Consider the following 62,643-nt stretch of genomic DNA (forward strand, 5'->3'; position numbering starts at 1 on the left):
TATTGTTAACAAGTTAAAGATGTTTAATGATAATGCAAGCATGTTTAACACATATAGTTAATATTGTTAATAAATTAAAGGTGTTTAATGATAATACAAGCATGTTTAACACATATAGTTAACATTGTTAATAATTTAAAGGTGTTTAAAGATAATACAAGCATGTTTAACACATATAGTTAATATTGTTAATAAGTTAAAAGTGTTTAAAGATAATACAAGCATGTTTAACACATATAAATTCCAATATAAATTCCATATAAAGTTGGTGTATTACCTGATTGTGATGACTTGCATTGATTGGAATCAGACGGTGGTGCTGATAACGTCCGCATTTTCGAATGGAGGAGAAAAAAAGTCCTTTCTGTCCAATACCACATGAAAGTGGTTGGTTTTTGGCATCTTATTTATCCAGCTTCCGTACTCCTTTGTATACACTTTACAAGAAATACATTGTCGGCAAACTCCGTAGCTTGCTAGCTTGTGCACGCCAGCTTTCTGAGACTCTTATTTTGTTCGCGCAGGCAGGATGAAGCAGAGCTTTTATTGTGCAACTGTGCAGTCGGTCTTTGGAGTTTTGACGACAGGTACGGCGCCAGAGTCTGTTGAAATAAAGTGTTTCTCGCCTTCCTGTCGGTAATTTTAATGAGCTGGCAGCAGCCAGCGTCATCTATGATCGCTCATTTTTAGGACTATTTTTTTAATGCCTGGCTGGTGATCGACTGACACACCCTCCACGATCGACTGGTAGCTCGCAATCGACGAAATGAGCACCCCTGACCTAGTATATACAATAATATAAACCAAGTCATTGTATTTCATTTAGGATTATTTCATATCTTCATTTAAATAAAAATATATTTTTATCTTTTTTACATACAGTCAATAAATAATGTGAACATGTATCATAACATGGAAATCTAAGAGAATGTGTTGTGAATGAGCATGTTTGTGGACTGGGAATTTTTTTTAATTTTTTTTTACACATTTTTATTTTTTTTTTAAAAACAGTTTTTCCAATGTATTAAATTTTAGACGATTTCTCTTCTTAGTTATTATTTCTCCGGCTGTAGAGAAGACCCGCTCACAGGGCATAGAGGAGGCGTCAGTGCGACACAGTTCGCGTATCGGTCACGTGACCGAAACAGCTCATGATCGGTCACGTGACTTTCTAAAAGCGGTACGCGCACCGACAGGGTTTTGCTCTATGAGCTCGACGCATGCGCCGATGCATCGGTGTTGCCGGACCCATCACTACTGTATCCATAATACGCCGATAGGGAGAAGTTTTTATTTACACGATGAGTCGGATGTGTCTCGCCATCCGCGGAGGACCCCTGAGGCCGACTCACCGAACCCCTAGGGTTCAATCGAACCCAGGTTAAGAACCACTGTGGTAAGCAAACCATTCGTCAGCTAGCGATCAACACGCCAGTCGTCAACTACCAATTTACAGTGCTGCCAGCTAGCACTTAGAGCTCTAGATACCAGCTAGCGAGTCGTCCGCCAGTTGTCAGCTATCGACTAACACACCAATAGAGATGAGCTATTTGGACGTGCTATTTGACAGCTAGCGATTAAACTACGGAATAAACTTAAACCATAAGTAGAGGGGCCACAGGTTTGAAACCCCTGCGGTTTGCGGTCGTGTTTACGACCTTTAAAGGCATTCCTATTGTAAATAGGAGCTAGCTAGCGAAGAATACACGCGACACAAGCAGAGGGGGGCTCGGCCCTTGTTGTGAATGAGGGCTAGCATGACGTCAGCAAAAGCAATGTCAACAATGCAGTTCCTATAGCACGATAGTCGTCAACTAGCAATTTGCAGTGCTGTCAGCGCTTTAGTTGCCAACTAGCGAGTAGTGCGCCAGTTGTCAGCTAGCGATAACGCACTAATTTCCAGCAATCAATTAGCACGGCGGTTGTCAGATAGCGACGACAGTGCCGTTTGTCCGCTAGTGATTAGCGGCACCAGTTGTCAACTAACTATTTGCTGCGCAAGCTGCCAGCTAGAAACCAGCTAGAAACCAGCGCTCTAGTCGCCAACTAACAAGTAGTGCGCCAGTTGTCAGGTAGTGATTAACGCACTAATTTCCAGCTATCAATTAGCACGCCGGTTGTCGGATAGCGACGACAGCGCCGTTTGTCAGCTAGTGATTAGCGCACCAGTTGTCAACTAGCAATTTGCAGTGCTGCCAGCTAGAAACCAGCACTCTAGTCGCCAACTAGCGAGTAGTGCGCCAGTTGTCAGCTAGCGATAACGCACTCATTTCCAGCTATCAATTAGCACGGCGGTTGTCGGATAGCGACGACAGTGCCGTTTGTCCGCTAGTGATTAGCGGCACCAGTTGTCAACTAACGATTTGCTGCGCAAGCGCTGGTTTCTAGCTGGCAGCGCTGCCAGCTAGAAACCAGCGCTCTAGTCGCCAACTAACAAGTAGTGCGCCAGTTGTCAGGTAGTGATTAACGCACTAATTTCCAGCTATCAATTAGCACGCCGGTTGTCGGATAGCGACGACAGCGCCGTTTGTCAGCTAGTGATTAGCGCACCAGTTGTCAACTAGCAATTTGCAGTGCTGCCAGCTAGAAACCAGCATTCTAGTCGCCAACTAGCGAGTAGTGCGCCAGTTGTCAGCTAGCGATAACGCACTCATTTCCAGCTATCAATTAGCACGGCGGTTGTCGGATAGCGACGACAGTGCCGTTTGTCCGCTAGTGATTAGCGGCACCAGTTGTCAACTAACGATTTGCTGCGCAAGCTGCCAGCTAGAAACCAGCGCTCTAGTCGCCAACTAACAAGTAGTGCGCCAGTTGTCAGGTAGTGATTAACGCACTAATTTCCAGCTATGAATTAGCACGCCGGTTGTCGGATAGCGACGACAGCGCCGTTTGTCAGCTAGTGATTAGCGCACCAGTTGTCAACTAGCAATTTGCAGTGCTGTCAGCTAGAAACCAGCGCACTAGTCGCCAACTAGCGAGTAGTGCGCCAGTTGTCAGCTAGCTATTAACGCACTCATTTCCAGCTATCAATTAGCACGGCGGTTGTCGGATAGCGACGACAGCGCCGTTTGTCAGCTAGTGATTAGCGCACCAGTTGTCAACTAACGATTTTGCGGCGCAAGCGGCCAGCTAGCAATTAGTGCTCAAGTTTCCAGCTGGCAATAAACACACCAGTTGTCAGCTAGCAATTAGTGCGTTAGTAGTCAGCTGGAAATGAACGCAGTAGTTGTCAGCTGACTACTAAGATATTAGCTAGCGATTTGCGCAATAGGTGTCAGTAAACAATTAATGCACTAGTTGTCAGCCAGCGATTAGCAGTGCAAGCTGGCAGCTACCAATTAGCGCTCTACTTGTCAGCTAACGAGTAACGCAGCAGTTGTCAGCTAGCAATTAGCGCTCTTGTTGCCAGCTCGCGATTAACGCACTAATTTCCAGCTATCAATTAGGACGGCAGTTGTCAGAAACCGACGACAGTGCCGTTTGTCAGCTAGTGAGTAGCACATCAGTTGTCAGCTAGCAAATAACACACTAATTGTCAGCTAACTATTGGCGCATCAGTTGTCAGCTAGCAATTACAGCGTTAGTAGTCAGCTAGAAATCAACGCGATAGTTGTCAGCTTGCGACTAGCGCACCAGATATTAGCTAACGATTGGCGCAAAAGGTGTCAGCTAGCAATTAGCGCTCGAGTTTCCGGCTAGCGCATACTTGCCAACTTTGAGACCTCCGATTTCCGGAGGTGGGGGTGTGGGTGGGTGTGGTTGGGGCGTGGTTAAGAGGGGAGGAGTATATTTACAGCTAGAATTCACCAAGTCAAGTATTTTATAAATAAATAAATGATAAATGGGTTATACTTGTATAGCGCTTTTCTACCTTTAAGGTACTCAAAGCGCTTTGACAGTATTACCACATTCACGGCGGGAGCTGCCATGCAAGGCGCTAACCAGCAACCATCAGGAGCAAGGGGTGAAGTGTCTTGCCCAAGGACACAACGGACATGATTAGGATGGTAGAAGGTGGGGATTGAACCCCAGTAACCAGCAACACTCCGATTGCTGGCACGGCCACTCGACCAACTTCGCCACATAAGAAATACTTGACTTTCAGTGAATTCTATATATATATATATATATATATACATATATATATATATATATATATATATATGTATATATATATATATATATATATATATATATATATATATATATATATATATATATATATATATATATATAAATAGGAGAAATACTTGAATTTCAGTGTTCATTTATTTACACATATACACACACATAACACTCATCTACTCATTGTTGAGTTAAGGGTTGAATTGTCCATCCTTGTTCTATTCTCTGTCACTATTTTTCTAACCATGCTGAACACCCTCTCTGATGATGCATTCTGCTTTGTCTCCTTGTCGCCCTAGATGTTATTGTCACATATGCATGCACAGTAGATGGCAGTATTGTCCTGTTTAAGAGTGTCACAACATTGCTGTTTACGGCAGACGAACTGCTTTACGGTAGACGAAAACGTGACTGCTGTTGTTGTGTGTTGTTGCCGCGCTGGGAGGACGTTAATGAAACTGCCGAACAATAAACCCACATAAGAAACTAAGAACTCGACCTCGATCATTCTACAGTTATAACGTGATTGGGCAGGCATGCTGTTTATATTGTGGGAAAGCGGACTTGAAAACAGGCTGTCGACACGTCACTCAGGTCCGGCTGAATTTCGGGAGATTTTCGGGAGAAAATTTGTCCCGGGAGGTTTTCGGGAGAGGCGCTGAATTTCGGGAGTCTCCCGGAAAATCCGGGTTGGTATGGGCTAGCGGTAGGCAAACCAGTTGTCAGCTAGCGATCAACACGCCAGTTGTCAACTACCAATTTACAGTGCTGCAAGCTAGCAATTAGCGCTCTAGTTACCATCTAGCGAGTCGTCCGCCAGTTGTCAGCTAGCGATTAACACACCAATTTGACAGCTAGCGATTAAACTACGGAATAAACTTAAACCATAAGTAGAGGGGCCACAGGTTTGAAACCCCCGCGGTTTGTGGTCGTGTTTACGACCTTTAAAAGCATTCCTATTGTAAATAGGAGCTAGCTAGCGAAGGATACACGCGGCACGAACAGAGGGGGGCTCGGCCCTTGTTGTGAATGAGGGCTAGCATGACGTCAGCAAAAGCAATGTCAACAATGCAGTTCCTATAGCACGATAGTTGTCAACTAGCAATTTGCAGTGCTGTCAGCTAGAAACCAGCGCTCTAGTCGCCAACTAGCGAGTAGTGCGCCAGTTGTCAGCTAGCGATTAACGCACTAATTTCCAGCTATCAATTAGCACGCCGGTTGTCGGATAGCGACGACAGCGCCGTTTGTCAGCTAGTGATTAGCGCCCCAGTTGTCAACTAGCAATTTGCAGTGCTGCCAGCTAGAAACCAGCGCTCTAGTCGCCAACTAGCGAGTAGTGCGCCAGTTGTCAGCTAGCTATTAACGCACTCATTTCCAGCGGCCAGCTAGCAATTAGTGCTCGAGTTTCCAGCTGGCAATAAGAACACCAGTTGTCAGCTAGCAATTAGTGCGTTAGTAGTCAGCTGGAAATTAACGCAGTAGTTGTCAGCTGACTACTAAGATATTAGCTAGCGATTTGCGCAATAGGTGTCAGTTAACAATTAATGCACTAGTTGTCAGCCAGCGATTAGCAGTGCAAGCTGGCAGCTACCAATTAGCGCTCTACTTGTCAGCTAACGAGTAACGCAGCAGTTGTCAGCTAGCAATTAGCGCTCTTGTTGCCAGCTCTCGATTAACGCACTAATTTCCAGCTATTAATTAGCACGGCAGTTGTCAGAAACCGACGACAGTGCCGTTTGTCAGCTAGCGAGTAGCACATCAGTTGTCAGCTAGCAAATAACACACTAATTGTCAGTTAACTATTGGCGCACCAGTTGTCAGCTAGCAATTACAGCGTTAGTAGTCAGCTAGAAATCAACGCGGTAGTTGTCAGCTTGCGACTAGCGCACCAGATATTAGCTAACGATTGGCGCAAAAGGTGTCAGCTAGCAATTAGCGCTCGAGTTTCCGGCTAGCGCATACTTGCCAACCTTGAGACCTCCGATTTCGGGAGATGGGGGGTTGGGGGGGGCGTGGTTAAGAGGGGAGGAGTATATTTACAGCTAGAATTCACCAAGTCAAGTATATCATACATATATATATATATATATATATATATATATATATATATATATATAATAAATACTTGACTTTCAGTGAATTCTAGCTATATATAAATATATATATATATATATATATATATATATATATATATATATATATAAATATATATATATATATATATATATATATATATATATATATATATATATATATATATATATATATATATATATATATATATATATATATATTTATATATAGGGCTTCACGGTGGCAGAGGGGTTAGTGCATCTGCCTCACAATACGAAGGTCCTGAGTAGTCTTCGGTTCAATCCCGGGCTCGGGATCTTTCTGTGTGGAGTTTGCATGTCCTCCCCGTGACTGCGTGGGTTCCCTCCGGGTACTCCGGCTTCCTCCCACTTCCAAAGACATGCACCTGGGGATAGGTTGATTGGCAACACTAAATTGGCCCTAGTGTGTGGATGTGAGTGTGAATGTTGTCTGTCTATCTGTGTTGGCCCTGCGATGAGGTGGCGACTTGTCCAGGGTGTACCCCGCCTTCCGCCCGATTGTAGCTGAGATAGGCTCCAGCGCCCCCCGCGACCCCAAAGGGAATAAGCGGTAGAAAATGGATGGATGGGATATATATATATATATATATATATATATATATATATATATATATATATATATATATATATATAAAAATAAGAGAAATATTTTAATTTCAGTGTTCATTTATTTACACATATACACACACATAACACTCATCTACTCATTGTTGAGTTAAGGGTTGAATTGTCCATCCTTGTTCTATTCTCTGTCACTATTTTTCTAACCATGCTGAACACCCTCTCTGATGATGCATTCTGCTTTGTCTCCTTGTTGTGTGCGCAGTTGTGCACTGCACTCTCTAAAAGCCGTAGATGTTATTGTCACATATGCATGCACAGTAGATGGCAGAATTGTCCTGTTTAAGAGTGTCACAACATTGCTGTTTACGGCAGACGAACTGCTTTACGTTAGACGAAAACGTGACTGCTGTTGTTGTGTGTTGTTGCCGCGCTGGGAGGACGTTAATGAAAATGCCGAACAATAAACCCACATAAGAAACTAAGAACTCGACCTCGATCATTCTACAGTTATAACGTGATTGGGCAGGCATGCTGTTTATATTGTGGGAAAGCGGACTTGAAAACAGGCTGTCGACACGTCACTCAGGTCCGGCTGAATTTCGGGAGAAAATTTGTCCTGGGAGGTTTTCGGGAGAGGCTCTGAATTTCGGGAGTCTCCTGGAAAATCCGGGAGGGTTGGCAAGTATGGGCTATAGCGGTAGGCAAACCAGTTGTCAGCTAGCGATCAACACGCCAGTTGTCAACTACCAATATGCAGTGCTGCAAGCTAGCAATTAGCGCTCTAGTTACCAGCTAGCGAGTCGTCCGCCATTTGTCAGCTAGCGATTAACACACCAATTTGACAGCTAGCGATTAAACTACGGAATAAACTTAAACCATAAATATAGGGGCCACAGGTTTGAAACCCCCGCGGTTTGTGGTCGTGTTTACGACCTTTGAAGGCATTCCCTATTGTAAATAGGAGCTAGCTAGCGAAGGATACACGCGGCACGAGCAGAGGGGGGCTCGGCCCTTGTTGTGAATGAGGGCTAGCATGACGTCAGCAAAAGCAATGTCAACAATGCAGCTCCTGCAGGAGAAAAGGCGTCACATTCTACACACACACACACATTCTACACACACACACACACACACACCGACTGATGCCGACGTTCCAAGTCCTTCCTAATCTTGGAGCAGAGTTGGATTAACCAGGATGCAGCAGACGTACTTTTATGTGTGAGGAGCTACCGGGCGAGCGAGGAGAGGAGACAAGAAAACCCAGGAAAGGGGGTGAGTTTTGCCGCTACGTAACGTTGACAATCACGCTGTCGTCAGCTGGAATAAAAAGCCGCGCTTGTGCTCCTCGGGTCGTGTTGTTGTTGCAGCCATGCTTTTTTTTATATATATATATCGCGGTTCTTCTCCTCTTTCTTGCACTTTGGACGCCGACTGTTTTTCTTCCTTCTACTCCCGAACACGTTTATGTAGCCTGCGCGCTACAAAACCCCCAAAGTGTCGTTTTTAAAAAAAAATATTATTAATAATTTTTTTTATGAGTTATCTGCGTGTACTTCCTCTCTATAGTCGTTTTGTTTGTGTCATCGCGGTTTTTTTTCTTTCCTTTGAACAAGTCGGCGCGTGCTTGGTGCGAACAAACAAAGCGTCCGGTTAAAAGAAAAAAATATTAAAAATAAATAAATTAAAAAAATTGTGAAGTATGTGGAGAGATGCTGTCATTTGGAGGAGAAAGAGGGACAAAGGAGTCAGGGCGGCAGCCCTTCCGCCCTGCCCCCCTTATTCCCGCCCTCTGCCGCGGAACACTCGGTTCACACAACGGCCACAAGATTCCACAAATCGTCCCCCTTTTTTCTTTTTTTCTTTTTACTGCTTTGAGAGCAATATTTATTCATGAGGCCCTAATGATATTTAGTCAGGCGGTGCTGGAATATGAAATTGTTGTGCATGAACTTGCGTTGTTGTGTAACCCTTTGTTGTCCCGCTGAACCTCACAATGCTTCCGAGCATCAGAGGGTGATGGAGCCCATGAAATATTTAGCACAGCCCCTGCTGCAGATGTTCACCTCGTTTTTCTCGTGAGAGGAATAAATGCTCTGCCCCTTTTTGCAGTATCATAATCTGGACTAAATATTCACACTATTGCACACTATTGAAAGAAAAACAACACAACATAGCAGGGGTGTCCAACTCATTTTAGGCCACATGGAGGAAAAATTTACTATTTTACTGTTAAAATCACGGCACGATAACTTAAAAATAAAGACAACTTCAGATTGTTTTCTTTGTTTAAAAATAGAACAAGCACATTCTGAAATTGTACAAATCATAATGTTGTTAGGTTGTTGTTGTTTTTTTACAATTACCTGTTGCGGTTAATAGTATATATTCTTTATTTGTCGTTATTTATATTTTCTGAATAAATTATGTGTTGTTGGTGTTAATTTTCTATTATCATCATCATTATTTATTTTTATTCCTTGCATGAAAATGCATATACCGTATTTTTCGGACTATAAGTCGCAGTTTTTTTCATAGTTTGCGACTTATACTCAGGAGCGACTTATGTGTGAAATTATTAACACATTACCGTAAAATATCAAATAATATTATTTAGCTCATTCACGTAAGGGACTAGACGTATAAGATTTCCTCGGATTTAGCGATTAGGAGTGACAGATTGTTTGGTAAACGTATAGCATGTTCTATATGTTATAGTTATTTGAATGACTCTTACCATAATATGTTACGTTAACATACCAGGCACGTTCTCAGTTGGTTATTTATGCCTCATATAACGTACACTTATTCAGCCTGTTGTTCACTATTCTTTATTTATTTTAAATTGCCTTTCAAATGTCTATTCTTGGTGTTGGGTTTTATCAAATAAATTTCCCCAAAAAATGCGACTTATATATGTTTTTTCCCTTCTTTATTATGCATTTTCGGCCGGTGCGACTTATACTCCGGAGCGACTTATACTCCGAAAAATGCGGTATACAAGCCACGTACAGTTCACACTTTCATTGTTTTTTTGTTTCTTATACATTTCCATGATCAGAAAGGAGCAGATTGAAGAATAATATTCTTATATTTATCTGCCCCCTTTTTTAACACATTATTTTAGATGACTTTATCACTGTTCCCCTCCTTCCAACATACTTTTTAATTTTTTTTAAGCATTTTCACAATGACACGTCCAATGAAAATCAAAATTCAGTTTGATATAATGCCAGTTGTCTCTTTTTGTAATTCTTCTTTTTAACTTCAAAAATATTATTGCAACTTTTTAAGTCTTTCTTTAGAGAATTCCATCCTTTCACACCAGCAACAGACAAGCACATTTGTTTTAAATTTGTTCTATCAAATCTATCAAGGTAAGAAAATTATATCAAAATCAAATCACAGGATGTTATTTATGTAGTTTGATCATTTTCCTCGACTGATGTACTAACATCATGTGGTTCATTTTGTACATACCGGTATGTAGCATCATCTACAAAGATACAAAGAATTGCTATTGCGACATCCAGTGGACACATTTAGAACGGCTGTTTCTTATTCATAAGTCCCTAATAATATTTAGTCAGGCGCTGCTGGAATATGACATTGTTGTGCATGAACTTGCATTGTTGTCCCACTGAACCTCACAATGCTTCCGAGCATCAGAGGGTTAAGGAGCCCATGAAATATTTAGCACAGCCCCTGCTGCAGATGTTCACCTCGTTTTTCTCGTGAGAGGAATAAATGCTCTGCCCTTTTTGCAGTATCATAATCTGGATAAAATATTCACACTATTACAAGGAAAACAACACAACATACGCGTAGAGCAGGGGTGTCCAACTCATTTTAGATCGGGGGCCACATGGAGAAGAATCTACTCCCAAGTGGGCCGGACTGATAAAACCACGGCATGATAACTTAAGAATAAAGACAACTTCAGATTGTTTTCTTTGTTTGTTCTGTATATATATGTATATAGTATAATATTTATTCCAGTAAACAACACATTCTGAACATTTGTTCTCAAAACTGGACTGTGCACCTTACTTCCTTTTGCACTATTTTTCTTCCTTTTATTCCTATGTAGAGATGTCCGATAATGGCTTTTTTGCCGATATCCGATATTCAGATATTGTCCAACTCTTAATTACCGATTCCGATATCAACCGATACCGATATATACAGTCGTGGAGTTAACACATTATCATGCCTAATTTTTTTGTGATGCCCCACTGGATGCATTAAACAATGTAACAAGGTTTTCCAAAATAAATCAACTCAAGTTATGGAAAAAAATGCCAACATGGCACTGCCATATTTATTATTGAAGTCACAAAGTGCATGCCTCAAAACAGCAGCTTGGAATTTGGGACATGCTCTCCCTGAGAGAGCTTGAGGTGGGCGGGGTTGAGGTGGGGTGTTAGGGGGGGTAGCGGGGGGTGTACATTGTAGCGTCCCGGAAGAGTTAGTGCTGCAAGGGGTTCTGGGTATTTGTTCTGTTGTGTTTATGTTGTGTTACGGTGCGGATGTTCTCCCGAAATGTGTTTGTCAGTCTTGTTTGGTGTGGGTTCACAGTGTGGCGCATATTTGTAACAGTGGTAAAGTTGTTTATACGGCCACCCTCAGTGTGACCTGTATGGTTGTTGACCAAGTATACGAGGCATTCACTTGTGTGTGTGAAAAGCCGTAAATATTATGTGACTGGGCCGGCACGCAAAGGCAGTGCCTTTAAGGTTTATTGGCACTCTTTACTTCTCCCTACGTCCGTGTACACAGCGGCGTTTTAAAAAGTCATAAATTTTACTTTTTGATACCGATAATTTCCGATATTACATTTTAAAGCATTTATCGGCCGATAATATCGGCAGTCCGTTATTATCGGACATCTCTATTCCTATATTTTGCATATTTTGTAGACTGTCGCACTGATACTGGAGTTGCTTTTAATCTCATTGTACCTGTGTATAATGACAATAAAATAATTATATTTTTTTAAATAGTGAATTATATAGTGCTTTTTCTTAAGGAAAACAACACAACATACTCGTAGAGCAGTGGTGTCCAACTCATTTTAGATCGGTGGCCACACGGAGAAAAAATCTACTCCCAAGTGGGCCGGACTGGTAATGTCACGGCACAATAACTTAAAAATAAATACAACTTCAGATTGTTTTCTTTGTTTAAAAATAGTGAATTTGTGAATTGTATTTATATAGCGCTTTTTCTCGAGTGACTCAAGGCGCTTTACATAGTGAAACCCAAGATCTAAGTTACATTTTTAAACCAGTGTGGGTGGCACTGGGAGCAGGCGGGTAAAGTGTCTTGCCCAAGGACACAACGACAGTGACTAGGATGGCGGAATATTTGTAACAGTGTTCAAGTTGTTTATACGGCCATCCTCAGTGTGACCTGTATGGCTGTTCGTATGGAGGAAAAGCGGACGTGACGACAGGTTGTAGAGTACGCTAAAGAGAGTGCCTTTAAGGCACACCCCCAATAATGTTGTCCGGGTGAAAATCGTGAGAAGTTCGGGAGAATGGTTGCCCCGGGAGATTTTCGGGAGGGGCACTGAAATTCGGGAGTCTCCCAGGAAAATCGTGAGGTTGAAACCGATACTGTTAATTTCCGATATTACATTTCATCGGCCGATAATATCGGCCTGCCTGGACACATTTAAAACAGCTGTTTCTTTCCTTCAAAAATTTCAGGTACATTTTTATACTTAACAAACTCATCCCACGGGCCGGAGAAAATCTGTTCGCGGGCTTGATCCGGCCCTCAGGCCGTACGTTTGACACCCCTGGCGTAGAGTAATCACTCTTTTATGGCTGTTAATGGGTTCGGGACATGAGCGCGTTAAATTAAAGTCTGCGTAGTAGGAATCTTTCATTCACACAGGGTTTTCTACACCAAAATTAATCTATTTATTAAACTTCAACGTCATCTTCTTCTTCTCCAGATTTTGGCGCGCTCGACCTTCCACATTTTTCATCCGATTCAAACCTTTCCAACTTCAAATTCCCAGAATTCCCGGTCTTCCGGGACATTTTTGCCATTTAAAATTAACTGGCCATTTTTCAAACTTTCACCATTTCCATATTTTTCATCCTATTCATTACATTCAACCTTCAACTAGGGATGCCGATAAATGCTTTCAAAAGTAATATCGGAAATTATCGGTTTCAAGATTATCGGTATCGGTTTCCAAAAGTAAAATGTGTGACTTTCTAAAACGCCGCTGTGTACACGGATGCAGGAAGATGTACAGAGCGCCAATTAATCCTTTAAGGCGCTGCCTTTGCGTACTGGCCCAGTCACATAATATCTACGGCTTGACACACGCACTCGCGAATGCAAGCATACTTGATCAACAGCCATACAGTTCACACTGAGGGTGGCCGTATAAACAACTTTAACACTGTCACAAATATGCGCCACACTGTGAACCCACACCAAACAAGAATGACAAACACATTTCGGGAGAACATCCGCACCGTAACACAACATAAACACAACAGAACAAATACCCAGAACCCCTTGCAGATGCTTGTTTCCATTCAGAAAAATCTACCTCTCACACGTGATGACAAGAAGAAAAAGAATTAGCCCACTCTTTGAGCTTCATCTGTTGCACAAATAGACTAATAGTCTGGACTGAGTGAAGCTGTTTTATTTATGTGTTGTGTCTTTTTTCCCCATGCACTTTAAAGGATGGCTGTGTTTTCTACTAGTCTAGACTGAAGCAGTTTTTTATTTTTGTGCCTTTCTTGTTTTTATTTGCACATTTTTGTTACTCATACGAATATGTTAAGAACAGGGCAGATTGAGCCCAGTTTATAGTATACTTTGGACTGAAGCTGTGTGCCTTCATTGTTTTTGTAGTTGTTGTTTTGAGGCATGTTTAAAAAAAAAAAAAAGAACTTTGTGAATGTCAAAGTTAACAGTGTTTCCCATAGTTGTAGTGGGTATCAGAATTATTTCAGGGAGAGCATGTCCCACATTACAAGCTGCTGTTTTGAGGCATGTTAAAAAAAGAATGCACTTTGTGACTTAAATAATAAATATTGCAGTGCCATGTTGGCACTTTTTTCCATAACTTGAGTTGATTTATTTTGGAAAACCTTGTTACATTGTTTATTGCATCCAGCGGGACATCACAACAAAATTAGGCATAATAATGTGTTAATTCCACGACTGTATATATCGGTATTGGTTGATATCGGTATCTGTAATTAAGAGTTGGACAATATCGGAATATCGGATATCGGCAAAAAGGAAGAAAATGTTTGACAAACTTGTATTTTATCTCAGTTTAATAATTGCGTCAGCACTTAAGTGCCTGTTTGTATGTTTTGTCTATGTCGTAGAAATGGGGGTTGTCCCTTGCCGTCTGTTTTTCTGTAAATAACTTTGTCCGCTAGCGATCTAAACTAAAGCTTAAAACTTCTCTTTTTTCAAGTTCAAAAAAATTCCGGGATTTTCCAGAATTCCTGGTTTTCCAAAGCCCTATTTCCACCCTTTTTCCTGGCGACTACTCTTACCACATTTTTCAACCCACTTCAACCGTTCCACTGTCAAAATATTCCTCTTGATTAGGACAAAAAACTAAATTGTTTTTTAAACTGGAAAAATTCCCGGTTTTCCCGAAATTCCAGGAATTCCGGAGTACCATTTCTCAATTCAACATTTCTTGACCGATTTAAACAATTTCAACTCATTCAGACCATTCAAGTTTTTTACCATATACAATTTTTAAAAAATCCCGCTTTTCCCGAAATTCCAACATTTTTGGGAAATTCCCATTGAAATCAATGGGACATTTTTCAAAGTTCCACAATTTTCATCTGATTCAAACTGTTCCAACTTCAAAATATTCAGCCCGTTTGGGAAATGTGTACTCTACTTCAACAATTAATTTTTTTTTTCCAGGATTTCATTTCAACTTCAGCATTGGAGCATTCACACTTCAGGAATTGCCTCATCTAGTTATTAATCAAACACCGTATTTCTGAGGCTATAGCGCACACCGGTATGGTTTAGTTAGTATGAATTGTTTTAGTTATATTGTAAAACTTACAAACGTTGCTTGGAGTGATGAATGAAATCTAATTTCGAGCAGAAACCCTAAGGACAACTATACTTCTGGCACGAAACAGGAAGTACATTGTCAACCCACAGCACTTGCAGTGAGCAAACTCGTCTAAAAGATGGCGCCATAGCACAAACAATAACACACCTTTTCAGTGTCTGTCTGTGTTTTATGATAACTATTTGTTGAATATTAAACACTATTGCTGTTTAGCGGGAAACACATCCATAAATTAGCCGCACCGTTTTATTAGTCGCAGGACTCAAAGCGTTGGAAAAAAAAGTGGCGGCTTGTAATCCGGAAAACACAGTATTTTTCACCTTTGCTTCTCAGTTATTTTCTGTTACAACCCCCACCCCAGAGAAAAAAACATAATATCAGCTGTCTATAAAATTGCTAGAAGTACACCTCTGCATAACATTGTATCCTTATTAACACTGAATAAAATAAAAAATAAAATAAATGATAAATACAACTGTATTATTGATATCAGTATTGGATTATATCGGTTTGTGTCGAAAAATGTACGATACATGCTCCGATATAAACTTGACAGCCAGTTAACGTCAAAACGTCCTCCAATAAGCACACAAGGTTGGTCTTTTCTTCTATTTTAGTCAAGTCATTACCAAAAGGTAAACATGTTGGGCTATCGGCTACTAGGCATTAGCAGCTACACAACAGCTAAGCACACAATAACACACAAGTTAGACATACGTACATAGGGTTGAGTTTTTTCTTGTATTACAGTGAAGTAATTTGCAAAATGTAAACATGGTAGGCTATAGGTTACTACTGTAGGAGCAAGCAGCTGCACAACAGCTAAGCACACAATAGCACACAAGCTAGACATATGTAATAAATGTCCTTCATTGAACAATGTGAGAGTCTAAGACAGTATATTGGTCAAAATAAACCATTATCAAATAGTTATAGTTGCATATTACTTAACACATACAAAGTCTGCAAGGCAGTATTAGAAAGTTCATTCCAGGCGGTTAATAAAAAATAGTTTAGGGTTTTTCAAACCTAATATTGTTTTCTGTTTGACTCATGTCACTTGACTTTTGTTGCTTCAATTAATCATTTAATGAGTGTAACTACCATAAATTCCGGACTATAAGGCGTTACTTTTTTTCCTACGCTTTGAACCCCGCAGCTTTAAAACGGTGCGGCTAATTTATGGATTTTTCTTCGCAGACAGACATAAAGCTAATAGTTTTCATTAAACACATGCAAATACACTTAAATGTGGTGTTATTGTTTGTGCTATGGTGCCATCTTTTGGACGAGTTACCTTAGTCCAGATGCAGCTGGGTGAAGGCCTACAAATGTTCCTTGCTGTTTCAAGCTTTGAATCGGAACTACAATTGTTCTGTTTTCTAGCCGTCCATAGCGTTTCTACTCGTATGGATTCTTCATTCATCACTACAAGTGACGGTTGTAAGTTTTACAATATAACTAAAACAAATTATACTTGCTAAATGTGTGATGTCTGTAGGAGTGTTTTCATGCATATTTTTTTACGTGCTATCATAATGTAATCAGGCTAGTGTTGTTAGCATTAGCTAATATGCTAACATGTTTACAAGTGTTTGTGTTAGTATTATTAACTTACAATGGCATTCTTTTTGTATTGTTTCAGTCTCTTAAATTCACCAAAAACTTCACCGCAGAGTTTTTGAGTCTGTTTAGCTGATTGGACAGCTAGCTTTTTCAAACCCCATTAATAATAAACAATACAGTCGTCAAGAAAATAAGTTGTAATTATTATAGTGAATAAGACTATCTCAGTTTTAATAAGGTTCGAAAATGTTTATCAGTTATTTTTCTCGGTACTTTGTACATACCTTGAGTTTTAACAGTAAACTAGATCATATTAGTAAGCAATCTGAGTTTGTAAAAAATAACAAAAAAATGGTGCCAGGAAAATAAAAATATCGATCTCATCACTCTAGTATCCATCATATACTGATAGTACCCTTGGTATCGTCACTACCATTTCATGGATTGATCCGCCTGTGTTTATTAAGAACTTATTTCTTACTGTTGTTTGAAGCGTGCTTAAAGTTAAAGTTAAAAGTTAAAGTACCAATGATTGTCACACACACACTAGGTGTGGCGAGATTATTCTCTGCATTTGACCCATCACCCTTGATCACCCCCTGAGAGGTGAGGGGAGCAGTGGGCAGCAGCGGTGGCCGCGCCCGGGAATCATTTTGGTGATTTAACCCCCAATTCCAACCCTTAGCGGTTAGCTTAGCATTTATAAAGCCTTCTCCTACTTTGTTCTCTGTGTGTGACAGGTTTAGCCTTGTCCTCCAGTGATAACAACCTTGTCCTCCAGTGATAATAATACTTGATTCAGATATGTAAAATATTAAGACCTGTAGTTTATTTGCTGTTATTATTAGCTTATGACAGTGCTTCTCAATTATTTTCTGTTACGCCCCCCTCCACGCTCCACTGCAACTATAAATAGTATCATTTGTCTATAAATTGTTATAAGGACACCTCCGCATAACATTATATCCATATTAACATGAAAGAAAACAAAAAACAAATACAGATCAACTTGCAACAAAGAATAACTTTATTAATTAATATTTTGATATTAATAAAATATTAATATTGATATTAATGTTTTACATTGTTTTTTTTAGTCAGTAACAGAAAATATTTCAAGTACAATAATTTGCCTGAAATAACAAAAATCGTATTCAAACTATTGAACCATTTGATTCTGGGAAGAAAAAAAAAATTGATCCGCAAAATTAACTTAGGAGCATTATATATAAAACACTTTAACTAACGAAACAAAAATGAATAAAACAATTTGTGCTGACTTTTTTTTAATTACTCAAAATGAGGAAGTCAGGATTAATGGTTAAAATGAGCTCGTTTTGCAGTGCACAGCTTTTCGATGCAAGGTTCAAAGCATGATACTGATAAAGCATGTTCCCCGGGATCACATGTAACCCAGGCATAGCATCGCCAGCTGGCCCCTATTTGAGAAGAGCTGGCTCAGGGGTGCGGCTCCACACTGTGTATGGAGACACACATTTAGCTGCTAGCCACTTGTCAGCTGGGGTACTAAAAATAAACACAGTGTCAGCCAGAGGGGATCAGCATTTGTGATTAAAAGGCATATAAGGGCCTTACGTAGGAACGCAGACGATCATTCTGGCATGGTGTACATATTTAAATGTAATATCTGATTAATGCCCAATTGAAGTATTTGTATAAGAAGATGAATAACATGAAATAGTAAAAGCTCTAGGTATTATTTTTGCCTAACGTTAACACCATCAATGCAGCCCACTAAAATGAGCTTTGCAGCATCAGAAAACACATGATTGTCTTCTGCAATAATTAGCTATTAAGCTTTTACAAGCAGAAGGAAAAAGGATGAAAAAAAAATGCACAATGGCATGCAAACTCCACACAGAAAGACCCCGAGCCCGGGAATCTAACCCAGGACCTCCTTATCGTGAGGCACGAGCGCTAACCACTGTCACACCATGCTGCGTGTTTCAAAGTGAAATTATATCAGGTAAATTCATACAAGGGAATATACAATATATATCAACCAGCTGGAGTCCACTGACACTGTTTTTAACTACTGTATGATGTTGCCATGGAAACAGGGGTCTCTCATCTAATGAGTTTGGATGGCCCTTACATGCAGTAGTCTCATGTACGTATATGTGTGTGTGTATATATATATATATATATATATATATATATACAGAATCAATTTACACAAATTTGATTGGGTAAAAAAAGAGAGTTATCAATTCATAATAATGTAAAAGTAGAATGAATTCTTATTTTTTTTATGGTACTCTTGTGTGTAAAATGGAGAATGCCTTCTTTGTGGTTTCCATGGCAACCCTGGATGAAGCTATTTTAGCACGGACCAGCACAGACACAATTGTAAGGTACCTTTAGGGCAGCCTAAGAAAAAAAAATGTACAGTACATTAGAGCTGCAACCATAAAACAATGTATGAACATTTCATAGCACTGTTATTGATTTGATTTGATATCTTTTCATTTCAAATATGCAAAAAAAAACAAGAGCAAGCCTGATCCAATACAGTGCTATAGCCTTAACAGCCATTATAACAAAATGAAAACAGTGGAGAATAAAAAACGGAAAAAAATAAACAAAATGAGCAATAGACTTCCTTTTTTTTTTTTTTTTTTACATATTTGAAAAACAGTGAGAAGAAGTTTACACTTAATTGCGACCAAATTGTTATAGTTATGATTATTATCACGTTGAATGTGCTCAAAAAGTACATACACACACTGAAATCTTATACCAAGATGTATTTTTTTTAAACCTTAAATGTGTCTTAAATGTGTCTTAAAGGGGAACATTATCACAATTTCAGAAGGATTAAAACCATTAAAAATCAGTTCCCAGTGGCTTATTTTATTTTTCGAAGTTTTTTTCAAAATTTTACCCATCACGCAATATCCCTAAAAAAAGCTTCAAAGTGCCTGATTTTAACCATCGTTATATACACCCGTCCATTTTCCTGTGACGTCACACAGTGATGCCGATACAAACAAACATGGCGGATAGAACAGCAAGGTATAGCGACATTAGCTCGGATTCAGACTCGGATTTCAGCGGCTTAAGCGATTCAACAGATTACGCATGTATTGAAACGGATGGTTGTAGTGTGGAGGCAGGTAGCGAAAACGAAATTGAAGAAGAATCTGAAGCTATTGAGCCATATCGGTTTGAACCGTATGCAAGCGAAAACGACACGACAGCCAGCGACACGGGAGAAAGCGAGGACGAATTCGGCGATCGCCTTCTAACCAACGATTGGTATGTGTTTGTTTGGCATTAAAGGAAACTAACAACTATGAACTAGGTTTACAGCATACGAAATACATTTGGCAACAACATGCACTTTGAGAGTGCATTTAAATGTTTTTAAGCTAAATTATTGGTAAACACAGTTTATGTATAATCATTTACGTAAAACCGCGAGTAATGAATAAAGTTTTCATCAATTAATATATTCTGTAGACATACCCTCACCCGCTCTCTTTTCCTGAAAGCTGATCTGTCCAGTTTTGGAGTTGATGTCCGCATCTGCTTTGAGTGTCGCAGGATATCCACACATTCTTGCCATCTCTGTCGTAGCATAGCTTTCGTCGGTAAAGTGTGCGGAACAAACGACTGACCATTTCGTCGGCTTTCCCCACACCCTCGTATTTTGAACAAATTTCGTCCAATTTCTTGCCACTTTCGCATCTTTGGGCCACTGGTGCAACTTGAATCCGTCCCTGTCCGTGTTGTTACACCCTCTGACAACACACCGACGAAAGTGAGAAAATGGCGGATTGCTTCCCGATGTAACGTCACGTTGTGACGTCATCGCTCCGAGAGCGAATAATAGAAAGGCGTTTAATTTGCCAAAATTCACCCATTTAGAGTTCGGAAATCGGTTGAAAAAATATATGGTCTTTTTTCTGCAACATCAAGGTATATATTGACGCTTACATAGGTCCGGTGATAATGTTCTCCTTTAAATGTACCATGTACCATGAATTGGTTACGTGGTGAAAAACTTATTCGGGTGTTACCATTTAGTGGTCAATTGTACGGAATATGTACTGAACTGTGCAATCTACTAATAAAAGTTTCAATCAATCAATCAATATTGTATTTATGTTAGCATTTAGGCCAGCTAGCAATTAGGGCGCTAGCTGCTTCTCTAGAAAATGAGCAGTATCCCTGTGAGTTTATCAAGTGTGGTAATCAATAAGTGAGCAGAAACTCGACAGCACCGACTGGTGGTTCGGCTGACCTGGCAGAAGTCTCCTAACCGGAAAGTTGTGGTTTTATTTGTTCTCCCGCACGTTGTTGCACTAAACGTGTTACCAGTTTTGTCCAGGTAGTGTTGGTATTTGTTATTCATTCAGTGTAAAACGCTGCCACTGAGCTGCCAATCCGTCTGGCTGGGTTGGCAGCGATTGGTGCAGACACAAGGCAGATGGTGAGATGATGCTCAGCTGTTTTGGACCCTGCTTAAAGCCCCATTGTCCAGGCAGGGGTCGCTAAGCTGAAGCTAAAGCTGTTGTTAGCTCAGAGAGTATTATTGAGGCCGAGGTACACAGCTGATCTGTAAACAGAGTCAAAGAAACACGGCAGAACCTCTGAGGTTCCTCAAACGCTGATCAACCTAGGGGTGGGGGTCAGCAACCCGTGGCTCCATGGAGCCTTTTCAAAAATGTATGGAATTGGGAAAAAAATGGGGTGAAAAATGTTTTTTGATTTAATATAGTTTCTGCAGGAGGACAAACATGACACAAACCTTCCTAATTGTAAGAAAGCCCACTGTTTAATATTTCTGTGCTTCACTGATGAGAGTATTTGGTGAGCGCCGTTTTGTCCTACTAATTGCAGCGGCCCTTGAACTCACCGTTGTGTTTACATGTATAACTTTCTCCGACGCTGCCACAGAAATACGTGTGTTATGCCACTCCTCCTTTGTCTCATTTTGTCCACCAAACGTTTTATGCTGTGCGTGAATGCACAAAGGTGAGCTTTGTTGATGTTATTGACTTGTTATGGAGTGCTAATCAGGAATATTTGGTCAGTGCATGACTGCAAGCTAATCCATGCTAGCATGCTATTTAGGCTAGCTGTATGTACATATTGCATCATTATGCCTCGTTTGTAGGTATATTTGAGCGCATTTAATTTCCTTTACTTATGTCCTCTGTGTATTTAATTTAGTTTTGTTTCCATCCATCCATCCATTTTCTACCGCTTATTCCCTTCGGGGTCGCGGGGGGAGCTGGAGCCTATCTCAGCTACAATCGGGCGGAAGGCGGTGTACACCCTGGACAAGTCGCCACCTCATCGCAGGGCCAACACAGATAGACAGACAACATTCACACTCACATTCACACACTAGGGCCAATTTAGTGTTGCCAATCAACCTATCCCCAGGTGCATGTTTTTGGAGGTGGGAGGAAGCCGGAGTACCCGGAGGGAACCCACGCAGTCACGGGGAGAACATGCAAACTCCACACAGAAAGATCCCGAGGCCGGGATTGAACCCAGGACTGCTCAGGACCTTTGTATTGTGAGGCAGACGCACTAACCCCACTTCCACCGTGCTGCCCCTTGTTTCATGACACATTATCTGTACGTAATATTGGCTACATTTCTGATAGTTGTTTGTGCGCCATGTTGTTCCAAACCACAGCAAACGTTACTCAGCTTGCATAAATTGTTATAAATCCATTAGACACACACATGTTAATATTTGGTTACATGTCCCTTGGCAAGTTTCACTGCAATAAGGTGCTTTTGGTAGCCATCCACAAGCTTCTGGCAAGCTTCTGGTTGAATTTTTGACCACGCCTCTTGACAAAATTGGTGCAGTTCAGCTAAATTTGTTGGTTTTCTGACAAGGACTTGTTTCTTCAGCATTGTCCACACCTTTAAATCAGGACTTTGGGAAGGCCATTCTGAAACCTTAATTCTAGCCTAATTTAGCCATTCCTTTACCACTTGTGACTTGTCTTTGGGTTAATTGTCCTTTTGGAACACCCAACTGCGCTCAAGACCCAACCTCCGTGCTGATGATTTTAGCTTATCCTGAAAAATTTGGAGGTAATCCTCCTTTTTCATTGTCCCGTTTAAAGCACCAGTTCCATTGGCAGCAAAACAGGCCCAGAGCATAATACTACCACCACCGTGCTATACGGTAGGAATGGTGTTCCTGGGATTTCTCCCCCAAACATATTGCTGGGTATTGTGGCCAAACAGCTACATTGTTTTTTCCTCTGACATGACATGGACAAAGATAAGACCTTCTGGAGGAAAGTTCTGTGGTCAACAAATTTAGCTGAACTGCACCAATTTTGTCAAGAGGAGTGGTCAAAAATTCCACCAGAAGCTTGTGGATGGCTACCAAAAGCGCCTTATTGCAGTGAAACTTGTAACCAAATATTAACATTGCTGTATGTATACTTTTGACCCAGCAGATTTGCTCACATTTCAGTAGACCCATAATAAATTCATAAAAGAACCAAACTTCACAAATGTTTTTTGTGACCAACAAGTGTGTGCTCCAATCACTCTATCACAAAAAGATAAGAGTTGTAGAAATTATTGGAAACTCAAGACAGCCATGACATTATGTTCTTTACAAGTGTATGTAAACTTTTGACCAAGACTGTATGTGGTTTAGTGGGACAATATACACCAAACCGAACAAAAAACGTGTCACAAAACCGATCCGAACCGTAGATTTTGTAAACCGTCCCCCGCCTCAAAATGTTCTTTTTCCATGTACCGAGACTAAATGTTGTTCTGAATTGTTTATTATGTACAGTAGGTGAACACAAGGCTGTTTATTACTTTTTCTCTGATGAATGTGGAGCAAATCCTATCAGTTTTGTTGTACAGTATGTGGGTGTTTACCAGCCCACGTGTGTACTCTCTGCTGCCTTGCAAGGGAGATGAAATAATCCTCTCAACACATCGTCTTCATGACTCATTTGGTAACTGGAAGCACACACGTGTTTAATGTCTTACCTTTTTTTTTGTAAATGTGTTCTAAGATTTCTAGCAGAGCACAAAGTGCAGGTTAGGGTCCCAACGCTCTGGAGTGCTTACATACGCATGGGTTCTAATGCAGGACAGGAAGTACGACACATAAACAAAATTAATCAGGTGTTTTTTTTTCAGAATAAAACACTCACTGTTTAAAAATAGCTTACTTGCTGGTGTTAAAAACACAAACATTTGGGAAAAAAAGACAAATCCAAGCAACTACTTTGGTTCGATCTTCTATCTTTTTCTGTACTTTTGTGTGTTTGTGTGGTTTTAGAAGGTAATTGTTTAATAAACACATATATTTTATTATATTCACACTTAACAGTGAGCTGATGATAATAACTGTGCTGTCCAGATTTCTTAGACTTCAGAGTCTCATTCGCAAGCATGTATTCATTTCAGTTTGGCCGTAGTCAGAAAGTAGTCTTGCTTGAAAATATTGTACGTACGAAGCCGTGAGAGGGCGAGACATACCGTGTAAAATACGTTGGAAAGTTGGCGCCCTCAAGGCATCTGTGTAAATTAGGGATGTCCCGATCCGATATTTGGATCGGATCGGCCGCCGATATTTGCAAAAAAATGCGTATCGGCAAGGCATGGGAAAATGCCGATCCAGATTCAGTTTTTTAAAAACTCCGGTCCGTGTTTTCCAACGCACCGATTTAAATAATACATTCCACTTTTCTGCTGCTCCCTAATTTCCGTTCCGCATTTTCCAGCACAACTTCAACACATCCACAGGTCTGTGGATTCTCACGCAGTTGCTTTTAGCTGCTGGCATTACACGACAGGCTCTTCTCACTCTTTCCTGTGTCTCCCTCTTACAGACAGCGAGCGCACCTTCTTACACACGTCACATACTGTCACGTCATACGTCACATACGTATGCGCCCTCTCCCAGCAGAGAGCGAGGTAGCAGCATGGCTAACGTTAGCTGTGATGCTAGCGCAGCCGCTAAGGTACGCGCCTGCTCAAGCGTCCTCTGCGCACGGCAAATCTATGCCACGCACAAAATCAAATAAAAAAATAGGCGCATAACAATTTTCGACACACGGACACGACAGAGAAAACAGTTTTCGTCATCATTGTTCAAATATTGTAACGTCTGTCGAGACGCTTATCTCCATTCGGTGCCACACGCCCACACCATCAAAATGCCGATGCAAACATTTCCACATCAACACCGTATGAAAAAAATAGTGATTTTTTTTTTAGTTGTCATTTCCCTCTCTGCATGAAAGTTTAAAAGTAGCATATATTAATGCAGTATGAAGAAGAATGTTTTAATGTAGACACATAGAATCATCATACTGCTGTGATTATATGCATCAAGTGTTCATTCAAGGCTAAGGCAAAATATCGAGATATATATCGTGTATCGAAATATGGCCTTAAAATATCGCAATATTAAAAAAAGGCCATATCGCCCAGCCCTAGTTCAATGATGCCATTTCTGTTTGTCATGTATAATTTTGTCTATTTTGTGTTTATCCTTGAATAAACAGGTCAGTTTCTTGTTACCAACCATTGTGTATTATTCAAACTCCCCTAATTCAGCTGGCTAGTTGTTATCAAGAGTACTAAAACCCTTTTCAACATGATTCTGACAACTAAGTAGGCTAAATAACTTTAAACTTTAATACATGCTCGGATAGGCCAGTAGCGGTATCGGATTGGAAGTGCAAAAACAATATCGGTATCGGATCGGAAGTGCAAAATCCTGGATCGGGACATCCCTAGTGTAAATGTGCCCCTTTAAGAACTGTGTGTTTGCAGCTTGCTAACAGTTACATTTTTCAAAGCAAAAAATATAACAAGAACAGTATTTGTAGTTTACAAGTTGTGACGTCATCGCTCCAAGAGCGAATATTAGAAAGGCGTTTAATTCGCCAAAATTCACCCATTTAGAGTTCGGAAATCCGTTAAAAAAATATATGGTCTTTTTTCTGCAACATCAAGGTATATATTGACGCTTACATAGTTCTGGTGATAATGTTCCCCTTTAAACTATGGCCTGGAACACTCAGGGAACTGTGGCATAAAACTAGCAAGACTTACTTGGCAAGGCATGAGACAAACAATAACGCCAGGACGACTGACTGGCAAAGGCAGGCATAAATAATGTCTCTTGATTAGAGCCAGGTGAGCGTCCCGAACACGAGCGGCAGGTGAAAATCATAAGTAGCCGTGGCAACCAAACCAAACTCAGGTGTCAAACAGGGACTAAAAGAGTCCAAAACTAACAGAACATAACAAAAACATGATCCGGATCACGGATCATGACAGCAAGTTAAAACTCTACTATGCAAATCAATCAATCAATCAATGTTTATTTATATAGCCCTAAATCACAAGTGGCTGCACAAGCCACAACGACATCCTCGGTACAAAGCCCACATAAGGGCAAGGAAAAACTCACCCCAGTGGGACGTCGATGTGAATGACTATGAGAAACCTTGGAGAGGACCGCATATGTGGGTAACCCCCCCCCCCCTCTAGGGGAGACCGAATGCAATGGATGTCGAGTGGGTCTGACATAATATTGTGAGAGTCCAGTCCATAGTGGATCCAACATAATAGTAAGAGTCCAGTCCATAGTGGGGCCAGCAGGACACCATACCGAGCGGAGACGGGTCAGCAAGCTGAAGCCATTTATCAACAACACCCAGAAACGCCGCCGGCTTCGCTGGGCGCGAGCTCATCTCAGACGGACTGATGCAAAGTGGAAAAGTGTTCTATGGTCTGACGAGTCCACATTTCAAATTGTTTTTGGAAACTGTGGACGTCGTGTCCTCCAGACCAAAGGGGGAAAAAAACATCTGGATTGTTATCGGCGCAAAGTTCAAAAGCCATCAACTGTAATTAAAAAAATAGACGGTATTACTAACCGTCTGGAATTTTATCATGAATTATCATTATACCGTTTATTGTTACATCCCTAATCCATTAACAAGTAAAAAGTCAAGGGCGGTCACGGCATGTTGTTGCCACAGACGCTGGTCAATTTTTTTAGGGCATTACGGCGGTTGCCGCGGTTAAATGCGAGCCCTGCCCACCACAGTTTGAGAATCACTGGTCCATGCAGTATATATCGATATCGTTTTATCGCCTAGCCCGAACATCTTGTAATTTTACGCATCCGTAAAGCACTTTAAATGACACACTGTGCTCTATAAATAAACTTGCCTCGACTACTCGTCACTAAAATAATGGATAGCTGCAGCCCTCGTGGATATTCTCTCTTTGGATTTCTTTTCCCAACTAGGTCATGCTACCTAAGTAGTGCTAAAAAAAAAAAAAAAAAGTCTTGATTCCTTATTTATGATTCTTGATTCATCCTAAAATGTACTCTCGCACACAAGAGTGCATGCATTCATTCACTCGCTCACATGTTTACCGCCATGCGTCACACCCGTGCATTCCTTCATCCACATGTTGAGCACCAGCACTGAATAAAACATGGCAAATATATCATGAGAATAAGACATAATCAGGCCAGATGAGATGCAGGAAAGTAGGACATGTAAAAAACCAGAACACCCAACTACACCCCCTCACCCACACGCTGGGTGAGTTATTAGTGTTTATTCATTCATTCATATTTGTGTCCTGTCGTCTGCTGATGGGTGTTCCTGTGATAAATACATTTTGTGTGCCTTTGCGGCCACGTTGGCACGTTTGTCCACGTCTCCGAGGTTGAATGATAGGCTGCCGGGAGACCAGCAGGCCAAATTAGTGACGGACAGCCGCCACCAAAGGGAATACTGGCACGACCCGGAGGGAGTTCCTACTGCTCTGCTTTCGTCGAAATCTCGGCCTGTTAAATGATAGCCTTTCCAAACGTGGTAGTAACACAAACATGCACACACACAGTATTTCACACTAATGACACCTGCCGTGACAACCAGACCAACTAGATAAGTCTGTTTTGCGGCCTAAAGTGCCTAAATTCCAGGCAGTTGCGGCAAAAGTTGCAATGTTTCGAGGCCTGCTTTTGTTTCGCATAGAGCACAGGTGTCAAACTCAAGGCCCGTCACATCATTTTATGTCGTTTGCCACATCATTTAATGTGGTCCACCAAATCATTTAAAGGAGTCATATTTATGTGCATATTTGCAACACTAACTAAAGGTCTACAGCACATTTGTCAAACTCAAGGTCCAGGGGCCGATCTGGCCCTCCACCTCATTTAATGTGGCCCGTCACATCAGTTTATGTGGTCCACCACATTATTTGAAGTCATACTACAAAACCAGTAAAGTTGGCACATTGTGTAAATGGTAAATAAAAACAGAATACAATGATTTGCAAATCCTTTTCAACTTATATTCAATTGAATGGACTGCAAAGACAAAATTTAATGTTCGAACTCAGAAACTTAATTTTTTTGGCAAATAATCATTAACTTAGAATTTAATGGCAGCAACACGTTGCAAAAAGGTTGGCACAGGGGCATTTTTACCACTTGTGTTACATGGCCTTTCCTTTTAACAACACTCAGTAAACGTTTGGGAACTGAGGAGACCAATTTTTGAAGCTTTTCAGGTGGAATTCTTTCCCATTCTTGCTTGATGTACAGCTTAAGTTGTTCAACAGTCCGGGGGTCTCCGTTGTGGTATTTTAGGCTTCATAATGCGCCACACATTTTCAATGGGAGACAGGTCTGGACTACAGGCAGGCCAGTCTAGTACCCGCACTCTTTTACTATGAAGCCACGCTGTTGTAACACGTGGCTTGGCATTGTCTTGCTGAAATAAGCAGGGGCATCCATGAAAAAGACGTTGCTTGGATGGCAACATAAGTTGCTCCAAAACCTGTATGGACCTTTCAGCATTAATGGTGCCTTCACAGATGTGTAAGTTACCCATGCCTTGGGCACTTATACACCCCCATACCATCACAGATGCTGTCTTTTGAACTTTGCACCTATAACAATCCGGATGGTTCTTTTCCTCTTTGTTCCGGAGGACACGACGTCCACAGTTTCCGAAAACAATTTGAAATGTGGACTCGTCAGACCACAGAACACTTTTCCACCTTGCATCAGTCTATCTTAGATGAGCTCGGGCCCAGCGAAGCCGGCGGCGTTACTGGGTGTTGTTGATAAATGGCTTTCGCTTTGCTTAGTAGCGTTTTAACTTTCACTTACAGATGCCGCGACCAACTGTAGTTACTGACAGTGGTTTTCTGAAGTGTTCCTGAGCCCATGTGGTGATATCCTTTACACACTGATGTCGCTTTCTGATGTAGTACCGCCTGAGGGATCCAAGGTCACGGGCATTCAATGTTAACGTGCAGTGATTTCCCCAGATTCTCTGAACCCTTTGATGGTATTACAGACCTGAGATGGTGAAATCCCTGAATTCCTTGCTATAGCTAGTTGAGAAATGTTGTTCTTAAACTGTTCGGCAATTTGCTCACACATTTGTTCACAAAGTGGTGACCCTCGCCCCATCCTTGTTTGTGAATGACTGAGTATTTCATGGAAGCTGCTTTTATACCCAATCATGGCACCCACCTGTCCCCAATTAGCCTGTTCACCTGTAGGATGTTCCAAATAAGTGTTTAATGAGCATTCCTCAACTTTATCAGTCTTTTTTGCCATTTGTGCCAGCTTTTTTTGAAACATGTTGCAGGCATGAAATTGCAAATGAGCTAATATTTGTAAATATTTGTTTTGCAGCTTGAACGTTAAATATCTTGTCTTTGCAGTCTATTCAACTGAATATAGGTTGAAAAGGATTTACAAATCATTGTATTCTGTTTTTATTTACAATTTACACAAGGTGCTAACTTCACTGGTTTTGGGGTTTGTATGATTGTGAAACTCAAGATCAGATCTGGCCCTCCCCTTCATTTAACGTGGCTTGCAAAAGCCTTGAAACAATATGCTTCAATAAATTACTAAATCTTTTCTTGCCCAATGTATTCGTTCTTTGCATTTTGACAGGAAAAAATACATGTATTGCATGCAATAGCTTTTAAGCTTTAATATTATCTAATAATGCAACAAATATAATACCATCAAACTTTTTGTTAGTTAAAATATAATAATAATAATAATAATAAACAGTTGCTTGACCTATAATTTCAAAGCAAGTTATCCAGCAAATTGTACAAATGATAATACATTTTACAGTAAAAAAAACTGACACCTCAGAGTTTTACTGTAAAAAAAACTATAGTCATTACAGTAAAATGCTATTAAAGTTACCATAGATATCCCTGTAAAAGTTTGGCGACTGAGCTGCCAGTGTTCTGCTGTTTCTGTAAAAACTATATAATAATCAAATGCATAGGTAACTGTATTATAATATCAGGAGTAAGGATGATGTTTGATAAGAAATTATCGAGTTCGAGCCCATTATCGAATCCTCTTATCGAACCGATTCCTTATCGATTCTCTTATCGAATCCAGATAGGTTGTTGTATATGGAAAAAAACACAATATTTGGTTTAACAAAAGCTCACTTTTATTTTACAAGAAAAAAATAAAATGAAAAAAATAAATAAATATTGACTGTTACCCCCCTAAAAAATATATATATATATATATATTGACTCTTGTTACTCAAAGTATATTAAGTAGGATTTTTCAGAAAAACAAATATATACAGTAACACAAAAACAACCTGTCTCTGTGATCACTATAGGTCTATAAATAATAATATAGTGTTAAATAAAATCAGTCCCTTGGCACAAAACTGAAAATAATACAGCTCTCCAAAAAGTGCACTTCTGCTGCTATTGGAACATACTAACTACACACACTGACACTAAGAAGACCACAGTCATCAGTCAACAATTATTTCCCCCTTACATGAGAGCGAAGCCTGACAATAATTGCATATTGCCTGTTCTGCCCTCACTATACGTGTAGAGGTTATACAGCTTGGCAGACAGCTAACAAACAATCCAAAGCAGATTAATCCATTTAGGCTCTTTATTGTTGTTGATCTTGCTTTGTCTTTTCCTGTCTTTGCTTTTGTCTTTCACTGGACTGTTATTTTTTTTTTTTAAACTGAAATACACACAATGACAAATGTATAAGCTATGTGATTCAATAAACATACTGAAATGTAATACACAATATGTAAATATTAGCTTCACACAAATATACAGTACTATCATAAAACAAATACTTCTGTGTTGAAACTATTTCGATGGTGGAAATACACGACTGGCAGCCATTTTAAGTCCTTAAAACATCCATTGAAACAGTGCACAAAAATCTTTTTTCAATAAACATATTAGTATCAAACTTAAACACTTTCCACCTTAATATTGAGTTACATAAACAAGTTAAACAGTTTACTTACAGACGTATCTTTTCCAAGGCTTGTAAGAGCTAACACAACTTGTCTACTTCTCAATTGTCTCAACCCGGAAGTGCCCAAACTAATGACGCGTAGTATTGTCATATCGCCACAAGGTGTCAGTAAGAGTCTACAATCAAATGGGCATAACATTGCAGGTCCCTCAGGGCATTTCCTGAACGTGGGAAGGGATTCGTTTCAGGGATTCGAATAAAGAACCAACTCTTTTTCTTTACTATAGTGGCCTCGATAAAGGGATTCGAGTCCATGGAATCGGTTCTTTTCTTATCGAACAACCGGGAGAATCGATTTCGAACATCATCCCTAATCAGGAGCTGAATGAATCCTTATACATTTATATTCATAAATTATTCACTGTAAAAAGCGGCCCTCTAAGAGCAGCTACAACTGCAATATGGCCCTCATCGAAGACCGGTTTGACCCCAATGCCAGGAGCATCCCAGTATTTAAGACGCACCCACCAAATATTAGAAGAACGGTAAATGGTAAATGGGTTATACTTGTATACCGCTTTTCTACCTCCAAGGTACTCAAAGCGCTTTGACACTATTTCCACATTCACCCATTCACACACACATTCACACACTGATGGCGGGAGCTGCCATGCAAGGCGCTAACCACGACCCATCAGGAGCAAGGGTGAAGTGTTTTGCTCAAGGACACAACGGACGTGACTAGGATGGTAGAAGGTGGGGATTGAACCAGGAACCCTCAGGTTGCTGGCACGGCCACTCTCCCAACCCGCGCCACGCCGTCCGTATCAGAAAAAATATTTGACACACATTAGCCGCATCGGACTATAAGCCGCAGTTATTGAAGTAAGAAAATGTGTTAAAAAAATTATGCAAGTTATTACCTTTGTTACCTGGCGCTATCTGGCAAGCGTGCTAACTGTTAGCATTTCTTACCAAATTTGCTCTTTCAAGGTTCTAATTGACGTTAGAACGTGCTTGGCTTGATGCGGTCAGATGCGAATAATAATTTAGGTGTGATATCTGATGAAGATATGGTCTGGGGGTGAAATAATCCTCAAGGGTATTATTTTCAGTTGGTTGGCCACAGGGTGTAAAGGCAGTGTAGTACATTTCAGGAGCCTATTCGAAAGCCATGAATCAGCAGAACGCTGCCCCTTTACTACCCGCTAACACACACACACACACACACACATCCAAGGGTGGAATGAGACTGACAGACTGCGCGGTCAGCAGTCTGCATGGCTCTTTATGTGCAGCAGCAGGGAAAGGAAACACAAGAAAAGCGTTGGGATGGATCAATGCGGATGGCTGCGTTACATTGATGTTACAAGACGAGTGTCTTTGTGCTGCACTGACTATAAAACATCCGTCATGTTTATCGATATCAACTGTTTGCACTCGCGGACGCAGCGAACTGCACAGCGTGGAATTACTCGCCAATGAGGGGCGCCGCGTCTTTGTTTTGCGCTGGTGCGGATCATGACACAAACGATAACGTCGGTTGTTTGCTTCAAGCATTAGCCGGTTAGGATGATAAAACTACTGTTACATAATTTAACTCATATTTAACCGTGTAATGTAGTACAAATATCTTACAGTAATAAACATTTTACAGTACATGTAATACCAATATGTTACATGTAATACACATTTTACAGATAATTCACTTACTCACAGTACATTTAATGCTGATAGCTTACATGTTATGGGGCGGCGTGGCTCAGTTGTTAGAGTGGCCGTGGCGTCAACTTGAGGGTTCCAGGTTTGATTCCCGCTTCCGCCAGGAGAAAAAGCACTATATTAATATAATTCAATGTAATACACATTTTGAACAGTGCACATAATGCAAATGACCTACATGTAATACACATTTTACAGTACATGTAAATATTGTACACATAAAATACATTTTTCAGTACATATAATACAAATATCTTACATGTAATACACATATTTTACAGTATATGTAACACAAATATCTTACATTTAGTACAAATATCTTACATGTAATACACATATTTTACATTACGTATAATACAAATATCTTACATGTAATACACATATTTTACATTACGTATAATACAATTATTTTACATGTAATACATATATTCCACTGTACATGTAAAACAAATATCTTACATGTAATACAATAATTTACATGTAATACAAATATTTTTCACAGTACATCTAATACACATATTTTACAGTACATGTAACACAAATATCTTACATTTAATACAAATATCTTACATGTAATACACATATGTTACAGTATATGTAATATAACAATCTTACATATAATACACATATTTTACATTACGTGTAATACAAATATTTTACATGTAATGTACATATTTTACAGTACATGTAATACAAAAATCTTACATATAATACACATATTTTACATTATGTATAATGCATATATTTTACATGCAATACATATATTCAACTGTACATGTAAAACAAATATCTTACATGTAATACACATATTTTACAGTGCATGTAATACAACAATCTTACATATAATACACATATTTTACATTACGTATACAACAAATATTTTACATGTAATGTACATATTTTACAGTACATGTAATACAAAAATCTTACATGTAATACACATATTTTACAGTACATGTAATACAAAACTCTTACATATAATACACATATTTTACATTACGTATAATACAAATATTTTACATGCAATACATATATTCCACTGTACATGTAAAACAAATATCTTACATTTAATACACATATTTTACAGTACATGTAATACAAATATCTTACATGTAATACACATATTTTACAGTAAATGTAATACAAAAATCTTACATATAATACACATATTTTACATTACCGGTACGTATAATACAAATATTTTACATGCAATACATATATTCCACTGTACATGTAAAACAAATATCTTACATGTAATACACATATTTTACAGTAAATGTAATACAAAAATCTTACATATGATACACATATTTTACATTACGTATAATACAAATATTTTACATGCAATACATATATTCCACTGTACATGTAAAACAAATATCTTACATGTAATACACATATTTTACATTACGTATAATACAAATATTTTACATGCAATACATATATTCCATTGTACATGTAAAACAAATATCTTACATGTAATACACATATTTTACAGTGCATGTAATACAAATATCTTACATGTAATACACATATTTTACATTACGTATAATACAAATATTTTACATGTAATACATATATTCCACTGTACATGTAAAATAAATATCTTACATGTAATACAACTATTTACATGTTATACACATATTTTTCACAGTACATGTAAAACAAATATTTTACATTTAATACACATATTTTACAGTACATTTAATACAGATATTGTACATGTAATACACATTTTACAGTATATTTAATACAAATATCTTACATGTAGTACACATTTTACAGTATATTTAATACAAATATCTTACATGTAATACACATATTTTTTCAGTACATGTAACACAGATATCTTATATGTAACAGATATTTTACAGTGCATTTAATACAAATATCTTACATGTAAAATACATTTTTCAGTACATATAATACAAATATCTTACATGTAATACACATATTTTACAATATATGTAACACAAATATCTTACATGTACTGGTAATACAGATATTTTACTTGGAACACACATATGTAACAGTACATGTACTGTACTGTACAAATTTATTACACAGATTTTTGAGCGCCGTGTGTAATGTTCTATATTCTCAATGGAACATTTAAAGTTTTGTTGTTGTTTACTGGTGTCATATTGCAGTCGACACGTATCTCTTGTGTGTGACTGCCATCTACTGGTCACACTTATCATTATACCATGTACCAAATAAAATAGCTTTGAGGTCGGTAAGCACAACCAGAATTATTCCGCACATTAGGCGCACCGGGTTATAAGGCGCACTGTCGATTTTTAAGAAAATGAAAGAATTTTAAGGATAGTTCGAAAAATACTGTAATACAAATATTTTTTTACAGTATATGTAATTCAACTATCCTACATGTACGGTAATACAAATATGTTACATGGAACGCACATATTTAACTGCACATATAATACAAACATGTTTTTTTCAGTACATGCATTACGGCATGGCTCGGTTGGCCATTCAGTGTGTGAATGTGTGTGTGTGTGTGTGTGTGAATGGGTCAATGTGGAAATAATGTCAAAGCGCTTTGAGTACCCTTAAGGTAGAAAAGCGCTATACAAGTATAACCCATTTACCATATCTTACATGTAATACAAATATTTACAGTACATGTAGTACAAATATCTTTAATTATTGTCCACAACTTAATTTACAACTTTGAGATGTATTTAAATGACAAGAGCGTGACGAACCGGCCAACGAACCCCCAAATATGTTATACCGTCATAAAGGTCTCGGTCGCGCCGATAGGCGTATTATAAGTTGGGAACATTTTGTGTTACCATATTCACGATTTCACAAAAAATGGACCAATTTAATAGGGAAAATGGGCCAATTGAATGGGTACCGGTACACATCTTTATAATGGCAAATATTTTTTGCGAAATTTTACACATTTTTGTCTAATTCCGCAGCCATACATACACCTTACAGTCATATCACTTGGTATTTGAAACATGCTAACTATGCATTAACGTGTTAGCTTTTTGCGCTAATTTTGCAACCGTTTACCGTAGAGTCATATAACTTTGTATGTGACACTTGTTAACTGTTAGCGTGCTTACTTTAACATGCTACCATTAAATTGCGAGCTTTTTCAGCTAATTTTGCAACCGTTTACCCTACAGTCATTTAACCTGCTATGTGACACTTTTTACTGTTAGCATGCTAACCTTAGCATGCTAGCATTAAAGTGCTAATTTTTTTAGCTGATTTTACGCTTTTTTGTCTAATTCCGCAGCCATACACCTTACAGTCATATCACTTGGTATTTGAAACATGCTAACTGTATGCATTAACGTGCTAGCTTTTTGCGCTAATTTTGCAACCGTTTACCCTACAGTCATTTAACCTGGTATGTGACACTTGTTACTGTTAGCTTGCTAATGTTAGCATGCTAGCATTAAAGTGTTAACTTTTTAGCTAACTTTACACTTTTTTCTCTAATTACACAGCCATACACCTTACAGTCATATAACTTGGTATTTGACACATTTTAACCGTTAGCATGTTAACGTTAGCATGCTACCATTAAATTGCGAGCTTTTTCAGCTAATTTTGCAACCGTTTAGCCTACAGTCATTTAACCTGGTATGTGACACTTGTTACTGTTGGCATGCTAACGTTAGCATGCTAGCATAAAGTGCTTACTTTTTTAGCGGATTTTACACTTTTTACTCTAATTCCCCAGCCTTACACCTTAGAGTCATATAACGTGGTATGTGACACAAGCTAACTGTTAGCATGGTATTGTTAGCTTGCTAGCATGCTTACATTAGCTTGTGTTGCGTCAGACCAGTTCTTCCTCCCAGGGAATCTAAGTTACTGGTCAATCCCAAGTTCTTTCGATGACATATATGCTGAGTAAGAAGGACCATCAAGACAGAATTGGAATATTTAATCATATCTGCATCCTTTCCGCACTTGCTAACTTTTGGGGCTGGTTTTACAACAGTTTATCCCAGAGTCATATCATTTGGTATGTGACACTTGTTAACTGTTAGCATGCAAACGACAGCATGCTAGCAAGCTAACTTAAGCGTGCTAAGTGTTTCATCAAATTGTACACTTGTTTATCTATTTCCACAGCCATACACCTTAGAGTCATATAACTTGGTATATGAAACATGCTGACTGTTATCATGCTATCGTTAGCACACATGGTAAGTGTTAGCATGTTAACGTTAGCATGCTACCATTAACTTGCGAGCTTTTTCTGCTAATGTTGCAGCCGTTACCCTACAGTCATTTAACCTGGTATGTGACACTTGTTACTGTTAGCATGCTAATATTAGCATGCTAGCATTAAAGTGCTAACTTTTTTAGCGGATTTTACACTTTTTACTCTAATTCTCCAGCCTTACACCTTAGAGTCATATAATGTGGTATGTGACACAAGCTAACTGCTAGCATGGTATTGTTAGCTTGCTAGCATGCTTACATTAGCTTGCTAATTTTTGGGGCTGGTTTTGCAACAGTTTATGCTAGAGTCATATCATTTGGTATGTGACACTTGTTGACTGTTAGCATGCAAACGACAGCATGCTAGCAAGCTAACTTAAGCATGCTAAGTTTTTCATCTAATTTTTACACTTGTTTTTCTATTCCCACAGCCATACAACTTAGAGTCATATAACTTGGTATATGTAACATGCTGATTGTTATCATGCTATCGTTAGCGCACATGCCAAGTGTTAGCATTTTTATGTAAACATGCTACTGTTTTCGGCTAGCTCTGTAGCTCTTTTTGCACATGTACACCTACAACTCATGGATTCAGACATTCGGTACCAGCTTAAAAGCACGGCGACCCCCGGCCAGAGGTCCAGGGCACAGATAGCAGGCCCATCAACATGTTCTACTTAATATTATTATTATTATTATTATTATTATTATATTTATTATTATATTTATTACAAGTACTGGTTTAAATTTTGTATCCTAAGCTTCTTTCCTTTTTTTCAGAGGGCCACAAAAAGGGATGTCGGCTGGCGATGAACAGGACGGTGAGGCAGCAGTGCCGGTGTATGTGTACGAATCCAAAGTTCACTGTGCCAACGTACTGTTGAGCCTGGAGGAGCAGCGGCGACAAGGCGTCCTGTGTGATGTCACCGTTCTGGTGGAGGGCAGGGAGGTGCGAGCCCACAGAGCGGTACTCGCTGCGAGCAGCCGCTACTTCCTCCAAGCCTTGCTGGGACACAAGGGGCCGCCAGGTGAACAAGAGCCCATCATTAATCTCCCTGACAAGGTAAAGTCCCGATCAGTTCATTCATTCGTGTGTGTGTGCGCTGGGAAACACATTACTGTCTATATTCTAGGCAGTGGTGGGCCGTCTGCTGGTTTAACATAAGCAGAAATCATGTTCATAATTAACGATAAAATTATTTTTTTATTTACTTTCCCTAAATATCTAACATTTTTCATATTCTTTTTATGTCATATTATGCTCCTTCCAGTGCTGTTGTTTTTAGTTTTAGTTTGTATCCAACCAAAATTCAGCTAGTTTATGTTGCCATGCTGTACCAAATCTGCCAGAGGAAAGTAATTGTTGTCAGAAAGTGCTGCTGACGAACCCCAAGATGCAGAGATGGCAGGCTTGATGCAGGAAAACATGATTTTAATGTCAAAAATGCAGGGTAAACACCAGGAGACAGGATACCAGGAAAGCAGGATACAGGATTCAAGGAAAACTGGAGACAGCAAACAGTCTACAGCAGGGGTCACCAACATTTTTGAAACCAAGAGCTACTTCTTGGGTACTGATTAATGCGAAGGGCTACCAGTTTCCATCCATCCATTTCCTACCGCTTATTCCCTTTGGGGTCGCGGGGGGCGCTGGAGCCTATCTCAGCTACAATCGGGCGGAAGGCGGGGTACACCCTGGACAAGTCGCCACCTCATCGCAGGGGCTACCAGTTTGATACACACTTAAATAAATTGCCAGAAATAGCCAATTTGCTCAATTTACCTTTAACTCTATGTTATTATTAATAATTAATGATATTTATCTTTGTGGGAACACTGATCATCTTAATGATTTCTCACAATAAATATATATAGAAACAAATAAATATCAATATGCAACAACTTTATTTTTATATTTTCTTTAAGTGCACATTTTTCAAATTGAACATTTTCAAATGATCACTTCTAAGACAGTCTTGTGAAATCACAATATCCCATTTTAACTAGCTAGCCACTAGAGATGCACGGTTTGCGGACACAACCGCGGAGTCCGCGGATTATCCGCTGGTCGGGCGGTTGAAATAAAAAAAAATTAGATTTTATCCGCGGGTCAGGTCGGGCGGTTGAAATAAAAAAAAATTAGATTTTAAATAGATTCAGGCGGGTGGCAGTTAAACCAATTCGGAAATATATATACATAGTTAAATGTTGTTACCCACATACGAAAAACGAGCAGGCACCTGCTGCATATGCCACAACAGAAGAAGAAGAAAAAAAGAGATGGACACTTTTACGGAGCGGAGAAGGGACGCCTCGCCGGGGTCCGGGACCGAGGCCCCCTCCCCCGAGAGGGCCCCACCGGGAGCCGTAGCTGAGGTGATCCGCGAGAAAGGCCCGACGCACGTCCAGGGTCACCACCGCGCCCACCGCACCGACACACCGCCTCATCCGCCTTCGCCGCGGCCGGCGTCACGCGCAGCAGGTAAGCAGCTTACCTGCCCGCCACCCGTGGCCGGGGGCTCGTAACAGGGGTCACTCCGCGCGCTCTGCTCGCGCAGCTTACCTGCCCGCCACCCCCGTTGCCGGGGGCACGTAACAGGGGTCACTCCGCGCGCAGTGCGCTCACGAAAGGGGTGGGGCTCACCCTGGTGAGCCGAGTGGGCCACTTTTGGTAAGCAGAACTGGCGCTGCGGGATGAACCGAACGCCGGGTTAAGGCGCCCGATGCCGACGCTCATCAGACCCCAGAAAAGGTGTTGGTTGATATAGACAGCAGGACGGTGGCCATGGAAGTCGGAACCCGCTAAGGAGTGTGTAACAACCCACCTGCCGAATCAACTAGCCCTGAAAATGGATGGCGCTGGAGCGTCTGGCCCATACCCGGCCATCGCCGGCAGCGAGAGCCGCGAGGGCTAGGCCGCGACGAGTAGGATGGCCGCCGCTGTGCGCGCTGAAGCCTCGGGCGCGAGCCCGGGTGGAGCCGCCGCGGGTGCGAGGGACATCGCACCTCCACGCGCTTGGAGGTGCGCTCAGCGCGGCTCCCAGATGATTGCTGCATTGGATCAGTCTCCTTTCTTTAACAGGCAAAAGCTTTATAACCTCACTAATGCCTTGCATCGTTTATATTAGATATATAACAACGGGCAGGTGCGGGCGGGTGCGGTGTTGATTAAATGTTAATTCGGGTGGATGCGGATGGTTGACGACTTTTGTGATGCGGTTGCGGATGAAATAATTGCCTATCCGCGCATCTCTACTAGCCAGTAACATTTTTTAACAAATCATGAATTACTTTGCACCATATTTGTACAAATAATAACTCATGTAAAATACAAAAGTCAACTCTCAAATTTTTAAATAAATCATGTCACACTTTGAACTGGACACCAAATCTGTTTTCTGTTTCTTTGTCAGTTAGTGAAGACCAAGTCTTTAAAATATTTTCTTGGATTTTCAAATTCTGTTTGAGTTTTGTCTCTCTTAGAATTAAAAATGTCGAGCAAAGCGAGCCCAGCTTGCTAGTAAATAAATAACATTAAAAAAATAGAGGCAGCTCACTGGTAAGTGCTGCTATTTGAGCTATTTTTAGAACAGGCCAGCGGGCTACTCATCTGGTCCTTATGGGCGACCTGGTGCCCGCGGGCACCATGTTGGTGACCCCTGGTCTACAGCATACAATCCTCCAGCACTGACTGGAGGGCGAGGCAGGTATGAATAGCCTGATTGGCAATTGCCACCAGGTGTGCCAGGCTGCCAATCAGGGACAGGTGAGGAAAACGAGCGCTCATGGAGACGTGCAGGAACTGGTACCAAAATAAGAGCGCTGACAGGAAATAAAACACAAAACACAGAGGAAAAACCAAAACATAACCAAACTGTCAGTGACAAGCCTGACAATTGTAAGTCAATAATACTAACACAAACACTCTTAAACGTGTTAGGATTATGGATGTATACTTAGTACCAGTATTTCTGGGTACCGGTTCCTAATGAGGACCATGAAGATTCTAGGACTAACGATACTGCTATCTGTATTTTTTGTTCCAGCTGACCAACGTAATTATGACACGCTGTCACATTCAGTTCAGCTGCCGCTGCTGAACATTAGAATCAGCTTGGTATAATGACAAATAAGGAAGCAACACCACACAAAAGTCTGCAACACAACAATATTTCCACCTTAAAAGTTCTTCAAAGTCACACACGCTGTGTCAGTTTGAAGTGAACACGCTTTACTAACGACGAGTCGCGAACGCGTTTTATCAACCATCCCCCTAGCGATTCATTAATCCACAGGGCAAAATGAATCCACTCTAAAAAGTGAAAAATGTAGGTAATATAATAATCCATAAAGTTTATTTGAAGCAAGAAAGCACCCACCGTTGTTGTCTGACATCACTCTTTTACTTTGTAAATAAATAAACTGAACTGAACTATTTCATCACAGAAATCATGCTCTATAAATGCTAAGATATTGTTGAATAAGTCAAATTAGAACTGTAATAGAATAAATCAGAACAGTAATTACTAGCATATCTCACAGATGAATGACCGAATAAAGGTTCTCAAAAACAATACATTGTCAAAGTAGGAGTACAGAAAAGTGGAACACGTTATTGTACTATTATTGAAAATGGGACCAAAGCAGCAACTATAGGGGTGGCAATTGGTTCCATTGTACCAAAGCTTTTAAAAAGTCATTTGGACCAGCTGTCTAGCCTGGGTAAAGATCCACTATTGTGTTATCTCACACAAGACGTAGCTACATATCTATTATGTCACAGCTAAGAGCTAAGTACAATTGCAGTGTTGTTGAAAGCACAGATGATCTAAACATCAGCAAAGGGGGATTCATTTGGTCCTGTTTTGCTCCGGATCTAAAGGCAGAAAATTCAAAGTTTGTACCTGGTGATGTTGTTCCTCACAGTGATGTATTAATCAATGACAGATCTGGAGCATTACATGACGATACCAGCCGCTCATTAGCTATAATGGTGAATATTAATATTCATGACCAACACCATGTAAAAGCACATGACCTGATTAGCTTAAAGAAGTTTTATTATGATTTTTAATCAACATTTAAAACTCTTCCTTGTGGTGTAAATGTCATTTGGTCAGACTTTCACATACATGTAGCGATAGGTATGGGCGATAGGGCTTAAATCTACATTGTAATGCATGCAGCCTCCTGTGATAACAATTATTTTATCAAAACTGTTACTAATTATCTTGCAAATTTACTGTTCATATTTGGCGACTTTCTGTTGTAACATGTTCAGTGTTTTCGTAATAATGCTGTACTTTTACTAGAGGTGGGTAGAGTAGCCAGAAATTGTACTCAAGTAAGAGTACTGTTACTTTAGAGTTTTATTACTCAAGTAAAAGTAGGAGTATTCACCCAAATATTTACTTGAGTAAAAGTAAAAAGTATGTTGTGAAAAAACTACTCAAGTACTGAGTAACTGATGAGTAACCTGTTTGTTTAATGATGACGGCAACAAATAATGCACAAAAACATAAAAATAGCAATGAACAAATTCAGAGCCAGGAATATCTCTTAAGCAACTAAAACAATAATATATATTAAATAATAACACATTAAAATTAAATAAAAAATTAAGGCAAATTGAGCCACAATAACTTAACAGCACCATAGGCTCAGTAGGCAGAGATTACAAAGGAAAATAACAAGTTAGCCTTTACGCAAACCATAAATTCTGATAGGTGTGGGCTGCACCTGAGAACACACTGTGCACTTCTGATTGGTGTTTGTATGCAGCCAAAATATCTACTAACGTTACTTACCGCGATGTGCTTCCTCAAATTTGACGTTGAGTTCATGTAAGCTGAAATGTCCACTTGTTTGGGGAGACACATATGACAACGCATTACATAACTGTTTTTTTGGTTGTCTGAAGCGTGAACATCGATTTTATGTGAGGCCAAGGGTGTTTGCGTTCGTTGTTGTCTCTGCCATTGTTGTTGCTGTTTGCCGCTGAAACTTTATGTACAGTTAATCATGTGACCGCCTGGCTCTGTTTGTTTGGTGAAACGGAGTGAAACGTCACCAGTGACTACATTTGATTGGTGAAACTAGGGATGTCCCAATCCAGGTTTTTGCACTTCCGATCCGATACCGATATTGTTTTTGCACTTCCGATCCGATACCGATACTGACCGATACCGATACTGACCGATAATGGCCTATCCGAGCATGTATTAAAGTTTAAAGTTATTTAGCCTACTTAGTTGTCAGAATCATGTTGAAAAGGGTTTTAGTACTCTTGATAACAACTAGCCAGCTGAATTAGGTGAGTTTGAATAATACACAATGGTTGGTAACAAGAAACTGACCTGTTTATTCAAGGATAAACACAAAATAGACAAAATTATACATGACAAACAGAAATGGCATCATTGAAACTAGGGCTGGGCGATATGGCCTTTTTTTAATATTGCGATATTTTAAGGCCATATTGCGATACACGATATATATCTCGATATTTTGCCTTAGCCTTGAATGAACACTTGATGCATATAATCACAGCAGTATGATGATTCTACGTGTTTTGATTGATTGATTGAGACTTTTATTAGTAGGTTGCACAGTGAAGTACATATTCCGTACAATTGACCACTAAATGGTAACACCCGAATACGTTTTTCAACTTGTTTAAGTCGGGGTCCACTTAAATTGATTCATGATACAGATATATACTATCAGATATATTCTATCATCATAATACAGTCATCACACAAGATAATCACATTGAATTATTTACATTATTTATAATCCAGGGTGTGGAGGGGGGCGCCGGATGTAAGTGTCAAAAAGACAGCCAAAAGAGTTTGATATGAGAATAAATCTAAAGTTAAAATATAGGGTAGAAATGCACCCATTTGCAGGAAATGTAGTCTTGATTTTCAAAATGTTCTTTCAAGGCTTGCATGTCTACATTAAAACATTCTTCTTCATACTGCATTAATATATGCTACTTTTAAACTTTCATGCAGAGAAGGAAATCACAACTAAAAAAATCACTAATTTTTTCATACGGTGTTGATCTGGAAATTTTTGCCTCGGCATTTTGATGGTGTGGACGTGTGGCACCGAATGGAGATAAGCGTCTCGACAGACGTTATAATATTTGAACAATGATGACGAAAACTGTTTTCTCTGTCGTGTCCGTGTGTCGAAAATTGTTATGCGCTTTTTTTTTTTTTTTGATTTTATGCGTGGCATATAATTGATATGCGCAGAGGACGTTTAAACAGTGCACAAGCGCGCACCTTAGAGAGAACGTTGGTCACACGGCTGCGCTAGCATCACAGCTAACGTTAGCCATGCTGCTACCTCTCTGCTCGGGGAGGACGTATACATACGTATGTGACGTATGACGTGACAGTATGTGACGTATGACGTGACAGTATGTGACGTGTGTAAGAAGGTGTGCTTGCTGTCTGTGAGAAGCACAGACACAGAAAAGAGTGAGAAGAGCCTGTCGTGTAATGCCAGCAGCTAAAAGCAACTGCGTGAGAATCCACAGACCTGTGGATGTGTTGAAGGTGTGCTGGAAAATGTGGAATGGAAATTAGGGAGAAGCAGAAAAGTGGAATGTACTATTTAAATAGGTGCGTTGGAAAACACGGAGAGGAGTTTTTTTTAAACTGGATCTGGATCGGCATTTTCCCATGCCTTTTGCAAATATCAGCGGCCGATCCGATCCAAATATCGGATCGGGACATCCCTAGGTGAAACGGAGTGAAACGTCACCAGTGACTGCATTTGATTGGTGAAACGCAGGCATGCGATAAATCCTACTTTGAAGGTCTGTCTGACAAACCAAAACAAACAAAGCGTGCATTAACAGATCGATAAAAATCAGAAGCGAGTAGCGAGCTGAATGTAGATAAATGGAGCGGAGTAAAAGTAGCGTTTCTTCTCTATAAATATACTCAAGTAAAAGTATGTTGCATTAAAACTACTCTTAGAAGTACAATTTATCCCAAAAGTTACTCAAGTAGATGTAACGGAGTAAATGTAGCGCGTTACTACCCACCTCTGGTGACGAGTAATCTAATTAGTTACTTTTTGGTCCGTTACAACGCCGTTAGCGATAGCTTGATGTAACGTGGCACGTGACTTTTGATGTGGTGTTATTTATGTCAACAAGTCAGCGTCATAAGTGCAGCAAGTTCAATGCAGGAAATATCTCTTTTACTAGTGAAAGCATCAAGCAGCATCGCATTAAAATTAACTTGATATCAAATGGGAAGAGGCAACATCACACTGTGACACAGCAGACAACAACATACACACACATACACAATGGGAATAATGAACAACAAATCAATGACTGAAGTGACAAACTTTGCCATCCAAACAATACACCATTTGTTGACAAGAAGAAATGACAGCCATCGAAGCACATTCAATCTTTTTATTACCAAAGGTAACACAATCCTGGGAAAAAATTCAAAGGAGCTGGCATCAGAGCCAGAACTACAAATGTGGGTATTAGGTACAGGGTCAGTATTGGTCATACCACACCAAAACGACAAAACTAATTATAAATGATAAAAAAAAATATCGATCTAACCACTGTAGTACCAACCATATACTGACTCTATACTTGGTATTGTTACTGTTGATATTTAAATCGATCAACCCACCTTTGTTTACATGCAAAAGCTTTAGCTTAGCGGTTAGCATATCCTCCTACAGTGTGCAGTGTAACATATTTAGCTATTCCTCGTCTTCCAGTGATAACAATACGTGTAAGAAACGTACTTTATTTGCCGCCATGGAGGCGAAGATTGCTAACTTAGAGGTGGCTTTGCACTGTGGAGGGACTTTAGCCACCAGCTCACTATCAGCATTAACCAGTATGCTAAAATGCATTGAGGTCGCATTTGTTCACTTGTCGCAATCAAATATGCTGGACACAGCTATAATGAAACATAGTGCAATGCAACATTTGTTATCGGCCAAGGCCAAGTTTAGGGTAAATACTTCTGCATAATGCCCATCAGACCGAGGCGGGTGTCTTAGCCCTGCTCCGTGCTTTATGTCCGGCTGAAATTCAATTAAGTAGGTATATTGTCGCGGAACAAAAAGTAAGTCGAGGTCTCTTGGGAAATCCTCTACCATGTATGGAGGTATCCGCTGACATCATAAATTGGGGAAAATCTCAAACATACTGAATGATATGGGGCGGTGGGGCTCAGATGGTAGAGGAGTCGTGCCAGCAACTTGAGGGTTCCAGGTTCAATTCCAGCTTCCGCCATTCTAGTCACAGGGGTTGTGTCTTACTTTAGGCAGGACACTTCACCCACCTTGCTCCCAGTGCCACTATGAATGTGAATGAATGGTGGTGTTCGGAGGGGCCGTAGGCACAAATTGTCAGCCACACTGCCGATGGTCTACCCTAGGGCAGCTGTGGTTACAAACGGGGCTTACCACCATCACAAGTGGGAATGTGGAGTGATTGAATGATGGTTTCTTAGTTCTCTGTGAAGCCCTTTAAGTGTCCTCCTCAACACTTCCATGGTTTTAATTGACACTTACGGGGATCCCAAGGTAGCGCAAGATTTTGCATAAGATGACCACTTAAACTTTCTTGGATGTTTCTGCTTTTATTTAAGTCGAATGTGTTCATAAATGCCTCTGCTTCCCTTATAGGTGACCGCCAAGGGCTTTGCCCCTTTGCTCCAGTTTGCCTACACAGCCAAGCTGGTGTTAAGCCGAGAGAACATCCACGAGGTTATCCTCTGTGCCGACTTCCTGGGTGTTCACAACCTGGAAGACTCATGTTTCCGCTTTCTTCAAGCGCAGCTGCAGAACGACAGCCAACTGAGCAGTAACGGCAAGGTGGAATACGGCGATGACGTCACAGCCAATGACGCTGTCTTTTCCGAGGCATCATACTCGGACGATTCTACGGACAGCAGGCGGCATAGCAGTCATGTAGCAACCGACAAACCGCTTCCCGCAGACCTTCCGAAATATATGAACTATCAGTATCAGCACAACGGTGAAACTCATGATGACGATGACGCCATCTTGGCCAACCATTCCTCTGGCAGCCCACCAACACCTCTTAGCCCCTCCACGATCAAAGAGGAACCTGTGTTTCAGGACGATCGGAGTAGATACAACCCAGAACTGTGTACAGAAGAAGTGCTGGAGATGGAACTAGAGGTAGAAGGGGTTCCAGTAGCAGAAGAAAATTCTCCAAGCAGACGCTCACCTTCCTCCTCCTGCCTGCATTCCTACCTCCAAAGAGGAGGGCTGGATCTTAGCGGCATGCCGAGCACGACCATTGAGCAGCTGCTTACCAATAGACTGTCCTTCAACCACTACAGGGAAGTCGTTAAAGACAGGCAGAAAGACAAAAGGGAAATAATGGCAAACGTCAATGATGTTGAACCAACAGCCCTGACCAGCATGGCACCTAAAGCCTCCTCGTCCAAATATGAGGCGGAGCTTGACAGACGCAGTGTCATTTTCTCGTCGGCAGCAAACGAGCAACCAATGATGGCCCACTATGGGAATGAGGTCTCAGGCGCCATGCAGGGAGCAACACTTTCTTCTGGCAGTGCGTGCCGCGCTCCTGTGAAGGCATCCAACCATTCCCCAGCACCATCCGAGCCAAGAACACAAACTTCCAGCTCGCATTCTTCGTTTTCATACCCGGAAGACGGCGGGAGCGGCAGCCCGTCGTCCAGCCTGCAGCAGTTTGACTTGTCCCTGTCGCCGCAATCCGGTTCCATCTCTGGACTATCTCATTGCCTGGCTGGCATGGTGGAGCAAAGGGACACCCGCTGTCGGGAGCTTGTTATTTCTCAGGGTTGTGCCAAGATCAAAAGTGAGCAAGGATTTGGTGCCAGTGAGGAAAACTCCAGCGATGAGTCAGGGTCTTTCTCAGAGGGAGACAGTGAAAGTGGCCTGACCAGAGTCTCAGGACCTGAGGTTAGTGTCATTTATTCTCTACTACTAAACCCATTGGATACATTTGGTATTATAAAATAATGTATTCAATTTAGGGATGCTCCAATCAGGGTTTTATGCTGACGATTCCAATAGCAATCTTCCATGAGCGAGAACAGCCAATACCGATAGGGGTGGGTACTGAATCCTGAACTTTTTTAGCACCAACTGAATCCCGGCGGTCCTACTGGGAACCGGTTCAGGTAAATCCATTTTCAATGTCAACAAAGTAATTGACTAAAAATATGGTCCAACGTAAATAAAGTAAGGCTCCACTTTTCCAAAAAGGCTTTAACTTGATGCTAGTATACGTTATCTTTGCTATTGACACGCTCCTGATTAGCATTTACGATTTTACATGGCGATTTCAACACCTCCAAATTTGTTGATGAAAACTACAACTAAGATGCAATCAAACAGCTGGTGTGTAATAAGTACAATACTTACAGCATTAACACTTTTTAGGTAGACTCGACAGCAAAGACTGAACTGATGAGCCACCACACCATAAACTACACAGTAGTGCCATCTAACGTCTTGGACTTGCAACTGCCATTGAGATTCAGAAATGTGTAATAAAACAAGATATCGCAACTGGACAGTCGTTATCATAATCAGCTCATTTTTGAATGTTCGAATTTAAAAAAATATTTTCTTATGAAAAACTAATTCAGGCAGTAATTCCTTGGTCACAGGAGGACTTTGAGGGCAAAATCCAAAGAGTTTAAGAGAGCAAAGTAAAGTTTGACATTTTTTTACAATACAAGCCAAAAGTTTTGACACACCTTCTCCTCATTGAATACGTTTTCTTTATTTTCAAGACTATTTACATTATAGATTGTCACTGAAATCATCAAAACTATGAATGAACACATGTGGAGTTATGTACTTAACAAAAAAAGGTGAAATAACTGAAAACATGTTTTATATTCTAGTTTCTTCAAAATAGCCACCCTTTGCTGTGATTACCGCTTTGCACACTCTTGGCATTCTCTCCATGAGCTTCAAGCACACCTGTGAAGTGAAAGCCCTTTCAGGTGACTATCTCTTGAAGCTCATCCAGAGAATGCCAAGAGTGTGCGAAAAAGTAGTCAGAGAAAAGGGTGGCTATTTTGAAGGAACTAGAATAACAAACATATTTTCAGTTATTTCACCTTTTTTTCATTGTGTTCATTCATAGTTTTGATGCCTTCATTGACAATCTACAATGTAAATAGTCGTGAAAATAAAGAAAACGCATTGAATGAGAAGGTGTGTCCAAACTTTTGGACTGTACTGTATGTCATTTAAATATGTGGGGGGGTTTTAAACATGATAAATGTTGATATAAACAAGTTCAATAATAAGGTTGCTTGAATCAAATTAAGAATGTTTTAAGACTGCCTAATACACTTCTTATCGAAAATGGTTCCTTCAAGCATGGAACTCTTCACTCAACACAGATGCCATCAAAGCTCACCTTTGAGCATTCACACAGAGCGCCAATATTTTGGAATAAGGATGAAGACCAAAGATAAAATTATAATATATATATACAGTATCTGTGGCAACACAGGAGAAAGTTATGTATAGGTTTCATTTTTGCATCTCATTGCCCATAACTGTGGTGCACTCAAAGACCTTCGATTAGTTTTTAAAGGCTTCTAATAACGCACTGATAATGATATAATCATAACAATGATGTATTATTAGGATTTGTATGATCAATTTATGTGAATCAAGTAATTCCTACTTTACACTCTGAAGTAAAGGGAATTTTGATGTATTTAAGTGAATAATTATTATTTAAATTCATATTCTGGCCACTTTATATTGAATTTGTTGGCACACAAAACAAAATGTCGATCTAAACGCTTTAGTATCATTTATCTACTGATACTAGGCTTTGTATCGATAGTATCGACATCTGGATCGATCACCCCTATTTCATGTTGAAGCTATAGCTTTATTGTTATTATAACTATTGTTAATATATGTATTAATTGACTGACAATTCTGGCTAATATTAAAACAAATGCAACAATAGTGATGTTGTCTCTGGCATTCATAACTCAACACCACCCTCTAGTGGATGATAAACAACATTGCACTTTGGTTTAACTGCATAATTGTTGCATGCAATTATCTGGTATATATTATTGTTGTTGTCTAGTTAGTTTTGGAATGTATTATCTAATATGTATATGATGAAATATTCATGTTTTTTTTTTACACTTTAGTTGACTTCATGTATGATTAATTATTTTGGATAAAGGTCTGGCATATTTTATATTTAACTAGTATGAATACACGAATATGTATGACTTACATGGACTTGTTTACTTTTAGGTAAAGCTGCCTTTCCCTGTGGATCAGATCACCAACCTGCCACGTAACGACTTCCAGGTCCTCATCAAGATGCACAAGTTGACCTCGGAGCAGCTGGAGTTCATTCATGACATTCGCCGGCGCAGTAAAAACCGCATCGCTGCCCAACGCTGTCGCAAGAGGAAGCTGGACTGCATCCAGAACCTGGAGTGTGAGATCCGCAAGCTGGTACGTTGAAAAAAATATCATAACTGTACAACAGTAGGCCATTTCTATGGTAGCAGTTAGCATACGTCAATGCAACAAAATGTCATTCTTATCTATACTGTAAAGTTCAAATTTGAATGACAATAAAGGAAGTCTAAGTCTAAGTAACAAAAAATTTTACTCTGAGGTGTATGCCAGCAAACATTTGTTAAAAAGCTAGCATGTGTCAAGTAACAAAATATTTGATTTGTAGGCATATATTAGAAAAAAAATGCCAAAAAGCTAGCATGCCAACAGCTAGCATACGTCAAGTAACAACAAATTTAAATTTGAGGTGTATGCCAGTAAAAATGAATGCCAAAAAAGTTAACATGCTAACTGTTAGCATTTTGGATGGCATTTTGGAATATGTTTTTAATGAATTGAAAGTAGGAACACTTTTTATTAGAGAAGTGCTACGGAAAAAAGTGGAAATATGTGTAAACTGGGAATATTTCAGATTTAATAAAATAATTGCCTGAAAAAGTGGAATCGTATAAAAAAAAATATGGGAGATTAGTAGTGTGTCTACCAAAGGCCTTAGTGGCCACATGCGTGGACAGCACCTTTTAGCTCTTATTTCCAAAATTGTGTACACTACTGAATTGGGGTCTTATGCCGACATATGGACACTTATACTGCCATCTGGTGGTGTCAGAAGAGTATAACTGTCATGATCCGCGGTCCGGATCATGTTTTGTTTAGTTATGTTCTGTTAGTTTTGGACTTCTTGAGTTCCTGTTTTTGTGCACTCTTGTTTGTTTTGTCACCATGGCGACTCATTAGTTTCACCTGCCTCATTTGTTTGGGACACGCACCTGCTTTAATCAGGAGATTATTATTTAAGCCTGTGGTTGCCAGTTAGTCGGCTGGCGACATTGCTCCGTTCGGACTTTTCTTGCCATAGTTCATGCTGTTTGATTCATGCCGTGTCCAGTAAGTCTTGTTTGTTTATGTTCATAGTTCAGGCTAAGTGTTTACGTCTGTTTCCTGCATTAAGTTTTATGATCCTTAGCCTCTCCTGCGACCGGCACGCTTTTCTGTCGTTTTAGTTCCTGTCTTTTCCTGCGTAGTTAAGCTAAGAATAAATCATGTTTTTACCTTCACGCCTTGTCCCGAGTAGTCCGTCTGCCTTCCTGGGAGAACTACACCGCAGTACCGTATTTTTCGGAGTATAAGTCGCTCCAGAGTATAAGTCGCACCGGCCGAAAATGCATAATAAAGAAGGGAAAAAACATATATAAGTCGCACTGCAGTATAAGTCGCATTTTTGGGGGAAATGTATTTGATAAAAGCCAACACCAAGAATAGACATTTGAAAGGCAATTTAAAATAAATAAAGAATAGTGAACAACAGGCTGAATAAGTGTACGTTATATGAGGCATAAATAACCAACTGGTATGTTAACGTAACATATTATGGTAAGAGTCATTCAAATAACTATAACATATAGAACATGCTATATGTTTACCAAACAATCTGTCACTCCTAATTGCTAAATCCCATGAAATCTTATACGTCTAGTCTCTTACGTGAATGAGCTAAATAATTTTATTTGATAGTGTGTTAATAATTTCACACATAAATTGCTCCTGAGTATAAGTTGCACCCAAACTATGAAAAAAACTGTGACTTGTAGTCCGAAAAATACGGGAAGTTGCGAAAAACCCCTCGTCATGACAGAATGTCGCCAGCCGACTAACTGGCAACCGCAGGCTTAAATAATAATCTCCTGATTAAAGCAGGTGCGTGTCCCGAACAAATGAGGCAGGTGAAACTAATGAGTCGCCATGGTGACAAAACAAACAAGGGTGCACAAAAACAGGAACTATTGGAGTCCAAAAATAACAGAGCATAACTAAACAAAACATGATCCGGACCACGGATCATGACAATAACATACAATGGAATTTTGGGGGGAAAAAAGTGTAAAAAAAAAAATTTGCATGTCACTACACATGAAGTACACGTTTGTGTACTTATGGACTAAGTACATCAGGGGTGCCCACACTTTTCAGCAGGCGAGCTACTTTTTAAATGACCGAGTCGAAGGGATCAACCTCATTCATATATATAATTTATATTTATTTATTTATGAAAGAGACGTTTTTGTTAACAAGTTAAAAGGTGTTTAATGATAATACAAGCATGTTTAACACATATAGATTCCTTTCTTTCCTGAAGACAAGAATATAAGTTGGTGTATTACCTGATTCTGATGACTTGCATTGATTGGAATCAGACAGTAGTGATGACAACGTCCACATTTTTTTAATGGAGGAGAAAAAAAGTCCTCCTTTCTGTCCAATACCACATACCGGGGCTTACTCGGTTGGTAAGAGTGGCTGTGCCAGCAACTTGAGGGTTCCAGGTTCAATCCCCGCTTCTGCCATCCGAGTCACTGCCGTTGTGTCCTTGGGCAAGACACTTTACCCACTTGCTTCCAGTGCCACCCACACTGGTTTAAAAATGTAACTTAGATATTGGGTTTCACTATGTAAAGCGGTTTTAGTCACTAGAGAAAAAGCGCTATATAAATATAATTCACTTCACTTCACAAAGTGGTTGCTTTTTGCCATCTTATTTGTCCAGCTTCCATACTCCTTTTTATACACTTTACAAGAAACACATTGGCGGCAAACTCCGTGGCTTGCGGGCTTGTGCGCGGCAGATTTCCGAGACTCTTATTTTGTTAGCGCAGGCAGGATAGAGCAGCGCTTTTATTGTGAAGACAGGAACTATGCGGTCAGTCTTTAGGCTTTTGACAGGAGGTATGGTTGAAATAAAAACAGTTTCTCGCCTCCCTGACGCATACTTGCCAACTCTCCCGGATTTTCCGGGAGACTCCCGAAATTCAGCGCCTCTCCCGAAAACCTCCCGGGACAAATTTTCTCCCGAAAATCTCCCGAAATTCAGGCGGAGCTGGAAGCCACGCCCCCTCCAGCTCCATGCGGACCTGAGTGACGTGTCAACAGCCTGTATTCACGTCCGCTTTCCCACAACACACGTTATAACTGTAGAATGATCGAGGGCGAGTTCTTGGTTTCTTATGTGGGTTTATTGTTAGCCAGTTTCATTAACGTCCTCCCAGCGCGGTGACAACACACAACAACAGCAGTCATGTTTTATTCTACCGTAAAGCAGTTCGTCTGCCGTAAACAGCAATGTTGTTGTAATATATTGAGTTGGAGGCAATAACCAGGCGAGGTGATGAAGTACGTCTGTTTACTGTAGACTTCAGAACAGACTCACACACTTGACGTCAGGTTGGCCACGTAAATCGTTGGCCAACCAAAAAGTAACCCCAGTACGCTATAGCCAACATTCACCAGGAGATGGCAACAGACAAACATAGATCACTCTATAACATTCCTCCCCTTTTAGAAATGGAGAAGTTCCTCAAAATAAATAAACAACCCAACCAAAAAATGCAGCAGCTCAATTAAAAAACTGTACTTAAGCCACATTCTTTTTTTTTTTTTTTTTAGTACTGAACTCTTAACCCTCATTTGTAAACAATAACATGCTTATTATACAAACAGTATTTGTACACCTTTAACACAGATTTTTATACTGTCTTCAGAGATTCAGTTTTTTTGGTGGTACTCGAAACCTTTCTGGGTACCTGCGAAAGGGTGTTCACTATGGTTAGAAAAATAGTGACAGAGAATAGAACAAAGATGGACAATTCAACCCTTAACTCAACAATGAGTAGATGAGTGTTATGTGTGTGTATATGTGTAAATAAATGAACACTGAAATTCAAGTATTTCTTTTATATATATATATATAATAAAATAATTTTATATATAGCTAGAATTCACTGAAAGGCAAGTATTTCATATATATATATATATATATATATATATATATATATATATATATATATATATATATATATATATATACACCGTATATATATATATATATATATGTAGGATTAACCGAGGGAGAATTCAAAACCAGATGGAACAATCACAAGGCTTCTTTCAGGAACCAAAACCTGCGGAATACCACAGAACTCAGCAAACACATTTGGGACCTCAAAGACAATAATGTTGAATATTCAATAACATGGCAAATTCTTGCATCCAGCACACCTTACAATAGTGGTAATAAAAGATGCAACCTATGCTTGAAAGAGAAACTGTTTATTATTTACCGTCCAGACCTGTCATCCCTCAACAAGCGCAGCGAAATTGTAACAGCATGCCGCCACAGACGGAAACACCTCCTAGGTAACACATGAGCCAATCACCACGCCCCTACGCCAGCCTGTACCCACCCACTCTGTGCCCTATATAAACCATGGTATGTGAATGCTCCCATTAAAATCTCCTGATGATTGAGGGAACCCCCCCTCATGAAACAGGCCTGTAGAGATGAAATAGTCTTGTGATTTTTTTTCCCACACATACATATATATCTATATATATATATATATATATATGAAATACTTGACTTGGTGAATTCTAGCTGTAAATATACTCCTCGCCTCTTAACCACGCCCCTAACCACGCCCCCGACCACGCCCCCCACCTCCCGAAATCGGAGGTCTCAAGGTTGGCAAGTATGCCCTGACGGTCTTTTTTTTTTCCTTCACACTGAGCTCGCAGCAGCCAGCGTCATCTCAGAAGACCCTCGGGTGCCGTGAATGTCAATCAAGTGACGAAAATGACGTCATAGTGAAGATTTCTGATCGCTAATTTTAGGACTATTTTTTCAACGCCCAGTTGGCGATCGACTGACACACCCTTATGGCGTCACATTAGTGCCAAAAATCCGAGCGCATAAAAACTGTTATCGCGCGCTGATTCTCCACTTCGTGCGCGCGCGCGACGCCTTTCTGCGCGCTCTCTGTGTACTCCTGGCATCTCTCCTCGCGCTGTCATGTTTCTTTTTGGCACTTTGGGGGCGGGTATGCTTAGACGGCCCCTTCTTTCTGATTGGCTCTGAGCATTTTTCATATGACCAATCATTCTCCAGTGTAGCAACGTTGTAGCCATCTTACCTCGGACATCTAGCCTCAATCATTACGTTGATGTCAATGGTACATGTACTAATTAAATTACCATAACTTGCTCGATTTTCGACCAATTTACAAACGGTTTGCCTTGTTACAAATCTTATTACATGTAGATATGACATAGGATGCTGTACCTGTTGAAATTACCTCTTTCGCTTTAAAAAAAAAAAGACTTAATTGTGCAACATAGTTGTGTAGGGTCAGTGTTAGTCAGTTCTCTGATTATTTTAAACTGTTTCAGAATACATTATTAGAAGCTATTTTTAACATTTCAAAAACAAAATTCAAAGATTATTTCATTAATTTTATGGCTGAATCAAAAGAAATTCCATAAATTAGAAAACAAATGTTCAAGAAGAAGTGAAAATATAAAATAATGTTATGGTTGGATGTTATTGCTGGTGGACCAGTTCTGGCTGAAAGATGTGATTATGGTGTTTGTTGTCTTATTATTTATTTGGGTCACATTTTGTATTACCCTGTATTGTGTTTATGTGGTATGAAATAACCTTCATCAGCGTGCAACATTTTTTTTATCCACTTCTTCCTCCATAAATCTTGATACATATTGACGATGACTCGCCCTGCTATACTTCTGATTGGCTCTGAGCATTTTTCAGCATTTTTTGCCTGACCAATCAGAAAGAAGGGGCCGTCTAAGCATACCCGCCCCCAAAGTGCCAAAAAGAAACATGACAGCGCGAGGAGAGATGCCAGGAGTACACAGAGAGCGCGCAGAAAGGCGTCGCGCGCGCACGAGGTGGAGAATCAGCGCGCGATAACAGTTTTTATGCGCTCTGATTTTTGGCACTAATGTGACGCCATACACCCTTCGCGATAGACCGGTAGCTCGCGATCGACGTAATGGGCACCCCTGAAGTACATCATATCAAAAGATGATTTTTAGTTTTTATTCTAATTAGGGTCCAATAAGCCCAAATAGCGAAGAGAAAAAAAAGCATGTAAACAAACAGCTTGGGCTTTAAGAGGTTAAATGAATGTGGATATACTGTAAATAATGCATCTTCATTGGTCCTGGTCAGGTGTGTGAGAAGGAGAAGCTGCTGAGCGAGCGCAATCAGCTGAAGGTGTGCATGTCAGAGCTGTGGCAGAACCTCTCCTTCCTCTCCCAGCAAGTGTGCAGAGACGTGCAGGGCGGACATTCGCCTCCCATGTCCGCCAGCATCGACCTCACATCCAACCCGCCGTCGCCGCCGCCGCCGCCTGCCCACGACAACGACGACGGTGCGTTCCTGCCAAAGTCGCCTCCGGGAAACAAAGCTGCGTGTTTATCGTCGGCGGGGGAACTGAAGGCGTCTTCTCACGCCAACGGACCTCTGATGTTCGAGTCCACGCGGGAAGTGTTCAGCTCCTCCGTCACCGTGGATTTCTGTCAGGAAATGATTCGGAAATGCACGACGGAGGAACAGAAAAGACACGACGGTACTTAATGTTTTGTTTTTTCAAATACTGGACGGGAATCTTTGCAGATGTTTTTTGTCCTCTCAGCAATATTGTTCCACAGGTACCTTCTGGACCGGCAGCTTTGTGTTTCATACTTCCTGTTAGCTTCCCTCCCTCCTGCCAGCGTCACGGGGGGTCCAACTCAGGAATTCTCAGAATGTTCACCCAAGTCCTTTTCGACGTCTTTGTACCTTTTTACTTTACGCGCTAAACACCCATGCGTGCTCTCTTCCTGCTTTGCATTCTGGGAAGTAACTTATTCACTTTCATTTTATGGCCCGGAGAATAATATGAGGAGAAACAGTCGGCACCTACTCAGTGGCCTTGTGGTTAGAGTATCCCTGAGATGGGTTAGGTTGTGAGTTCAAACCCCGGCAGAGTCATACCGAAGACTATAAAAATGGGACCCATTACCATACTTGCCAAACCTCCCGATTTTCCCGGGAGACTCCCGAATTTCAGTGCCCCTCCCGAAAATCTCCCGGGGCAACCATTCTCCCGATTTACACCCGGACAACAATATTGGGGGCGTGCCTTAAAGGCACTGCCTTTAGGGTCCTCTACAACCTGTCGTCACGTCCGCTTTACCTCCATACTAACAGCGTGCCGGCCCAGTCACTTAATATATGCGGCTTTAACACACACAAGTGAATGCAAGGCATGAGGGTGGCCGTATAAACAACTGTAACACTGTTAAAAATATGCGCCACACTGTGAACCCACACCAAACAAGAATGACAAACACATTTCGGGAGAACATCCGCACCGTAACACAACAGAACAAATACCCAGAACCCCTTGAAGCACTAACTCTTCCAAGACGCTACTCTATACACCCCCCAATACCACCAAACCCAACCCCGCCCACCCCAACCACGCCGTGCATTAATATTGGGTTAACGTTGCCAGCCCTAAATATAATATGATTATATTGTTGACCCTCTTCTTTCAAACCTGGTGTGCTGTATTAATGTATACACATATATACATACGTATTAATGTATACACATATATACATACGTATTAATGTATAAACATATATACATACTTGTTAATGTATACACATATATACATACGTATTAATGTATACACATATATACATACGTATTAATGTATACACATATATACATACGTATTAATTTATATACATATATACATAATACGTATATATATATATACATACGTATTAATGTATATACATAAGTATCAATGTATACACATATACATATGTATCAATGTATACACATATATACATACGTATTAATGTATACACATATATATATATATATATACGTATTAATGTATACACATATATACATACGTATTAATGTATACACATATATACATACGTATTAATATATACATATGTATCAATGTATACACATATACATACGTATTAATGTATACACATATATATATATATATATATATATATGCGTATTAATGTATACACATATATACATACGTATTAATGTATACACATATATACATACGTATCAATGTATACACATATATACATACGTACGTACGTATAGCATCATTTACTGTGCTCCTATATTTATTCTCCAAATGAAAGCAAATAAGTTGACTTCCCAAACGCTTCAAGTAATTATTGACACGATTCACCAAACGTGAAACTAAATGTTCCACTTGAAGTGAAAACAGGACTCTCAATGTTACCAAAGGTCATTTGATGTGTTTGGTAAAATGAACTCTCATTATGCAAACTTCCATTTTTTTGTTTTGTTTCAATCATGTTACTTTCTGCCTTCTTTTACGTCTGTGCTAAAGACAGCGCCTCCAAGAGGTGACTGCTAGTACTGACGATGATGATGATGCATAACATTGGCACTTAAATGACGTCTTAAGGCTGAAACCCAATTCTCCACCTTACGTTTTGTCGGATGCTAAAGAGCCAAACTGGAGTGCTAGCTAGTATCAAAATATGTGACTCTGCAAAATGAGTTTAAAAATAAAATCTAGCAGTTAGCGGGCGTGAAATAACAAGATATTTAACTTTAAAAACAGGTTACATGCTAGCAGTTAACACGCCTGAAGTAAAATATTTGACTGTGAGCTAAAAACAAACTAGCATGCCAATGTTACTAAATTTCATCTCATCTCACATGTGCTCGTATGACAATAAAGTTCCTGGAATTGTTAGCATATTTACAAGTCAGGTAGCAAGTGTGAAGTAATTAAACAAAAGACTCTGAACTGTAGCTGCAAAATGAGATATAAACGCTAGCATGCTAACGTTAGCAATTGTCATTTTTCAATAGCTTTTTTCTCCCAATAGTTTTTAGCCATCCCGCCATCAAAACATTCCACTTATTCGGGACATTCCAGCTATATATTTTTGTTGTCCAAAAAAATTCCCGGTTTCTTTATCCTTTATTTAAAAGTGTTAGGACTTCAGCATTTTTTCGAGCAATTCGAACCGTTCCAAAGTCTAAATGTTTCTTGCTAATTTTAATGTTAGCATGTTGATTTTAGCTGTCAGGTTCAAACACTGATGACATCTATTAAACAAGACAAGAGGCAAAGAATTAAACAGAGACGAAATTCAATTTGGACTCAATTGAGGAGAGTCGCCTGTACACTGTGCCCTTGCGCAGGATCTCAGCACGCTCTGGCAAAAGATTGTACTCCTCCTTCTTTATTTGACTTTCTCCGACCACATGACCACAGCTGCTTCCAAAGGGAAGTGGGTCGTAAACAGCGTTGCCTTTGGTTACCGAACAGTTCAAAAGAAGAGGTCGTAAAATAGTTCAAAAAAGACGTTCGTAAAACAGTTCAAAAAGAAGGTTCAAGAAGAGGTCGACTGGAGGGGAGTCTGGTCCTGCTTCTTCTCCGCTTTGAAGTCCTTAGGTTAGAACGATATCTTTCTGTTGATTACCATACATGAAAGACACAGGAACACCTTCATCTTGCTTTCCCCCTCCACCCCCCTACACAGTGGAGTTTTACGAGCCTTACTCTTGGTAGGTTTCAAAGACAGCTTTTGCTGCTCAATGTAATACAAAGTTTTTGTGATCATTTAGAAACAATTATTCTAACAATAGCATGCTGGCTTTTTAGCAAATTTTGAATGTTTACACTGCAAAGTGAAAAATGTCATTTAATAAGGCATGCTAACTGTTAACATGCTATCTCTTGAGCTTATTTTGCAGGTATATGCATCCGAGTCTAAAATTTTGCTATTTCATGCGTATTACCTTTTAGCATGTTAAAGTTAGCGCTTTGAAAAAGTTTGCAGGCGTACGCCTCGGAATCAAATATCTAACATGCAAAAGTTTAACCATGCTAATAGGTACACACCCAAGAGTCGTACACTTTGTTACTTGACGCTAACTGCTAGCATTTCTCCAGGTTTCACACACAATTTCTTCCGAAATTTGTCATAATATGTGGTCTGGATCATGTTTTTGTTATTTTCTGTTAGTTTTAAGACTCCACTAGTTCCTGTTTTTGTGCACCCTTGTTGGTTTTAGTTTCCATGGTGACTGATTAGTTTCACCTGCCTCATGTGTTCGGGACACGTGAGGCAGGTGAAACTAATCAGTCGCCATGGAAACTAAAAGAAACAAGGGTGCACAAAAACAGGAACTAGTGGAGTCTTAAAACTAACAGAAAATAACAAAAACATGATCCAGACCACAGATCTTGACAAAATTACAGCTTCCAAATAATGAAGTTTGCTTTTTATCACTTATCTGTTCTTAGAATTCTATTTTTGACTACTTCCTCCTGCCTCTCAGTTTCAAGGGGAGGAGAATTGAGATTCAGCCTAAATAGAACGAGTCTTCCAAAGTATGCCGAATTGCTTCTCTCATTTATTCACGATTAAAAGTCACTTCTACTTTTTTGTACTCAACGACTACGAATAACCTGCACAAAGCAATTGGATATAAGAACAATAATGATTAATCTTATTGTGCCATTTTATAAGTACAAAACCCAAAACCAGTAAAGTTGTCACGTTGTGTAAATGGTAAATAAAAACAGAATACAATGATTTGCTAATCCTTTTCAACCTATATTCAATTGAATAGACTGCAAAGACAAGATACTTAACGTTCGAACTGGAAAACATTGTTATTTTTTGCAAATATTAGCTCATTTGGAATTTGATGCCTGCAACATGTTTCAAAAAAGCTGGCACAAGTGGCAAAAAAGACTGAGAAAGTTGAGGAATGCTCACCAAACACTTATGTGGAACATCCCACACGTGAACAGGCTAATTGGGAACAGGTGGGTGCCATGATTGGGTATAAAAGCAGCTTCCATGAAAAGCTCAGTCATTCACAAACAAGGATGTGGCGAGGGTCACCACTTTGTGAACAAATGCGTGATCGAATTGTCGAACAGTTTAAGAACAACATTTCTCAACCAGCTATTGCAAGGAATTTAGGGATTTCACCATCTACGGTCCGTAATATCATCGAAAGGTTCAGAGAATCTGGGAGAAATCGCTGCACGTAAGCAGCAAAGCCCGTGACCTTCGATCCCTCAGGTGGTACTGCATCAAAAAGCGACATCAGTGTGTAAAGGATATCACCACATGGGCCCAGGAACACTTCAGAAAACCACTGTCAGTAACTACAGTTCAACGCTACATCCGTAAAGACAAGTTAAAACTCTACTATGCACATCCAAAGCCATTTATCAACAACACCCAGAAACGCTGGGTTCAATCTCATCTAAAATGGGCTGATGCAAAGTGTGTTCTGTGGTCTTGACGAGTCCACATTTCAGATTGTTTTTGGAAACTGTGGATGTCGTGTCCTCCGGACCAAAGAGGAAAAGAACCATCCGGACTGTTATAGGCGCAAAGTTGAAAAGCCAGCATCTGTGATGGTATGGGGGTGTATTAGTGCCCAAGACATGGGTAATTTACACATCTGTGAAGGCACCATTAATGCTGAAAAGTACATACAGGGTTTTGGAGCAACATATGTTGCCATCCAAGCAACGTTATCATGGACGTCACTGCTTATTTCAGCAAGACAATGCCAATTGTCGCGTCAGACCAGTTCTTCCTTCAAGGGAATCTAAGTTACTGGTCAATCCCAAGTTCTTTAAGAAGGACCATCAAGACAGAATTGGAATATTTTCAAGTTTATACCAAAGCTTTAGGAGATCAGCTTAACCAATACATTCATATCGGCTGCTCTAGTTGATCTGGCATTACAACGGAAAAGGCAACTCCTTTGCACACAAAGAAAACCCCCATCTCCCCCTCACACCACTGATAAAAAAACAGTGGGGGAGGTCTTCACATTCCAACGTAAGACACAAAACAGACCTCTGAACACAAGAGAAACTAGTAAAAGACAAAAAGGAAAAGTACTAGATACTCTAAACATGGCTATGTAAAAAGAATGAACTCTTAAACATATGCATCCTCCACACAAGCCACATGTTACATCAACGTGGCTTCATAGTAAAAGAGTGCGGGTACTAGACTGGCCTGCCTGTAGTCCAGACCTGTCTCCCATTGAAAATGTGTGGTGCATTATGAAGCCTAAAATACCACAACTTGAACAACTTAAGCTGTACATCAAGCAAGAATGGGAAATAATTCCATCTGAAAAGCTTCAAAAAATGTGTCTCCTCACTTCCCAAACGTTTACTGAGTGTTGTGAAAAGGAAAGGCCATGTAACACAGTGGTGAAAATGCCCCTGTGCCAACTTTTTAATGATAATTTGCAAAAAATGACAAAAGTTTACTAGTTCGAATGTTAAATATCTTGTCTTTGCAGTCTATTCAATTGAATATACGTAGAAAAGGATTAGCAAATCATTGTATTCTCTTTTTATTTACCATTTACACAACGTGACAACTTCACTGCTTTTGTGTTGTCTTTTCAAAGGCGCCAATCAACTCTTACCTGTCAAACA

At 39.9% G+C, this 62,643-nt stretch overlaps 1 protein-coding gene across 1 annotated transcript; it reads left to right on the forward strand.

The window, feature by feature from the left end:
- The first annotated feature begins 7,899 nt into the window (after positions 1-7,899).
- Positions 7,900-57,772, forward strand: LOC133611838 (transcription regulator protein BACH2-like). The gene is made up of 5 exons (XM_061968983.1): positions 7,900-8,075; positions 37,484-37,766; positions 46,388-47,677; positions 50,024-50,230; positions 56,319-57,772. The coding sequence occupies exons 2-5, from the start codon at positions 37,500-37,502 to the stop codon at positions 56,724-56,726; spliced, it is 2,172 nt and encodes a 723-aa protein (XP_061824967.1). The 5' UTR covers positions 7,900-8,075; positions 37,484-37,499; the 3' UTR covers positions 56,727-57,772.
- The last annotated feature ends 4,871 nt before the right edge of the window (positions 57,773-62,643 follow it).

Source organism: Nerophis lumbriciformis, linkage group LG08 (assembly GCF_033978685.3).
Source record: "Nerophis lumbriciformis linkage group LG08, RoL_Nlum_v2.1, whole genome shotgun sequence".
NCBI classification, from domain to species: domain Eukaryota; kingdom Metazoa; phylum Chordata; class Actinopteri; order Syngnathiformes; family Syngnathidae; genus Nerophis; species Nerophis lumbriciformis.

What these genes read in the sequence shown, in the direction of transcription:
- LOC133611838 (XM_061968983.1), top strand. Translation starts at nt 37,500, where the DNA reads ATGTCGGCTGGCGATGAACAGGACGGTGAGGCAGCAGTGCCGGTGTAT. An exon ending in CCAGAGTCTCAGGACCTGAG is followed by an intron (nt 47,678 to 50,023) that starts GTTAGTGTCATT and finishes GTTTACTTTTAG; the next exon opens with GTAAAGCTGCCTTTCCCTGT. An exon ending in AGTGTGAGATCCGCAAGCTG is followed by an intron (nt 50,231 to 56,318) that starts GTACGTTGAAAA and finishes GGTCCTGGTCAG; the next exon opens with GTGTGTGAGAAGGAGAAGCT.